Source organism: Schistocerca serialis, chromosome 5, assembly GCF_023864345.2.
Source record: "Schistocerca serialis cubense isolate TAMUIC-IGC-003099 chromosome 5, iqSchSeri2.2, whole genome shotgun sequence".
In the NCBI taxonomy this organism is placed as follows: Eukaryota; Metazoa; Arthropoda; class Insecta; order Orthoptera; family Acrididae; genus Schistocerca; species Schistocerca serialis.
This window is the reverse complement of record NC_064642.1, coordinates 241,214,026-241,286,114: the sequence shown is the minus strand read 5'-3', so window position 1 is coordinate 241,286,114 and position 72,089 is coordinate 241,214,026.

The window sequence follows — 72,089 nt, the reverse complement described above, 5'->3', positions numbered from 1 at the left end:
GAATACATTCTGTTGAGATCCCTCATTGACAGCTACAACATCTCAGCTCGGTTACTGTGAATTGCATCCCGAAGTCTCTGTTTTAATTCATTCAGGGCTCTTGGTCGAGTTGTGTTGACTTTGTTCTTGAGGTAACACTACAAGAAAAAAATCACAAACGGATAAATCTGGAGATCTATGGAGCCACGGAATGTTACTGAGTCGTGAAATCACACGATTTACAAACAATTCTCGCGCATGTGCCATTGATTGAAGTGCAGTGTGTGACGTCGCTCCGTCCTGTTGAAACAAGGCGTTTTGAACGTTTGGAAAGTTGTTCAGTGCAGGTGTAACGAAAGTTCGCAACATCTCCACGTAACGATCGGCATTTACAGTTATTGTGTTTCCCTGTTCATTTGCGAAGAAATACGGTCCGATAATCCCATGATATGAAACATCACACCATACTGTCACTGTACTAGCGTGTAAAGGGCGCTCATGAACGTCATTAGGATTTGTGTTTGCCCAGTAAAGGTAGTTTATTCACATAACCCGTGAGATGAAAATGTGCCTCATTTGACATCCACAACTTGTTTTGAAATTCATCGTCATTGTTTATTTTTGTTAACATTTGTTGACAGAATCCTGGTAATCGTTGTTCTTCAATTGTTGTATCATCTGTAGTTTATACCGATGAAATTTTAAATCAAGATGAAGAATTCTGCGGATTCTTCAAAATGGTTCAAATGGCTCTGAGCACTATGGGACTTAACATCTGTGGTCATCAGTCCCCTAGAACTTAGAACTACTTAAACCTAACTAACCTAAGGACATCACACACATCCATGCCCGAGGCAGGATTCGAACCTGCGACCGTAGCGGTCACGCGGTTCCAGACCGAAGCGCCTAGAACTCTGCGGACACTCTCCTGGGACATACCAACCACTGCTGGTTGCTTATGAATTGAATGCCGTGGGCTCCGTAAGACAGACTCGCATACAACACCAATGTTCGCTTTCTCGTCCTGTTGGTTTCTTCTTGAGGGCATATGCAGTCTCTTCGTAGTTATTAATCCAACGTATTATCGCATGTTTCGACCTGACGGCATCATGACGTCCTAAATTATAATGACGTTGAAACTCCCTCTGCGCTGCTACCAAACTATCATTGTTTTTGTAAAACATTTTTATGGCTAGCTCATGCTGTTGTCCGTTCCACTGATGTACGAGATGTGGCTAGAAAAAAACCGGACTAGTACTGGTGAAACAATAAAACGAATGCAATAAGGCTGAAAGTCGCGTGGCCTGTCACGTGACTCTCGCTCCGCCTACTGCTCGAGTTTCATCTGCCTCCTGCACTCGGTCTGCCCGTGGCGTCTGTTTTAAGTAGTTGACGTTTTGTCTGTGCGTCGGAAAATGTTGAGTGTACAGAAAGAACAGCGTGTTAACATCAAATTTTGTTTCAAACTAGGAAAATCTGCAAGTGAAACGTTTGTAATGTTACAACAAGTGTACGGCGATGATTGTTTATCGCGAACACAAGTGTTTGAGTGGTTTAAACGATTTAAAGATGGCCGCGAAGACACCAGTGATGACACTCGCACTGGCAGACCATTGTCAGCAAAAACTGATGCAAACATTGAAAAAATCGGTAAACTTGTTCGACACTTTCCTTGTCAACTCCTGTTAACTCAGACACTGCTCTGATTGTTAAACGGCAATCTTGTCGAACAAGTTTACCGATTTTTTCAATGTTTGCATCAGTTTTTGCTGACAATGGTCTGCCAGTGCGAGTGTCATCACTGGTGTCTTCGCGGCCATCTTTAAATCGTTTAAACCACTCAAACACTTGTGTTCGCGATAAACAATCGTCGCCGTACACTTGTTGTAACATTACAAACGTTTCACTTGCAGATTTTCCTAGTTTGAAACAAAATTTGATGTTAACACGCTGTTCTTTCTGTACACTCAACATTTTCCGACGCACAGACAAAACGTCAACTACTTAAAACAGACGCCACGGGCAGACTGAGTGCAGGAGGCAGATGAAACTCGAGCAGTAGGCGGAGTGAGAGTCACGTGACAGGCCACGCGACTTTCAGCCTTATTGCATTCGTTTTATTGTTTCACCAGTACTAGTCCGGTTTTTTCTAGCCACACCTCGTATGATTACTGAAATGGCAGACTGTCTACTCACTAACTGTCACGAACCCGCGGTGACGTTACCTGCCCATGGCTGCCACTAATAGTTTCAAACATTCCCGTTATTCTGAGTCACCCAGAGGACATTCGTATCAACTAAACTATTATGCTGAAAATATATAATCTACGTCTGGGTTTCTGAGAGGTCAACAGAGACGGCTGCCATGCAGAGGACCCGGGTTCGATTACCGGTACTGCCAACAAGGACATTTCTTTGTTGGGAGGGTTGGTACTGTTGCACCTAGCCTCGTGCTGCCAGTTGAGGAGCTACTTGACGGAGTAGTATCTGCTCCACGGTCTAGAAAGTCTGCAAAACGGCCGAGAGAGCGGTGCGGTGACAACGCGCCCCGCCATTCCTCATCAGCACGACGCCGCGAGGCAAACGACGGCACGGCGGACGGCAGACATCCGTTGGGTATCCGCGGCTTTGGCTCTGACCACTATGGGACTTAACATCTGAGGTCATCAGTCCCGTAGAACTTAGAAGTACTTAAACCTAACTAACCTAAGCACATCACACACATCCAAGCCCGAGGCATGATTCGAACCTGCGACCGTAGCGGTCGCGCGGTTCCAGACTGAAGCGCCTAGAACCGCTCCGCCACCAACGGGCGGCTCCGCGGCTTTGCGTGGAGCTCGTTATACACAGGGTGAGTCAGGAGGAAAGGTACACGCTTTGAGGGGTGATAGTTGATAGTATTTGTAATTCCTTAAAAGTGTATTAAAAACAGTCTTGACCGCAATAAATTATTTATTTGCAATAATGACCGCTTTCGGTCAGAATGTGACCATCTTCAGATCATTCATACCATGACGGTAGGCGGTGAACGGAACATTTGTTGTGACTCCACTGACGTCAACGGCTCAAGAGCAGTCACAACACCTTTTTTGCGTTGACCGCCACTGCCAATCACCGTGGTATAAATGGTCACCCTGAAGAGATCACGTTCTCACCTAAACCGGTAACAATTGCAAATAAATATTTTACTGCAGTCAAGACAGCTTTTAATCCATTTTTGAATTATTTTAGCCAGGCCGCTGTTTTTGTCCACGATAAACGTTCTCAAAAATTATTGCTAATACTGAAGGAAAATTTTAAAATGAACATATGGCCTTTTCTTAACCTTATCCGACATACTAAAAGTAAACTCCACCCGAACTGGCCATGAAGGCCCAACGGTACCGACCGGCCGCCGTGTCATCCTTAGCCCACAGGCGTCACTGGATGCGGATATGGAGGGCCATGTGGCCAGCACACCGCTCTCCCGGCCGTATGTCAGTTTCTGAGACCGGAGCCGCTACTTCTCAATCAAGTAGCTCCTCAGTTTGCTGAGCACCCACCCAGGTGCTAGCCCAGCCCGACAGCGATTAACTTCGCTGATCTGAGGGGACCCGGTGTTACCACTGCGGCAAGGCCGTTGGCATATCCGACATACACTTGTCTGAAAATCACGCACTTCGCTATCACTCACATGTGAATACAACCAAAGCGATATTAGGCTACATAGTGTTGTCTTTACTGAACATTTCAATGTGCACTTCACTTGCGTAGGGCTCATACTTTGCACGTGGGTGCTCAAGTAGAGGACCATATGAATGAGCTCAGATCCACAAACTGCAGCTGTCCACAAGAGCTGCATAGCAGTCGACTGTAGACCTTCCGAACATCTTTTGTGAGGAGGTGTACACAATTAAACAAAACTTTAGATCATAATGTTTCACTGACTGTCACCTACATTTGTCCTGTTCCTCATTGTTTTCATTAGTTTCCTCGGAAACTGTTAAGAACAAGACGTTTGTTCATATGACGTTCTTTTGTTGAGAATCACTAATACTGTCGCCCCTCAAAGCATGTACCTTCGCCGACTCCTTTTTCACCAGACTTGTGCAGTTTCATTTTTACGAAGTGTAGCTGGAGTCTGCCCAGACGAATACTGCTCGTTACGTTTTTCGTGTGAGCCCAGTTTAGACAGTAAGCGATGCTTTTTTTTCCCGTGGCAAGCGAATTGATTTTTACAGTGAAATTTTACGTGCCCATTAGACAGAGCGATCCCAAATTAGTCTAGTGGGATGTTTGTTTTATCGTCATGTATCAAAACAGACAGTAAAACATGAAGAATAACCAGTACTCACTCCATCAGCGTCAGCACCGACGTGGAACGTGTTGACTTCTGCCGCGATGCACAGCCGCTGCTGAGTCGCTGTTGGAGTACTAGGTAATACTTCGTGCTTTAGTGTTAATACAAATCGATAAAATGAACATCGCCCTAGACTAATTTTGGACCGCACTGTCGAATAGGCACGTAATATTTCGCTGTAAAAATCACTTTGGTTGTCACGGGAAACAAAATGACGCTTACTGTCTGAACTGGGCTCACACGAAAAACGTAACGAGCAGTATTTGTCCGGTGCGACTGCAGCTACACATTGCAAAAACGACATTGAAGATGTCTGCTGAGACACCAGAGAAAATGCACCTGAAGGCCCATTGCAGAGACACCCGGACCTGGCATATATATAGATTGTACGTTGAAAAAGAAAATTACGTATTTTACGTTTATTTAAAGAGTTCCCAGATACACTATCAGACGATCGCATTCCTACCTACAATGTAGGTAGACTCTAGAGTGAATGTAATGTTTTCGCAATCTAAAGTTCATTACTTTTAAACAATGTACGCTCTTGAAGTTTGTAAAAGTCATTTTAACCTGAAGGAATTTTTCTGTTTCTTGTCACTTTTGCAGATCTGAAGATGGTTGTTTGGCAGCCGAAACTAATAATCGACTGTAAGGTAACATTTTATTGCGATCAAGAGGGTTGATTGGGTTGTTTGGGAGAATAGATCAAACAGCGAGGTCATCGGTCTCATCGGATTAGGGAAGGACGGGGGAGGAAGTGGGCCGTGCCCTTTCAAAGGAACCATCCCGGCATTTGCCTGGAGCGATTTAGGGAAATCACGGAAAACCTAAATCAGCATGGCCGGACGCGGGATTGAATCATCGTCCTCCCGAATGCGAGTCCAGTCTGCTCCACCGCGCTCGGTTTGCAATCAAGGCAACTAAAAGATTTTATATTACCCTTTCTTTAAAATTTTAGAAATGCATCAGCTCGCTTGTCTTCATCACCTGACGATCTTCACTATTCAAAGTTCACACCGTCAAATCCATGATATAAGCGTCAAACACTGGGCTAAGAAACGAGCGAACAGTTCACATGGCCGGTCTTGAATCGCCAGTGCGTCTATTCCACGGGCCTGCCTCCACTCTCCAAGAAGTTGCAAGCTGTCCTCGCCGCTTCCAAATAGGGGCCTGGACCGAGGAGGCGGTGGCTGGCGCCTTCCAGGAACCGCGGCAACCACTGAGCGTAGTCTAAGAGGTCTACAGGCTGCCTTGAATGCCACGCCTGCTAGTGTCAGTTCGAGAGAGCAATGATGTAAAGGCGGCCGACATTCCCTTTTGTAGAGCTCCTTCCGCGTTGAAATACCACCAGTAAATTCACCGTAATAAGTTCTCGGATGAGACACTTCAAGAATAGTTTTCTTCTTGTATAAAAATAAAGAGTGTCTGCAAGTTTTATATCATGAATGGTTGAATACTGGAAGCAGATTACATAATAAACGATCTTTCGGAATACACGATTACCATCACTATTATATTTCTCAGAGTTTCTATAGCAAAAGGAACGAGATGAAACGGCAACTTTCGTGATATCAGTTCTGTGACTTCCGGATCAAACAAACCGAGATAGTAGGCAGTTTCCAGAACAAGTAGATTCGTGAAGCATAAATACATTAGTCTCCAAATTTGAGACAGCTGGAATAATACTAGATGCAACTGAGGCATATCTGTGTTCATGTCAACAAAATTACTCTGGTCGCGGGCCGGAGTGGCCGAGTGGTTCTAGGCGCTACAGTCTGGAACCGCGCGACGGCTACGGTGGCAGGTTGGAATCCTGCCTCGGGCATGGATGTGTGTTATGTCCTTAGGTTAGTTAGGTTTAAGTAGTTCTAGGTTCTAGGGGACTGATGACCTCAGAACTTAACTCCCATAGTGCTCAGAGCCATTTGAACCATTTTTACTCTGGTCTTTTTACAACGGGTTTCGGAAATAATACAAGAATCAACATAGGAAAAGAGATAACAATGCAGAATATAGGAATAACGTACATCGAACAGCCAAAGAAACTGGTACACCTGCCCAATATCGTGTAGGGCACCCGCAAGCACGCAGAAGTGCCGCAACACGACGCGGCATGTACTCGACTAAGAAATGGTGCTGGAGGCAATTGATACCAAGAATTCAAAAGGGCTGTCCATAAATCCGTAAGAGTACGAGGCGGTCGCCGTATCTTCTGAACGGCACGCTGCAAAGCATCCCAGATATGCTCAATAGTGGTCGTGCCTGGGGAGTTTGGTGGCCAGCGGAAGTGTTTAAACTCAGAAGAGTGTTCGTGGAGCCACTCTGTAGCGATTCTGGACTATGGGGTGTCGCATTCTCCTGCTGGAATTGCCAAAGTCCGTCGGAATGCACAATGGACATGAATGGATGCAGGTGATCAGACAAGATTCTTACGTACGCGTCACCTGTCAGATAGTATCTAGACGTATCAGGGATCCCATATCACTCCAATTGCATGCGGCCCGCACTATTACAGAACCACTAACAGTTTGAATAGACCTCTGCCGACTTGCAGTGTCTATGGATTCCATACCCGCATCCGTCCATCCGGTCGATACAATTTGAAACGCGACTCGTCCGACTAGGTAACATGTTTCCAGTCATCAACAGCCAAATTTTGGTGTTGACAGTCCCAGGCAAGTCGTAAATCTTTGTGTTGTGCAGTCATCAAGGGCACACGAGTGGGCCTTCGGCTCCCAAAGCGCATGTTGACGATGTTTCGTTGAACGGTTCGCAGGCTGGCCCACCATCGCAATCTGGAGCAATTTGCGGAAGGATTGCACTTGTGTCACGTTGAAAGTTTCTCTTCAGTCTTCGTTCGTCCCGTTCTTTCAGGGTAATTTTCCGGCCGCAGCGTCGTCGTAGGTTTGATATTTTATCGAATTCGTGATACTCACGGTAGACTCATGAAATGGTAGTGCGGGAAAATACCCACTTCAACGGTCCCTCGGTGATGTTGTGTCTCGTCGCTCGTGCGCCAACTACAACGCCACGTTCAAACTCACTTAAATCTTGATAACCTGCCATTGTAGCAGCACTAATCAATCTAACGACTGTGTGAGACACTTGTTGTCTTACATAGGCGTTGCTGACCGTAGCGCAGTATTCTGCCTGTTTTCATTTAACTCCCTTTGAATACGCATGCCTATACCAATTTCTTTGGCGCTTCAGTGTATGGCTACAGTTTAGTTGGAGGCACACCGAGATAAGAATGAAAAATATTATATTGTCCGTAACAGATGTATTATAACTAGCTTTGTGCCTGTTGTTTCGCTTGCGTACTTTCTATGATCTGCACAATTTTTTGTTTTTATTTAAGTGAATTTTTGTGTTGTTCACAAATTGCGACGCATTTTAAGCTCTCCACGCTAATTAATGCCTTCGAAGAATCATCTTTTTCGAATGCACTTCTGACAAAACAGCAATTCTAGTAGCTGGAGTCCGCGGTTTTGTTAAACATTCCTTTCGAGTTCGCCTGTAGATATTTAAACAGCAACTTTCATCCTGTGACACATAATTCTTAGGGATGTAGCTTTGCAATTTCATAAAACGTTTAATCCCCTATTTCACGTTCATAGGGGTTAAATTTCCTAGAACAGTGAAGCACTATTTCTTTAATTTCCAGCCTAGGAATCAAATATCAATTTTCATAGGTATAGCTTTAAAAATGCTTTAGTAGCACTTTCACAATGATTTATTCTAAAAAAAAAAAAAAAAAAAAAAAAAAAACTTTGACTATTTTACCCTGTTTGTGGCTGAATTTCCATAATCGCTGAACAAGTATTTTTCAGTTTATAACTCAGCAACCAAATGTCAATTTTTGTAGCTTCAGCTTCAAAATTGCATTAATAGGGACATGTTTGCAAAAAACACTTCATCCCCTATTTCACCGCCTTAGGGGATAGAATTCCGAAAAATCCCTTTTTAAACGTTGCCTACAGTATAAGATTGGTACACCGTGCAAATATCAAGCTTCTACCTTTAGCGGTTTGGGCTAAGCGATGACGAGTCAGTCTGGACACAGTTGTATTCATTTCACGTGTTTTTGGCAGCGAGGGGTGAAGTCTCATCGAGAACACAAACCAGAAAATTCTCCTTTCGAGCAGGCCTTGGAAGGCCCTACGGCACGACCGACCGCCTTATGATCCTCATCCTTCACTTGATAAGGATATGGAGGAACATGTGGTCGGCATACCGTTCTCCCGACCATTGTCAGGTTTCGTGATCGGAGCCGCTGCTTCAGAATCAAGTAGCTCCTCAATTGGTCCCACAAGGGCTGAATCCACCCAAATTGCCAACATAGCTCGGCGGACTCGTCCGTCATCCATCCAAGTGCCAGCCAAGCCCGACAGCTCTTTAACGTAGGTGGTCTGACGGGTACCACTGGCGGCAGGGCCGCTGCCCATCGAGAACAAAAGCGTAAATAAATTTAATAATAAGTCATATGGAAATCTCGGGGACTGGATGATACTGTCTGAAGACCGAGACTGTCACATTCATGAAGATTTCGCCTTTAGTAATTGTGCCTGTTAGACAAAAAATGGGAAAACAGGGTACTATACAACGTTAAACTTCGGGACGTTATTGTTAAGGCAATGTAACTGTGAACTGATCCTATTGGTGAGTGTCTGGGTACGCTCTTGTAGCGTACAGTTCACTACAGAATGTCTAACTGTGAATCCGAGTATTTTAATTTTTAATTCAGCGTGACACAAATCACAATTTGTAAAGGACAAAGTAAAGTTCATAAAGTCGTGAACGTTCAAGAAGAATACAAATAAAAGTTACAGACAGATCACAAATACGGAAAGAAAATATAAACGTAAGTATAAATAAATGTATAAGTACACATATAAAGACATATAAGTCTTAGAGTATAACAAAGTAAGAAACACGTCACAAACATGTGTCCAGACTACTAAAATAATCGATGGCCTCTTCGGTCGCATTGAGGAAATCAGCAGTGTGGCCTCGGTACTTTCTAATAGGGCATTCCTCGACGATTTGTCAAATCGTTTGTCGTTCAGCACAGGAAAATAGCCATGTGCCATTTATAAATTGAGTTCGCACATCTTCCGTAGTTTGTGCTCATCCTATTTAGCCCAGTCCACATTCTCCTGGGAAGATCAGACCCCGGCGGTTTTTTTGGATATGCGTTGAATCTCTCCGGAATTTGTCAATAAAGCCATTTCCCACTCCCTACGCCAACGTTCTATCACGTCGAAGTCATCTAGTTTCATGCCTACAGTAATAACAATTGGAGGATAGTTCGATCGAAGTCTTTGACGTTTATATCTTCAGATACGCTCGTTGTATGGTATTTCTGTGTACCGTACTCTGTGACTAATGCATGCTGTCTGCGCAAGTGAGGGGGTGGATTATGGCTAAGGATCGGTAGCCAATAGGCGGGTGTATTTTCTACTGTGCCTGATACCATTCTCGTGGTTCTGCTCTATTCCATGTCGATTTTCTTCGTGTGAACGCTATTTAGTCATACTGGTGAACAATATCGTGACCCCGAGGAGACCAGTTCCAGAGCACATGTAAGTGCGATGCATGGTTTCCGTTACTTGTCAATCTCACTGAGCGCATTCGAAGAAACGGGGGAGGAATGGTCGCAGGCCTTTATGAGTGACGAGAGAGAAATATAGACGTGCAAAATTATTCATTGGCGAGCACTCGCAGGAACACGTCTCGAGGCCCTGCTTGGAAATATTAAAGACCGTCTTTCACAATACAAACTACGAATAGTTAGTTTCATGTCCCGTCGATCGTTTGCACGATAAATCATAATCATATGAAACGAGTCATTTTACATTCACATCACAAATTAATTTGTAAATATGGTTACAGTGTGAACAATAATAAGATTTTTTTTAGTAAGTAATATACAGATATGAATTAATTATTCCTACAAACAACCCTTTACATATTAGAGTAACAGAAATTCTTCTTCGGAATAAAAGGAGTTATCACGGAGCAACTTTTTCAATTTTACATTGGTGTCTGCCAGACTTTTTAAACGTCTAGGTAAGTAAATGATCAAAATTGTAGTTGCAGCGCTGTACATTCCTCTTTTTTTCCTCCCTCCACTGCCTACACAGCTATTCTGTAGAGGTCGCCAACACCAAATCAGGTAAATAAAAGCTCGCACAGAGATGCAGAAGCAATCACTTTTTCCATACTTTATCCGTCAATGGAACGGGGTGCCAATCCTAAGATATGATACAATAAATATTATCCTCTGCCACACACTTCCGTTTTTCACGTGATATGGTTGTAGTGTGGATTCGAAAAATCTGTCAAGGAGTGGAAACAACAGTGAATTTGAAAGACTTGTTTTCGTGAATAGATTTCAACAGCAAGGTGTCTTTTAAACTGTAGCTGGTGTTTGCAGTGTCACATTTTTGCCATTTAGAATAGTAGATTATGTTAGATTATATTAGATATACTTTTCGTTCGAATTGATCCGTGGTGAAGAGATCCTCTGGGATATGGAATATGTCAGAAAACAAGAATACACATAAATATTACAAAATAACAGATACGCTAATGCATCGTCCACAGGCTCCAAATGAAACTGTCTGTGTGGTTGTGGGATCTTAAACTCAAGTAGACGTGTAGCTGGTCACCGTGGCTTTGTTGTTTACCTTGCTGTAGCGTCGTCCTGAGCAAGCAGCCTGCGAAGACGAGAGCAGCGGCGAGCATGTGGCGACACCCCATGGCTCACGGCCTTCCTCCGACGACGACAGCGGGTTGCAAACAACAACAACAACGGCGCGGTTAGCTGGGTTCACTGTGCACACGCGACCACTGCACGAGACACGGCACGTCACAACAACACCACTCACATCCTCGACGTCCGACGGCGCGGAGCACACTGGCCAGACGCGAGGGAGGGAAACAGCGGAGCGGCGCGCCCTCGCACCTGTTGCCCGCCGCGCATGCGCACTGCCGCCGCTCTCACCTTTCCCTGGCCACTCACTCGCTCTTTCATTCGAGACACGCAGGCTGTCCCTGTGGACGGCAAAAGCCTGGAAATCGTATTCAGTAACTAGTACAGGGTGAGTCACCATGGTTGCTAATCTCAAATATGTCCAGAATCGTTTAAGATATGGTTAGTCTTTTTGCATCCATATGAACTATAACAAAGTCGTCACTAAACAACGTACAGTCCCGCTTTATAGCGAAGTTAGTTACACGTAAATCGACATCACCTTATTTGTTTATTTGTATTAATGGCACTAAACCGACTCCTGTTGATGTCGTAGATCAGAAAGAGATTAACTAAAGGACTTTTTACTCTCCGAAATTGATAAGTGCTTTCGGGGAAATTACGTTATTTAGGACGTAAGACTTCTTTTTTCATCAAACTAATTGTCTTCTTATGCAGGAGTAGCACTTGTTTTCAAATTTACTGTGAACGTAGTAGGTAGATCATATTAGATTAATAGTACATTTCCGAGTAAAGTTCTGAACTTTTTTTATATATATACATATATAGGGTAAAGCAGGGCTAGATAGTGAGTCTTTGTTGCGAGTGACACGTTGTTGCTTTCCTTGTCTCTTTATTTCAACAAAAAGTAAGTATTTTTCATGATTTTAGCTTTTAACACACCTTAATACTATGCAGCGTGTCAATACTTTTCCATTTTTCCGTTAGTTAGACTATGAGTAGTTACGGAAATTTCCAATTCAGACCTGTACAGGATACATGTGATAGTAGTCAGCCTTTTAACTCATTACCCTTACTAGTTTTGAAGTAAATAACAGGATTTTAGTTTAAAAATGGCTCTGAGCACTATGGGACTCAACTGCTGAGGTCATAAGTCCCCTAGAACTTAGAACTACTTAAACATAACTAACCTAAGGACAACACACACATCCATGCCCGAGGCAGGATTCGAGCCTGCGACCGTAGCGGTCGCGCGGTTCCAGACTGTAGCGCCAGAACCGCTCGGCCACCAGCGGACGGCTTTAGTTTAAACCTTGTGGCTATTTTTTATTACATAATGCTCAACAGTCAATTTTTAGAGGAATAATTTGAAGTACAGTTTCACTACAAAATTGTTACGGCTTTCGCGGCCACTCGTTGACAAATTACCTGTTGGCTTCTGTCTCGGGTTCCTCGGCCGACGTTCGTCTGATGATTTTCCTGACGTTTCGCCAGCACGAATGGCCGGTCTGTTGTGATAACACACGCAACTAACTTTCTGTAATGTTCCGGGGACCATCATAAATGGTGATGACTTCAGATTAACTGTTGTCTTTGGACGAAAGCGTTATTTCTGTTGGTTGCATTGCGCGTTCCTTTCAGTTACCTTCTATACTATCCTATACTATACTGTAGCTGTTCTTTCTACGCATGGTCGTAGTTTTATCGAGCCATATTACTTGGTGGTGACCTGTCATGCGAATGTTGGTTCCGTCCTTAAGTTTAGCGTACCAGTGTGGTTTTCGTTTATGGTCAATGAAGCAAAACTGTTAAGACAGTCGGCGTGGATAGATGTTGAAAGGTATCCTGTTTGTGTCAAGCTTTCACTGTCTACCTTTTCAAATACAAACATCAAAACAAGTTTCCCATCACCCGGTTCCCAGAACTCCTGAAGATAGTGGATATCATGTCACAGACACAGTCCCTTTGACTCTTCAAAAATGGTTCAAATGGCTCTGAGCACTATGGGACTTAACATCTGTGGTCATCAGTCCCCTAGAACTTAGAACTACTTAAACTTAACTAACCTAAGGACATCACACAGTCCCATGCCCGAGGCAGGATTCGAACCTGCGACCGTAGTGGTCACGCGGTTCCAGACTGAAGCGCCTAGAACCGCACGGCCACACCGGCTGGCTTTGACTCTTCAGAGATGTCACTAAACCTGCCAAAAGATGTAAACAACCATGCATGAGCAGCGCCTATTAGACGGAGGCGGTCCGACAGTCGATCATTTCCAATCATTCCACCAGGAAGGAGGTACACGGCTCATGATTTCTGTAGTTCAACTATGCCTAGACGGTCACTACCGCGGTTCGATCGCGTCCGCATTCTTACTTTGTGCCAGGAAGTGCTCTGAACAAGGGAAGTGTCCAAGTGTCTCGGAGTGAACCAAAGCGATGTTGGTCGGACATGGAGGAGATACAGAGAGACAGGAACTGTCGATGACATGCCTCGCTCAGGCCGACCAAGGACTACTACTGCAGTGGATGGCCACTACCTACGGATTATGACTCGGAGGAACCCTGATAGAAACGAAATCATGTTGAATAATGCTTTCCGTGCAGCCATAGGACTTCGTGTTACGACTGAAACTGTGCGCAATAGGCTGCATGATTCACAACTTCACTCTCGGCGTCAATGGCGAGGTCCATCTTTGCAACAACGACACCATGCAGCGCGGTACAGATGGGTCCAGCAACATGTCGAATAGACCGGTCAGGATTGGCATCACGTTCTCTTCACCGATGAGTGTCTCATATGCCTTCAACCAGACAATCGTCGGAGACGAGTTTGGAGGCAACCCGGTCAGGCCGGACGCCTTAGACACATTGTCCAAAGAGTGCAGCAAGGTGGAGGTTCGCTGCTGTTTTGGGGTGGCATTACGTGGGGCCGACGTACCCCGCTGGTGATCATGGAAGGTGCCGTAACTGCTGTACGATACGCGAATGCTATCCTCCGACCGATAATGCAACTCGGCAGCATATTGGCGCGGCATTCGTATTCATGGAGGACAGTTTTGAATGACTTCCTTCAGGATAACGACATCGCTCGACTAGAGTGGCCAGCATGTTCTCCAGACATGAACCCTACCGAACATACCTGGGATAAATTGAAAGGCGCTCTTTATGGACGACGTGAACTTCCAACCACTCTGAGGGATCTACGCCGAATCGTCGTTGAGGAGTGGAACAATCTGGACCAACAGTTCCTTGATGAACTTGTGAATAGTGTACCGTGACGAATACGGGCAAGCGTCAATGCAAGAGGACGTGCTACTGGTTATTGGAGGTACCGGTGTGTACAGCAGTCTGTACCACCAACTCTGAATGTCTCTCTGTATGGTACAACATGCAATGTGTGGTTTTCATGAGCAGTAAAAAGGGCGGAAATGATATTTGTGCTGATCTCTATTCCAGTTTTCTGTAGAGGTTCCGGAACTCTCGGAACCGAGGTGATGCAAAACGTTTTTTGAAGTGTGTGTTACAAAATAATTCGTGAAACCGGAAATGTAAAGGATGTGTGCCAGTGCAAAAGAATAGCAGCTGGCGAGAGAATGAAACTAACTTTTTTTCAGCGATAACACGGAATGTGCATGTAACTATGAACGTTTCTTGTCGCATTTCACATGCTTTCCGTATTGCATCGTCGGTGGAAATTACGTTCGTGAAGTTTTAAGTAAAATATCGAAGTACGCAATAATTCAACGAATAACCTCGGCTGAAACAATCGCAAGCCGCAGATGTCTGCCTACTTTCTTATGTTTCTCCTTTCCATAATAGAAGACGAAGAGTATTAATTAGCGGTCTGTAGAGAGCGAGAGTCTAATGAGAATTCCGTTCCAGCATTATTCAAAAGCACAAGAAAATGCTCGAATTTATTTAAGGGACGGCCGTAATAGAGATAAGAATGTATATGTTATTTGCATAAGAGTTTTACATTACAGTTATTTACAACCAATAATATTCACTTGTATCAATCGTATAACCGAGGCATCTGGCACGAACTATTGATACTTTTGGCGGATCTACAAAGAGAAAATATAAATAAAGGTATTTTAATACTTTACTGTAATATCATAAAATATGCAAAGAGTATTTGAAGCTGTGTTTCCAGATCCTGTGCCAACTCCATAGTCCAAATTACCTTTTGTATGACCTGCTTGATATTTATTCGCCTCTCCAGCGTGGATCATGGTCAATAATTTAATACCATGGGAAGAGGGCACTTGTACTTGAACGTGCGTATGCGATCAGACAAAAGAATGCTTGCGAGTACTGCCGTCCAACGCATCCTTTCTGTTACAGTTTTTGCTGCATGGGCATCTCCACGGTAATGACTTTTAAAATCAGTTACATTTCGTGGAATGGGGTCTCTGTTTATGTAAGATTTTTGTATGGATGAAGAGTCGTGTACAAACCACTAGCAAATTAATCTTCGCAGTATGAACTACTGGTGACCAGGAAATATACTTTGGCTGAGAGAAGTGGGTGAATAACAATGTTCAGCTGTCACCGTCTGGTGAGGATTTCTCAAGAACGGCGTCATTGGTTCTTCTTTTATTGATGGGGCTGCAACAAATATCTATAGCTCCTAATGATGGTGCAGTTATTGGAAGACATCCAACTGGACATTCGGCAGTCCATGTGGTACCAACGAGAGGCATCTCCCATTCTGCACAGATATTTACAGAACTAAACATAACATTTGGAGTTTGTGGGATCCACCATTCGGGAAATACGAAATGGTCAAGATGCTCACCAGACATAGAATTTCTCGACTTTTACTGTGGGGAAAATTAAAATAGGACATCTGCAAAGATACACCGACGTATCTCGAAGACATGAAATGCTATACAGGGTGAGTCACCTAACGTTACCTCTGGATATATTTCGTAAACCACGTCAAATACCGACGAACCGATTCCACAGACCGAACGTGAGGATAGAGGCTAGTGTAATTGTTTAATACAAACCGTACAAAAATGCACGGAAGTATGTTTTTTTAACACAAACCTACGTTTTTTTAAATGGAACCACTTGAGTTTTGTTAGCACATCTGAACGTATAAACAAATACGTAATCAGTGCCGTTTGTTGCATTGTAAAATGTTAATTACATCCGGAGATATTGTAACCTAAAGTTGACACTTGAAACCTCCGACGTTCAGTTGCGTGTTGTAACAAACACGGGCCACGGTCGGCGAGCAGCATCTGCAGGGACATGTTTACGATGACGAACTTGTTAACGAGTGTGGCTGTAGTGCACTGTTGTGGTTTGGTCTAGCTGTCGCTGTGTCCGCATGTAGCGCTTGCTGCTATTGTTATTCTGCATTCGTCTCCGCACGCAGACCAACTGTAGTACACCGTGTTACCAGACGTCTGTGATAGTGTAGTGTTGTAGGAACTGTGACCATGGTGTATTCCAATTCTGAAAAGGCGGAGATGATACTCATCTATCGCGAGTGTCGACGAAATGCAGCTGAAGCCTGCAGGGTGCATGCAGAACGGTACCCGGACAGAGAGCATCCAACGTGCCGCACATTGCAAAACATCTACCGCCAACTGTATGCAACAGGTATGGTCGTAGCACGCAAACGGGTCCGTAACAGGCCCGTCACAGGAGAGGCGGGTGTAGTTGGTGTGTTAGCTGCTGTTGCCATGAACCCACACATGAGTACACGGGACATTGCGAGAGCCGGTGGACTGAGTCAAAGTAGTGTCTTGCGCATACTGCAGCGTCACCGCTTTCACCCGTTTCATGTGCCGCTACATCAGCAATTACATGGTGATGACTTTAATCATCGAGTGCAATTCTGTCAATGGGCATTAACAGAGAATGCGTTGCAGTTCTACCTGTTTACCGATGAAGCGGGTTTCACAAACCACGGGGCAGTGAATCTACGGAACATGCATTACTGGTCCGTGGACAATCCTCGCTGACTCAGACAGGTAGAACGACAGCGACCGTGGACTGCAAATGTATGGTGCGGAATCATTGGCGACCACCTCATTGGTCCTCACTTCATTGCAGGGGCCCAAACAGCTGGAACATACATCGCGTTTCTACAGAATGATCTGCCAACGTTGCTCGAAAATGTCCCACTGAAACGCGTCGACGTATGTGGTATCAGCATGATGGTGCACCTGCACATTCCGCAATTAACACTAGGCTGACCCTTGACAGGATGTTCGACGGGCGTTTCATAGGACCTGGAGGACGCATAAATTGGCCAGCCCGTTCTCCTGATCTTACACCTCTGGACTTCTTTCTGTGGGGTATGTTAAAGGAGAATGTGTACCGTGATGTGCCTACAACTCCAGAGGATATGAAACAACGTATTGTGGCAGCCTGCGGTGACATTACACCAGATGTACTGCAGCGTGTACGACATTCATTACGCCAGAGATTGCAATTGTGTGCAGCAAATGATGGCCACCACATTGAACATCTATTGGCCTGACATGTCGGGACACACTCTATTCCACTCCGTAATTGAAAACGGAAACCACGTGTGTACGTGTACCTCACTCATCATGTAATGTACATGTACGTCAGTGAAAAAGACCAATAAAAAGGTGTTAGCATGTGGACGTAATGTGCTGTTCCAGTCTCTTCTGTACCTAAGGTCCATCACCGTTCCGTTTGGATCCCTACGTAATTCGGTGCTCTCCGATACACACGATCGAACAGCGGAGGAGTGGTACTCAAGCGTCAACTTTAGGTTACAATACCTCCGGATGTAATTAACATTTTACAATGCAACAAACGGCACTGATTAAGTATTTGTTTATATGTTCAGATGTGCTAACAAAACTAACGGGGTTCCATTTAAAAAACGTAGGTTTGTGTTAAAAAACATACTTCCGTGCATTTTTTTGTGGTTTATATTAACCAATTACACTAGCCTCTATCCTCACGTTCGGTCTGTCGAATCGATTCGTCAGTATTTGATGTGGTTTACGAAATATATCCAGCGGTAATGTTAGGTGACTCACCCTGTATATCAATGGCCTTCGTGGCGACAAGTCCAGACGAAACTAAGCGTGTGGTACTGTCTGTCGGTCATCGCTTTACAGCCTATATCATTCCTCAAGGTTAGTATTTTGGCACTTTATACGACAGTCGTAATAACATACACACTGTTCTTAGCTGAAGCAAGTGTTTGTTCACATTTGGCACCATAGGGCAGACATTTGTAATACGTCTTTCTCTAACGGCTGGATAGTGGTCTGTGCACTGTTATACTGCTAATATTCGATCAGATGCAGCAGATGTTATGTAGTCTCATATATCGCCATCTACAAACGTTAAAAAATATTTTCTTACATCAGAAAATTCGCCACATTGTACGTTGTAGGATAGAGAGGCCTGCACCTAGACATATATATTTTCTCGTTTTGCTTAGATCTGGGGTGAGCTTCTTAGCTGTCCAACTCTGTGTAGCAATAGAGTGTTCAGAGGAAACCATTTGTCTATGCAAGTGGAGGAATTACATTTACCTAGTGTAGGTAATATAATAATAATCTACTAACATTTCTTAAAAATTAACGTGTGCAGTCAGTTTTTCCTTCTAGCAAAAAGCAAAGAAAACGCTGTCGTCTTCTATTATTCTTCTTTCTCTTTTCTCAATAAATCACGCCGCTTTCCTCTCCCCTGTCGTCACTGACTATCCTTTATAACGTTAGACTCGTTCTGCTCTTCTACCTCATCTCCAGTGTCCATTGGGATGGCATCTCGTGGTCGCCCGGGTTCCCGGGTTCGATTCCCGGCGGGGTCAGGGATTTTCTCTGCCTCGTGATGGCTGGGTGTTGTGTGATGTCCTTAGGTTAGTTAGGTTTAAGTAGTTCTAAGTTCTAGGGGACTGATGCCCATTGATGTTAAGTCCCATAGTGCTCAGAGCCATTTTTTTCCATTGGGATGACGATGGTTCAGATCGCAACCACTATCCAGATTTAGGTTTTCCGTGAGTTTCCTAAACCGCTCGACGGAAATGCCGGGATGGTTCTTTTGAAAAGCGCACTGCCTATTTCCTTCCCCACCCTTGAGTAATCCGAGTTTGTACTCTGTATAACGGAGCTGTCGACGGGACGCTAAACTGTCATCTCCCTTGCTGCTTCCCTTCCTGCGTGTCCTCCGCTTCTACCGTTCATAGTTTAAATCTACCTTCCTGTAAAGTGTCTTTTCTAGAGTACTTTTCGTGAACGAATGTAAACTGTTTTTGTCTCTGTGCTATAGTACTTTCTAAATTTTGTTTTCTACGAAGATTGGAACTTTAATAGTGGCGACTATTTATTTACAGCTCGTGCAAAATAGATACGTATTTCAAAGTTTTACTGACCTTCAGAGTAGTCACCAGCATTGTGTATAACCCGTTGGCAGCAATGAGGAAGTCGTAGGATATTCTTAGCAGTGCCAGTTGTGATGACAGTTCAAACGGCGCGGTCTATTGCCCGACGAATTAGTAACAGTTCTGAAGCGAATGCCATGAAGGGTTTCCTTCCGTTTAGAAATCGATTTGAACTCACGAGGGTTTAAGTCAAGGGAGTGCAGTAGGTGGTATAGCACTTAGCAGCCCCATCAGTCAAACAAATCACTAACAGTTTGCACTGTACGTGCTTGAGAACTGTCCTGCAAAATGATGGTCAGGTCCTGCAGAAATTGTCATCACTTCTGTCTCTAAGCTGGTCGTTGGTTGTGTTCGACAAATGGACAGCGTAGAGAAAGAAGTGATGACACTTCCTGCAGGACATACTTCTAACATAGTATATGGAAGTCTACAGAAATCCTGATGACGCTGCGAATATTCGACATGCGGGGAACATTCTCATTACTGAAATTAGGTGAACAGGTAATGTGAAAGATACCTTAACAATATATCATATTTTCATCTCCTCCAAACCAGTATTCTGTCAGAGATCTGCAACACGAAATAATTTCACTTAAGTGTGAAAGTTAACGCTCCGCTAGCGCGCCAAGAACTAAGAGATTGCCCGTAATGTTTCATTACCAGATACGGATCACTAACTTTATAATTAACATCTTATTATAAAACTTCCTGGCAGGTTAAAACTGTGTGCCGGACCGAGACTCGAACTCAGGACCTTTGCCTTTCGGGGGCAAGTGCTCTACCAACGGAGCTACCCAATCACGCAGAAGCTCTCCTGCATACCTTGCAGAACTAGCACTCCTGGAAGGAAGGATATTGCGGAGACATGGCTTAGCCACAGCCTAGGGGATGTTTCGAGAATTTTCATTCTGGAAACATCTTGTTATGTTTTCCGATCAATCTCTCAATTCATTTCTACAATAAGAAAAGTCGTGCCTATTAATAGAGCTTAGTAAATTTATCGTTTCAGAAGAAAGAAGAACAGCGACACAAAGTGCACTACCTCGGTATCGTTGCAGCAAAAAAATGGTTCAAATGGCTCTGAGCACTATGGGACTTAACATCTATGGTCATCAGTCCCCTAGAACTTAGAACTACTTAAACCTAACTAACCTAAGGACATCACACAACACCCAGTCATCACGAGGCAGAGAAAATCCCTGACCCCGCCGGGAATCGAACCCGGGAACCCGGGCGCGGGAAGCGAGAACGCTACCGCACTCGTTGCAGCAATTGCACTAGAAATAGTGAGAGAGATGCACACTGTAAGACTAAAAAAAGATATGATGTACTTGCACGGGCGAACAAATGATTGCAGTTTCAGTTAAGATGGATGATATACTCAAGAGAGAGAACATCACAAACTGATCAACTTATAATGCGTTGGTCCACATCTCTGGCTCTAATGCAAACACATATTCGGTTTGGCGTTGATTGATAAGTTGTTGGATGTCCTTCTGAGCAATATCGTTCCAAATTCTGTCCAACTGGCGCGTTAAATCGTCAAAATCCCGAGCTGTTTGGCGGGGGAGGGGGGGGGGAGGCGCTTGTACACAGCCCACAATTTTCCAAACGTTCGCAGCTGCTGAAAAAATTCTGAATTCTGTGTCATTGCTAGGAAAGGTAGAGTTTGGCAAGCACGAGACAAGCAGTAGAATCTCTCGCCGTGCGTGGGCGGGCATTATCTCGCTGTAGATAGCTTACCATGACGGGCCACAAAACGGGGCGTAGAATATCCTCCACGTAATGCTGTGCTGCAACGGTGCCGCGGATTACAACCAAAGGCGCCCTGCTATGAGAACAAATGGCACACCAGACCATCACTCATGGCTGTCCGGCTGTACGGTGGGCGACAATCATATTGGTATCCCACCGCTGTCTGGAGCGTCTCCCAAACAGGTCTTCGCTGGCCACCGGGACTCAGATCGGAGCGGGACTCATCAGTGAAGACAATTCCACTCCAGTCAATGAGATTCTAGATCTAAAGTACCCGACACCAGTGCAAACATGCTTGTTGGCCTACGGAGGTCAATGACAGTCGGTGCGAGTGCCGCCGTGGCTTCAGCCCTCTCTCTATGAGCAGCCTGTTAACGGCCCTTGTGGTCACTGAAGCACCAGTTGCACGTCGGATCGATGATAATGATGAATCTGGAGCCATCAGTGCTTCTATGAGAATTGGTGGATACTTACATTCTCTAGTCTACCTTGGTCGACCGCTTCCTCCTTGACGCTGTTCTCGGCCTTGGTTCACCCATTCCCGCCAATATCGTCGAATAGTGGCATCGCTCCTACTCAAATGTCGAGCGATTCACCGATTGCTCCAGCCGGCTTCTTTGAGCCCAACTACACGTCCACTCTCAGATGTTGTAACCTCGGTATATTGTTCATGCGGCTGTCTACGAGGCACAGTTACTGTCCAACTGAGAACACGAACAGCAATTCTTAAAGACTTCTCGTCCTCTTATGCTATCCTTGCCAGCTGCGCGTTGAAATCGCGGTGCAGCGTCACACATTCATCCTTCGGCAACCAAGGTTTACATTTTTGCATTTTCCGTCGATAATTGTATGAATACCAATTTGTGACCAATTAGCATAACTCCTTCGTGATGCATCGGTTTTCTTTTTCTTTTTTCTTTTCTTAGAGTATATTTCATGTGATAACGACTGAGTTCCTGAGACGAACTTCATCCAGATTGTGTTTCTAATAACACCCTTCATATTAATGGTCAAAACTTGCAAAATACAATTTTTTTATGCAGGTATTTAAAGTGCCCACTCCAAAACAATTCAGCTAAACCACCCTGTGCGTCGTTCTTGTGGTGACAATGGTAAATTTCTACAGCGCTCGCAGATGTCGTTATTTTATGACACAATCGTTTCCTCTATTGAATTTTCTGAACTAACTCCATCCCACCAAGCTTTTTCCATGATGCGCTGTGTATAGTTGATGGCTAATCCTTACAGTGTTCATAAGTCGCTTTCCTGACAGATACGTTGGTGCATGCTTCGACTGCAGACAGGCGAATTTTTCTGTTTCTGCTAGCGACGTAACCTTTTATTAGTATCACTTCTTAATAAACAGTCCTCGGGTGTGCTGACTCACACAGAGGCCCCAACACCTTCAGGCTTAAAGCCTCAGATATTATGGTGAGCTCTGACGTTGTTTGGATCCTGCCTCAGGCATGGATGTGTGTGATGTCCTTAGGTTAGTTAGCTTTAAGTAGTTCTAAGTTCAAGGGGACTGATGACCTCAGACGTTAAGTCCCATAGTGCTCAGAGCCATGTGAACCATTTTTTTTACGTTGTTTCGTTGTTCTCCACGATGCTTCTACGTAAACCAGTAGAACTCATTGGTCAGCAATCTGAGGCGAAGATCACCGACCTTCCCAGGGATATCCTAACTTCCGCATATTTTCTATTTACTGCAGAATACTATGAACAAACGATGGAGTCGCATTGGGCAGTGCACTCTCACCTCTGGTTGCAAATTTGTATGTGGATCACTTTGAGGAAGAGGCCCTGACGTCATCCAAATGGAAACCCACCTGCTTTCTCCGTCATGTGGATGGTACGTTCGTCATGGAACTGACAAATTCCTCGACTTCCTTGTACACCTGAACTCCATACATCCCAACATTAAATGCACTATGGGAGGCCGAAAAAAAGGAAGACTAGAACTCCTGAACGTCATTCTCAAGAGAAGAGATGATGGATTCTGGGCCACGGTGTGTATCGGTAGAGAACGTACACTGATGTTTATTTACAAGGAGGTAGCTGCCGTCACCTTGCACAGGAGAATGGTGTACCTAAAGCACTAGTACACAGGGCGTACACAATCTCAGCCGCTGCCCAGAGAGTCTGCTCCAGTAACTGTAACACTTCAGAGCTGTGTTCCGAGAAAATGGGTACTCAGAACGGAAGATTAAGCATGCTCTTTGGCCCATCACTACAGTACAGCTTGTGATGGTGGAAGAAATCACGGAGAAGGAGGTAGCTACAGCCTTTATACCGCACAACGACGTGCTGTAGGGAAAAGTCGGGCGCATATGGAATAAGAGCTGTCTTTTGCCCGCCGAATAAAATACGGGCGCTATTGAGGAGAGTCAAAGATGTCTCGACCTGCGTAAGGTCGAGTATATCAGATTCCGTGCCAATGTGACAGGACATTTGTTAGACAAACAATGCGCACTATAGAAGAGCAATGCCGCGAACAACAGCGGCACACTCGACTGATGCATCCCTACAAGTCGATGGTCACAGAGCACTGTTTATCATACAATCATGCTATGGAATATGAACTTACTAGGATTTTAGTGTAGGCTAGCAAATATACGGATAGTTTCGTTAGGGAAGACATCGAAATCCGCACCAGGGATAATCTTGTCAATCGGTACTGTGGTTACAATCTCAGCAGGATAGGGAACCAGCATCGCGTCTAATTAAGAAACGTTCAGCAAACACAGCGATCTGGCGACCAGGGCGGCGGACAGAGCAACTGCATCGACGCTGCCACTGAGTCTCCGCGACTACGGAAGGACCGCGAAAGGAACGGATTGAGGTGGGAGGGGACGTAAGACGACCGCGTGTTGTCAAGAGCTATCTCGCTGACCGAGCATTCCTGGTTGAAGAAAACAGTAAAAGATCATCGAGAAAGGTAATCAAAGCAGGCATTTCTCAAGGTTCGGTGTTGTCACCAACCATATTTAATATATATGCGAATGAAATCCCGCTCTCACCACATAACTATATTGCACAGTTCGCAGATGATAATGCAGTCTGCATTATCAGCACACAGCAAAAAACCATAATCTGAGGACTACAGCATCAACTAGACCTTGTCTAAAGCTGGTGCAGATTTAATAAACTTAAACTTAGTGCAGGGAAAACTACCGCAGTCTACTTCACCAGAAACGGCCAATCCTCAGTGCTCAAGAGCTACCCTAGAGGGACGATGCGAAATGTCTAGGACTCCTGAGAGACAAAGAACTTCTCTTCCACCACCACATCCCGGAAAAGAAAGCGAGAGGTCTAAGACCAGCCGAAGCCCTTATTCCCTTTTTCAGAAGCAACTAAATGTTCGTGGGAACATAGAGGACACTCTTTAAATCAACGATCCTCCCAGAAATCACCTATGGGTGCGCTGCGCGGGGGATAAAACACAAATAAACCAACTGCAAATAGTCCAAAATAAGGTCCTGCGGCGGATCCTCCACGCCCCGCCTTGCACCAAAATACGGGGCATGCACGAGGAATTGGAAATAGGCATCATCCCTGAAACTATTCGAAAATTTCTAGAGAGAGTGTACAGAAAACTTGACGGCGTTAGATAAACCAACAGGCAACTGGAGAACGTCGGTACAGTCGTGTCAACGACCTGGCACTGCCAAAAAGTACCCAGAATTCTAATTGAAGAACCAATACCATAGGAGCGAAACAGTAGAAACCAAAGAGGGAAACATCATAAAAATAAGTAAACAAATAACAAAAAAGACGTGTAAATAGCCATGCCCCGTTGCATGATACCAACGCAAGTTAGGTCCAGGAGCCACTGGGAAGAGACAGTGCGAAAAAACAGGAAACGAAGAAATCCAACAACTTGACACTTGTCGACGAACTTACACTTGGACCCAGTACCCCAATAGTGAAATTAAAAAGTACCTCAACAGAACAATTCATTATATGAATGCGTGGTGTCTGTTCTTTCGGACATGTCCGAAAGGACAGACACCATGCGCATTCCGCAGCTGTGAAACGTATTATGTAAATTGAAGGAGGAGGGGGATAAAGGAAAGGGAAGGGAAGGGATGTTGATATTTTGCTTTTTTCAGTTAGTTTATTTTCTTTCTTTTTCGTTTGTTAATTTTTTGTTTTGTACTTTTCGGTTATTTATATCTGTATTTTTTAACTTTTTATAATTATTCTATGTATCAGAATTCCAAGAGTCGCCAGCGCCTTCCGAATGGCGGGACATCCAACCGTGTCTTCTCGAAATTTTAATGGATATTCCGTTTGTAGTGCGTTTGCATCATGTCGGCAAAATAAGCATCAACATCTCATGGCTCGGACGTTCCACCTCGAAGGCGGTTCATGAAAGGCGCTGCAAAGAAAACTGGAATACAACTGCTTGTATCTGGGGTTGCGAACAAGTGCATAGCGTCGATCGTTAAGGTTCGTGCAATAACCCAGTTCTGATTTCTCGTCAGGGCCTAAAAGGTAGTGGACCATATGACCGCGTATCTAATAATTCACAGCGTTAGTTTTCGTAGCAGGGTAATTAATCACATCAGAGAATAAAAGCGCCAGGAAAGTGATCTGAGCAAATGTCTGTCGGGTAAGGAAAGCCAAGGCACGCTGCCCGAACCTCCAGACGCCAGACGACGGACCACATGAGAATCTGTGAGCATCTGTTTTGTCTACATCACACTCAACACAAAGGGGTGTGTCAGCGAGGCAGATGCGGTACAAACGAAACTATTTGATGTGTTTGCCATTGGCGGTGGTATACTAGGTGGACTGGAAGCTTGTGTCGAAACAATCTGCATGCACTGCTTTCCACACATGTCGCCATATGATTTGGGGAAACGTGTTCGATGGGGCTGGGGGTTAGTCACATTTTTAATGTGTTTCTGGAGTATAAGCGGAAGGGATAAGGAAAGGATGATGTAACTTAATTTCAGAAAGAAATACCGAAAGTGATAAAATGGGGGGGGGGGGTGGAATGTCTGATAAGGGGCTGACGTAGAGACTGGTCCACATTGATGTAAAAGCAGTCTGGTCAGGCTCGCCGAGCAACGGCACCAGATTTTCAGTTGGGAGCTAACAAAAAATGCCGTAACATGGAATAAGCCCACTCCACCACGTTCCCGTGCGCCAGGGAAAGGGAGGAATACTGAACTTTACATAACATTCCAGTACAGACAAAGGATTCCATCAAAATACAATGGACGAGGGTAATCGGAACCGGGAATACTTGTGCCAAATGAGGGATGCGAGAGGTATGGCAAACATTTATGTATTGCGCACGCTTTACAGCGTCGATGGATCTAAGCCGGTGGTCCACAACCATAAACCTGATCGTTTGGAGGAGACGTCTAGTGTTTGTTGCCACTGAACGACGGAGGTCAATCCCCAAACAGCGGACGCTGGTGGCCACGCTTAGAGGAGCGACATATCTCTCTGTTAGGCCCTCGCCAATGAGCAGAACCTTTGATTTTGAAATGTTAATAGACCTGCTCGATGCCTCCCCATATGTCGCTTCCCAAGTCAATGCTACACGAACACAGTCTTCATTCCTTAGGTGCAGGGCTACATCGTCAGCATAGGCCGTACAACTGAAGAGGTGTCCGTGTTATGTCAGGCCCACCAGACGTTGGCGAAGTCCCTGGAGTAGGGGCTCTAATGCCAAAGGCTACAGTAACGTGGAAAGTGGGCAACCCTGTCAGACAGAGCGCTCGATCTCTAGAGGCACAGTGAGGAGATCATTACAGAGTATTTTTGAAGTCGAGCCTCTGATTACCATTGTTACTATATGAGCCAGAAAACACATGTGTTGGAGGACCGATTTCAGAAAGGTATTGTCGACATGCTCTGGCCAATTTTCATGTCACTGTTGAGTAGAGTGATGGGCCGATAATCACAGATCCGTGATCGCCCATGTGGCTTAGGGGCCAGGATTGTGACCCCATCAAGGAAGGTGGCTGGGATCATCGATGGGGGTGACATCAGTTCGCAACAGAGTGACTTACAAATAGGTACAAACAGATAGTTAAAACACTTGTAAAATTTGAGGGGAAGGCTGTCAGGTCCAGGGGATTTATTGACAGCTCCCACCTTGATAGAAGCTAGGACTTCATTAGGTGTTACTTCTTCCTGAAGTTCTTGAGCCACATCCTCTGGAATGGTGTTGACAGTGAGTGCCGCTACCTCCTCAATTAACGTGGGGTTAAGTGGAACAGCCGTGTACACCAGGCTGAAATGAGAATAGAAAGCGTGATCAATGGCGCATTGTGTTGTGTGTTGTTGTCCTTCCACATCGGTGAGGTCGTGTATGAGAGCTCGACGACGACGTCGAAGTTCTGTTAGGAGGTGGTACATCAACGCGGCGGCGTTTCGTGAGGCATATGGTCATGGGTACAGGAACTAAGAAGGGTTCCTTCCAACTGTCGTCATGTGAGTGAGGTGATCTGCTCTTTAGCACGATGCACTATCGTCTGACGGACAGGAGAGAATGCCATCGAGGTGCAGTCACATAGCATCGCATAAAAACGTCCATGGTGCTCGCTTGCCAAGCTTTGAAGTCTTTGACATATCGCACCAGTGCCCTACGTAGAAGTGCTTTCGCGCAGGATAGCCACCAGAATTAGGTGGATGTGTAGGCTGGGCGACGTCGACGACAGGGGACCCAAGCATCCTCAAGGATCTGTTGGCGACCGGGGACAGTCAGATGGGAAGCGTTTAATTTCCACAGGCCGCTATTGTGCCACACCTGTCGGCGGGCGAGAACAACATCGCAGAATTAGGCTTCATGGTCGGAGAATGCCAAAGGCCAAACTTCGGCATGTCGAGTGTTGCCAGCAAGGGAACATATGAGATATATATATTCCAGGAGACTAGACGAGTGCGCCGTACAGTATGTGAAATCTGCGTGGGTGACATGAACCTTTGTCCATGTGTCAACAAACTGAAGTCGGTCGATGATGACAGAGACGGCTGCACACGGTGAATGTCATGAAAGTTGGTCAGTAGGCCCTTGTGTGGAGTTTAAATCACCGCCAAGGGCCATTTCATCCAGGGAACTATCAAAAAGCGGCAATATCTCGTTAGCAAAGAGGGCGTGTCGTTCACGACGTCGACTGGAGCTGGACGGCGCATATACACTCCTGGAAATGGAAAAAAGAACACATTGACACCGGTGTGTCAGACCCACCATACTTGCTCCGGACACTGCGAGAGGGCTGTACAAGCAATGATCACACGCACGGCACAGCGGACACACCAGGAACCGCGGTGTTGGCCGTCGAATGGCGCTAGCTGCGCAGCATTTGTGCACCGCCGCCGTCAGTGTCAGCCAGTATGCCGTGGCATACGGGGCTCCATCGCAGTCTTTAAAACTGGTAGCATGCCGCGACAGCGTGGACGTGAACCGTATGTGCAGTTGACGGACTTTGAGCGAGGGTGTATAGTGGGCATGCGGGAGGCCGAGTGGACGTACCGCCGAATTGCTCAACACGTGGGGCGTGAGGTCTCCACAGTACATCGATGTTGTCGCCAGTGGTCGGCGGAAGGTGCACGTGCCCGTCGACCTGGGACCGGACCGCAGCGACGCACGGATGCACGCCAAGACCGTAGGATCCTACGCAGTGCCGTAGGGGACCGCACCGCCACTTCCCAGCAAATTAGGGACACTGTTGCTCCTGGGGTATCGGCGAGGACCATTCGCAACCGTCTCCATGAAGCTGGGCTACGGTCCCGCACACCGTTAGGCCGTCTTCCGCTCACGCCCCAACATTGTGCAGCCCGCCTCCAGTGGTGTCGCGACAGGCGTGAATGGAGGGACGAATGGAGACGTGTCGTCTTCAGCGATGAGAGTCGCTTCTGCCTTGGTGCCAATGATGGACGTATGCGTGTTTGGCGCCGTGCAGGTGAGCGCCACAATCAGGACTGCATACGACCGAGGCACACAGGGCCAACACCCGGCATCATGGTGTGGGGAGCGATCTCCTACACTGGCCGTACAACACTGGTGATCGTCGAGGGGACACTGAATAGTGCACGGTACATCCAAACCGTCATCGAACCCATCGTTCTACCATTCCTAGACCGGCAAGGGAACTTGCTGTTCCAACAGGACAATGCACGTCAGCATGTATCCCGTGCCACCCAACGTGCTCTAGAAGGTGTAAGTCAACTACCCTGGCCAGCAAGATCTCCGGATCTGTCCCCCATTGAGCATGTTTGGGACTGGATGAAGCGTCGTCTCACGCGGTCTGCACGTCCAGCACGAACGCTGGTCCAACTGAGGCGCCAGGTGGAAATGGCATGGCAAGCCGTTCCACAGGACTACATCCAGCATCTCTACAATCGTCTCCATGGGAGAATAGCAGCCTGCATTGCTGCGAAAGGTGGATATACACTGTACTAGTGCCGACATTGTGCATGCTCTGTTGCCTGTGTCTATGTGCCTGTAGTTCTGTCAGTGTGATCATGTGATGTATCTGACCCCAGGAATGTGTCAATAAAGTTTCCCCTTCCTGGGACAATGAATTCACGGTGTTCTTATTTCAATTTCCAGGAGTGTACATTGAGGATACGGACGCCGAACAGTGTGAGGGCCATATCTCTAGCATTAGGAAGATACACTACATCTTCAGCAGTGCTTCCAGTGAGGAGGATGGCGACTGCACTACTGTTGTTAGAGGCATGGGAGATGTGGTCTGTGTAGCCAGTGGAGGAGCAGAAATCAGCGACGATCACTTCTTGGAGGAGAGCAATGTCGACATTGCCAGTTTGTGTGCAGCCCGAGTGGTGGCCAGATTCATCGTTGCGATGCGGTAGTGTTGTGGATGTGCTCCCATTATTGGCACAGAAGGTCTGGCAGAGATGTCCGGCTGGCGTGAAATATTCGGCGCAGCCACTGTGGCTGCAATCACTGGGTGGAAGGTGAGTCGGGCACCACTGTGGGGCGCTGCCTGATAGGTGAGCCAACATCTTGATCCGCTCCAGCGTCGACATCGTCAGCCAAGGAGTTCAGAACAGATGGCAGGTGACTGCTGCACTCATTGAGGGCTAGGTGTGGGGACGCTGCTGGAGCGGGATCCGGGGAACCTCCCTCCACGGGATCCATCGTAGTCAGGTGGGATCACAGGCGGTGAAAAGGACGCTTGTCGGACATCGGGAGCGGCGCTGGAAGGGAGATAACTGTCTGGAATCCGGCTCACTGCCAGTGATGCCACATGAAGACGTGTGTCGTCGGAGGGCGGTCGACTTGTCTTCTTCCGTTTTCGGCGCGACTGCTGCTTTCGGAGGTGCTGATTGTTCTTGTCAGAATGTGGACGTTCAGTGTCCGAGGTCACGCCCATGTGAAGAAAAGTAGAGGTAGGCATTGCACTCGCATCGATGTCCATCGCAGTGGATGGGTTGGTCATAGAGCTTTGGAAAGTTGATGGTCTTGTAGGAGATGGTGCCGGTGAGGCCTCGGCTCACAGTCATTCCCAATGGGGAGTGCCGGCGGGAGAACAGCCGCTTCCTAAAGTGAAGCATCGATGTTGCACATGGCTGTGGCGTAGCTGTATGGTAAAGAAGTGACCGTCGCTTTGGGACCTGCGTCACTGGTCGGTATCTGTAGCAAACGGCGACGGAGACAATGTGACCGAACATGGCCCTCTTGTCTACATCCGGCAAACATCCGCAGCTGGCCGTCACACATAACAATGGGATAGTATATGTTTGGACGGCTCGATATCGATCTGGCGGACAACATCCAACACGTGATATGTCGTGAACGTGATGGAGGAAAATATTGTTACTAAGGATTTTACCTTTTAGTTTGGTGCCCTTTTATTGCTTTGGAGTGCAGCATGTAAAGGACTAGGAATCTGTCGTAATAGCCAGTCACAGACAGTGGAGCAGTCTACGGCTGGGGTTCACAAGAAGTAGTTAATTCTGTGCACTAATGTGCTGCATAATATTGTATGGCACAGCGGGTGTCGGGATGGGTCGCGATGACGGTGCATAATGTTTGTTGAGGCAGCTGCCGTAAAATCTAAAATCATAAAAAGAGTACGAAAGACTATGGCTGATCTATTCATTGCGTATAGACAGCAGGCGAAACCTAGGACGCAGCGTCACAGGCTGGCCCTGGACAATGGTGGATATTTAGCTCAGCATACAGTCTCGGGAGATGGCCAGCCCCGAAAGTTTCCACGCCTGTCAGCGGCAACGAAGTTAGGTCGTCATCACATCGATGTGTGTAGTGCTGCTTCAAGAACAGGCAGCACGCCAACACGCAGCGACAGCGTGCTTCGTAGCAATCTTGTCGCACTTGTTGGTGCACATGTACGACTTAATGCAGGAGGCGAACCAAGGACTCCAACGAAGGATGCAGTAACAATGGCCCGCAGGCGCAGGGTTGCTGTAGAGACGTCAGACCCAGATGAGAACCATGGACCCCTGAGCAGATGTCCAGAATTCGATGGAAGTCACAAGGCAGATGGGCCCCAGCTGGAGAGCACTAACTCAGTTCCCAGCGGCAGCAGAATTAAATGCAGCTCGTAGTCTCGCAGCCAGCTGAGGCGGAGTCTACTAGCAGTGCGCTGAGTCACCCACATCAGGTCATAAAGTCTTTCCGGTGGTGGGTGCAGACGGAGATAGATACTGCATAGCAAGAACGGAGGGTATTTTTAGTTGCTCGACCCATCCCTCTTATGACGGAACATCGTCCTTCCTCAACTTGGCCCCCTTGCTTTGCTGTGTCGACCATATTGCAGCCCTGGCAGCAGCATCGAGGCTGGACATGCGGTAACTAGTCTTTCTCTAGTGCCAGGGTGGAGTCTCCCATCACGTAAACTCGGCCTCTTCATAGTTTCTTGCATCAGACTGCTGTGACAGCTCTCTGTTTGCTTAGTCACAATTAACAGGAAGAGGCGCGACGACGGATGATGTTGATGATGATGTGTTGGCTTGTGGGGCACTCAACCTTTTCTCAGCCCAATCTCACCACTTTCATGGATGATAATGAAATGATGAGGACAACAAAAAACACTCAGTCATCTTGAGCTACAGTAGTGAGTCGACTCCTTTACGTAATCTCCTCTCTCGAATGCAAGATTTTTTCGAGGCTACAAAAATGCTGAAGATTCTCACACCACAACTCCAACAAGAGTTGTTGTCATTGTCTAGAAATGCAGTATCTATGGCCTTAGTAGCCATCATATCCAGCTCCAAGATACTCTCCTCCAAACAGTTGAGTTTCCAGCATTAAGCAGACGACGTAATATGTAGTGGTATGACCGGTACTCCTGTAATTCCGTAGGCTTCCACTGCCAGAGTTAGTCGACATAAAAGTTTCCTGGGTATAGTACCACGTCATGATGTGTAAAGCTACTGCTGCTGAAGAAAAACAAAAGTTTCGGCCACGGTTGCAGCGGCCTTCTTCTGGGTCTATTGGTGCGTTCTAGCTATGCAGTGTCCCTTATATTTTGTTGTTGCTGTTTACTGCGCATGCCATTACGTCATAGTTTTAAAAAGATAGTTCGTTTCATTGGTCACTGAAGGAAGAAGCAGAGAGAACTTTATTTTAATAGGTTATTGCGGTGGACCGAGAACGCAACCTATGTTGTCTATTGGCTCTTGTGTTATCTGGCATGATTGGTGGTCACTGTCGAATGAGAAGTTGGCTGCTGTTTACCAAATGCTGGACGTCGGCCGCACAGCGGCAGTTACTCGCCCGTGCCTCGTGTTGACAGTGCGGTCTGTTAGGCTCTGAATGGTTCAAATGGCTCTGAGCACCATGCGACTTAACTTCTGAGGTCATCAGTCGCCTAAAACTTAGAACTAATTAAACCTAACTAACCTAAGGACATCACACACATTCATGCCCGAGGCAGGATTCGAACCTGCAACCTTAGCGGTCGCTCGGCTCCAGGCTGCAGCGCCTAGAACCGCACGACCACTCCGGCCGGCATTGGGATCTGATTGCTGGCAGCCAAGATGGGGCATGTCAGAGCTAATCCTCTCTATTCATGTTGTTACGGTGTTTAAGTATTTCGATGGCCTCTCTGATTTTGCGTTTCGTCGAAAAAAACGGCTGCTTGGCCAACACACAGGCTTCGCTGAATTTTATTTCCTTTCCCCAGTCTTGATGATGTTCTGCCACTGCAGATTTGTTGTGTTGCCCTAGACGAATATAGTGGTCGTGTTTCCGAATGCGCGTTGCTATTGGCTTTCCAGTCTCGCCGATATATGCCTATCCACATTCGCATTCCACCTTGTACACGCCTGCAGTGTGTAATGCATCCACCTTGTCCCTAGTGGAGCCTTGCACGTCCTGGATCCTGCGACCACTATAAAAGACAATCTGCACCCCAAACCGGCGAAGGGGTTTGCCCACTGGGGGCCGAACTGCACAATAACCCTGGGTTCGGTGTGGGGCGGCGGTGGGGTGAGTGGACTGCTGTAGCCTATTGTGGGGTTGTGAACCACTGCGAGCTACGGCGGTGACGAAGCCTCTCCATCATTTCTAGGTCCTCAGTTCCATACAATACAATACAATACAAGGTGAGGAGTGCAGTGCGTGCGTAAACTGCAGTAAGACGACCCAGCGTAACATCTACAAAACGCTTCGGAATAATACGATTGCCTTAATAATAATACAGTCAGTTTTAGGTGAAAGTAAAAAAAAAAAAAAAATCCAAAGTCGTTACAACTTTTAGTATAGATCAACTCTTACAGTGTCTCGTTGTTTCGATGTTGACCTGTTCTTTCTCAGAGCAATAGCAAGTGTACTGTTACGTTAACCCTCTGAGTACTAGCGGTTTGCGCCTGGAAACATTTCATTATTATTGTTATTATTATTTTTGATTACCAGTGCCTTTAGCATTAAACCAGCCATGCTGTTGCAAGGCAGAAACATCCAGTGGTGTCTGAGATACCGCTACGAAAGTAGTGCATTGTAGCAGTCACTAGTAGCGATAAAGCAGCAGTCGGCGCTGAGATTGTCCTAGTGCTTGTAGGAGGTTGAGACATGTGATCTGTTTTACAATGAAAATAGCGAGGCTGTCATTAACAGTGAAATTAAATGTAACTAATGTTATTGTAACGTAAATTTGATTTACCACAACAGCTTTTATGTGTGGTTTCTAAATGAAAGCAAGGGGCAGTATGTAGTTCTGATACAAAATTTATAAATTTCTATGCCTACTTTTGCTTCTTATTTAGAGTATTTATTTGTTTGAGTTATATGAGTTCATGGAAGTTTCTAGATGTGGAACTGTGTCGAGGAAAAAGAGCTAATTTCCTATAAAATACAAGACATGAAATGGTTGTTAGTTGAAAACTGTATGTTCTAATGGTTCCAAAATAGAACCACCTCTTTCAAACAATCAACTTTTTACTTTTTGGCGGTTTCAGCTTGTATTCATTTGTTACTACGATAGTAAATATTAATTTTTTGAAAAAAATTCAAATTATATTATGAAGTGATACCACCTCCTCAAAACAATTTAGTGTTTATTTTTTGCCAATTTCTTCTTGTATTCATTGCTTACTACGATAATAAAGGTTATTTTGTAAAAAAAAAAAAAAAAAAAAAAAAAAAGGAAATCACATTGCTTCATGTCTTTGTTGGGACTCAGAGGGTTAAGGGGCCCTTACACAATCAATATTTACCGTGCAATACCCAGTACCGTGCAATAATATTGACCTCTGAGATTGGTATTGGCAGTTTTCGAAAAATATTGAAGAAGACTGCACGGCTTTAAAAATATTGACGCTCGATCGATATATTGCGCAATGTACCATACAGCGTAACGATGGTACTGCATAATACAAGGCAGTTCTTGCGAGACCGAGGGAAATTCATTTCCAAACGAAGTTTCGCAGGCAACTGAAACAAGTAAATAGCAGCTCAGGAAGAGGGCTTGAAGATGTACGTTATGAAGGCGGCACGCGATATTTTGGAAAATGGCGTTCCTGATTGGTCAGTAAACGCCAGATACCTCGTAGTCCACAACAGTAGAGGAAACAGAAGGTCAGGGCTTCGTGACAGTTGGCACAAATGTTTATTTGGCTTGTACCAGTTCTCAGAATTGAGAAGTAAGACCAAGTCAGATGTCCAGTCAGCACATGTGTGTTTATCTTCCAACAGTTGACACAGCACTGCCATAATATCATGTAAGCTTGCAATCAGTAATCAGTAAGTAATTGTTTCGTATCGTATTCAATAGTTGTTACAGTAGAGAAATACATGGAAAACAGCAGCACATATGCGTGATGAATGATACAGTTGAATTGGTTAATTTCTAATCAGTTATTGTGATTTACGAATCTATGCTGCCGTAAAATCAGCTCCTGGCCCATTAAAATGCGCAATGGAAACTTTTCAGGCTTGCTCCAAGTGTTCTGCATAATTTCTGCTTGTGTTTTACAAGGCAGCAAAGCGGTCGGGAAACATGAAAGTTTCACATTTATTTATTTATCGAGCAAAATCTTTTACATATCCAGTACATGAAAGATGTTGGACAACATTTTAGAGTATCGTAATATTAGACAATTATTCTTGTTTATTACCCATATAATCATAAACACTGTAATTCTTTATTAAAATGAATGATGGTTCTCTAAATTTCTGGCAGGTAACTGTAGAATTCTGCACTTGAATGATAACCACTCTCTTGTCACAGAGTCGTGCTGGGACAGTTCACATGAAAATTTTTCCTTAATGCAACATGGTGATCTTGCACAGCATTGTTTGGGATAATGACACTCCTCTTACTCATTATACTTCTCCTTATAAATAGCTCATTTTCTAAGACGTAAATGCAGGGAAAAGGAAGAATACATACTCCTAAATCTCTAAAAAAATGGCTTACTTAAAGTTCTACTTTTTGCTTTGTTATTGTTCTTATAATTCTCTTTGGTCCCGAATGTTGTTAAGCCATGAGAAGAATTACCCTAAAAAATAACACCGTGTCTTAACAGCGAGTTTAGTAAGACACATTGCTGGATAGCACTTTGATTACGTAAGTTAACTTAGAAAGTTGCGCGTTTAAGGATGATATGTGAGAGTTCGAGTTTAGATTTTCTTGCAGTTAAGGCCTTGGAACTTTGATTCAGTGGTATTTTGATATCCTGTTTGTTCACGTGAATTACTGTCTCTTGTGCATTTTTATTTTACTAGTCTAAAAGCATAAGCAAAATTTTTTGTTGGTTTAAGATGAGCCTTTTTCTATAGAGCCACTGGGAAACGTCATCTGTGATACAACCTGCAGAAGAAGTGGTAGGATCTTCTCTATTTTTTGCTACAATAAGCAGACAGGTAGCATCTGCAAATAGCATTTCTTCTGCATTCTTTACGCATAAGGGTAGGTCGTTAATGTGCACTAGAAAAATAAATGGACCTAAGACAGAGCTCTGCGGTACACTGTGTGACAGTATGGATGGTCCTGAAAGGTAGTTCCTGTATTTGACTTCTGTAATGTAAGATCAATTTCCTTACATTTCTGCCACTCATTTGGCATGCCTCGCACACCGCAACGGTCAAGTGCGTTTAAGAGAACTGAATGATCTACAACGTCAAAACCCTTTGTCAGATAAATGCACGTCCACAGAAACGGCTACTTGTGTTTCACTATGTGATAGTCACTTACCTATGGGCTGCTCATGTCCAGTGTATCCGAAATTACAGCAAGCCTTATTTCAGTCAATGGCTTCCAGCCTAAGCATTTCACCGCAACCTACGCATCAGTATTCCGAGGTGCCAGTTTCCTCTCCACACTCGAACAACTCCGTGTCGCCCGGCGTCCAGCATAGTAATTAGCACAGCTTAATACCGAATTATGTGCCTCACACGACTAAGCTGTCCTGTGCAAACACTCATTTCTCCAGTGGGCATGGCATGGCACGGCCACGCGACTTCGCAAACAAACCGACCACACAGACGTTAAGTAATCGCAAATTTGGCCGACAAGCTCTGCCAATTTAATGGACCTGTTGTTGTTGTTGTGGTCTTCAGTCCTGAGACTGGTTTGATGCAGCCGCTGTACACACAGATTAAGCGGTTGACTGTTCAATTTCAGGCATGTGGAGAGCACCAGGCTGCTCCACCTTGAAGCTTCTTCGATTGGCACAAGCCCATCGCCCCTTGACAAAGAGTACACATTGATTTTGTTTGTGCATTTTGGAACACCGTTGGCTAATTGTTGTTTCTTTTCGTGGTGCCGATGCAGTAGCAAATGTCATCAAAACTCTCACGTCATTTTTCTGCATAGTGAAAGTTTCAGATAATAGGTCACAGGCTACCTCAGCAGATCTCTAACAGCTTTGTAATATGTGAGAAGTGAACCACTTAACTCGCAATGTAACGGCGAAGTAGCAAATCAACAAGTTACGTGTCTCCCACGAACAGGAGCAAGCTGTGGTGATTGATTTGCAACGGCAAATCGCCTGCGGACATGCTGCATGGACGCCGACACAGAACACTGCTGCATGTGCTGCAGTCACCACAGCGTTCGGCCCTTCCCCCAAAGCGAACTAAATTTGACGTTAATGATCATGTCTTTTGCAGAGTGTTCGGCAGAAACAGACGCTGGGAACGGGACGCCATCACTCAAGTTTTGGGCCACTCTCTTTTTCGTGTACAGGGTTCTTCCAGGCTGAGCAGGCGGCATCAGAATCAGCTCCGCACCTGTTGGATGTGTGATCCTGTTGCAGATTTCTCGGTTTCTGTGACGGAACCCTGCGGGATCTCGCAGCACCAGCCGCCTTCGCCTCCCTTAGGTCCTGCGCAGCCGTCGCCAGAGTACGTGGACGTCGACGAGGTGCCGCCAAGGTCACAAGTCCCTGCCCTGCCGCAGAGGTCAAGGCCTCTTCAAACTGTCGCTTTTCTATTTGCCTTCGACGACCCAAGAGTCGCCATTGCGTCATCGCCAGTACCCGAAAGTTTCCGCCATGGGTGCGGGTGTCCACCCAATGACTGTTCGACTTTTCTCCGGCTTACATTCCCGGTCATTCAGAAGGTGAATGTGAGTGAGCCGCCAGGACTCCAGCCACCTCAGTGACACCTGCATCCAGGTCTCCCCTGTGCCGTCGTTACCAGCGAATCCAGTACAGAACGACGGCGAGGAGTTTTCGGGGGAGGGGTGGGGGGGGGGGATGTGGTGTTTTTCGGCACAGATAGCACGCCGGGCGTTTCACTTCCTGATTCAGAGGGTGGCACCAAACATCCCGAGTAGAGGTAGCTACACGGAAACACTTCCATCCGTTCGTTACAATTTGAAACGAGTCTCATACGACCAAGCAGCATGTTTCCATTCATCAACAGTCCAATGTCGAAGTTGACGGGCCCAGGCGAGGCGTAAAGCTTCGTGTCGTGCAGTCATCAAGGGTACACGAGTGGGTCTTTGGCTCCGAAAGCTCATATCGAAGATGTTTCGTTGAATGGTTCGCACGCTGACAGTTGTTAATGGGCTAGCATTCTCTTCAGTCGTCATTGGTCCCATTCTTGCAGGATCTTGTTCCGGCCACAGCGATGTCGGAGACTTGATGTTTTACCGGATTCCTGATATTCAAGGTACACTCGTGATATGGTCGCACGGGAAAAATCCCCACCTCATCGCTATCTCGGAGATGCTTTGTCCCATCACTCTTGCGCCGATTATAATACCACGTTGAAACTCACTTAAATCTTGATAACCTGCCATTGTAGCAACAGTAACCGACCTAAGAATTGCGCCAGACGCTTGTTGTCTTATGTAGGCGTTACCGCCTGCAGCGCCGTATTTTGCCTGTTTAGATATCTCCGTATTTGAATACGCATGCCTGTAGCAGTTTCTTTGGTATAAAACAATACGGTACGGATGTAATCATGTTACTGGTGAAACTTTTATTTCAGGTACACGTATGTGTTTGTGAAATATCTAGGAGATATGATGTTGGGATGAAGATTCTCTGTTGAGAGAAATCAGTACATGGTCTTCATAAGCTGCAACCATCAGAAGTTGACAAGCAAACCAAGTATGTCTAACTCGACCTTTGGCACTAGCGATACATGTAAAAACGAATGCAATGTGCCAGCATGAGGTCATCCATGGAGGATGTCGTTGTTTACTCATATCTTGGAAGCTACGTGGCTCCACACATGGAAACGGACTAAAATGCTGAAACCGGTAGCCGGCACTTGATATAGCTCTCCTACATAAACTAAACGCCGCAGTGCAGTTGACAGAATGGAAGTTTCAAATAGTAGCTATAATTTGACTACGTCTCTTTATAACCTACATATTTGTGTTTCTTGTGTCAGTCACGACGCACAAGTAAGGTCAAAGGGCAATATATCAGTCATACCCTTAAAAGAGAACACTGGTTTGTAATGATAATTAATTGAAACCCTCAGCTGCCAACCGATGTTGTTGATTTACCTCAATCGGGCCAGCTGAAAATGTGCGCCCCGATAAGGACTCGAACCCGGAACCTCCTGCTTACATGGCAAAAGCTCTATCCATCTGAGCCACCGAGGGCACAGAGGATAGCTCGACTGCAAGGACTTACCCCTTGCAAGCTTCCCGTGAGACCCACATTCCCCACTGTCCACAACCTACATTCGGTGTTGTTGTTGTTGTGGTCTTCAGTCCTGAGACTGGTTTGATGCAGCTCTCCATGCTACTCTATCCTGTGCAAGCTTCTTCACCTCCCAGTACCTGCTGCAACCTACATCCTTCTGAATCTGCTTAGTGTATTCATCTCTTGGTCTCCCTCTACGATTTTTACCCTCCACGCTGCCCTCCAATACTAAATTGGTGATCCCTTGATGCCTCAGAATATGTCCTACCAACCGGTCCCTTCTTCTAGTCAAGTTGTGCCACAAGCTCCTCTTCTCCCCAATTCTACTCAATACCTCCTCATTAGTTATGTGATCTACCCATCTAATCTTCAGCATTCTTCTGTAGCACCACATTTCGAAAGCTTCTATTCTCTTCTTGTCCAAACTATTTATCGTCCATGTTTCACTTCCATACATGGCTACACTCCATACAAATACTTTCAGAAACGACTTCCTGACACTTAAATCTATACTCGATGTTAACAAATTTTTCTTGTTCAGAAACGCTTTCCTTGCCATTTCCAGTCTACATAATCCTCTCTACTTCGACCATCGTCAGTTATATTGCTCCCCAAATAGCAAAACTCCTTTACTACTTTAAGCGTCTCATTTCCTAATCTAATTCCCTCAGTATCACCCGACTTAATTCGACTACATTCCATTATCCTCGCTTTGGACCTATCGTCTCGATAACGCAGTATCCATGCCCCTCTGCGCATACGTCAAGAAAAAGAAACATTATTGGTGTTACCAGTAAACTCAATCAGATGATAATAATAAACGTAATTCAAAGACTGTTTGCTTCATTTCCTCAATTGGCTGTAAAAGCACCGATCGACGATATAGTGGGAAAGATTATGTCTTATAAAATAATAAATACAGTACAAAACGCCTGTAATCCTAATCTGCGGGTATAGTGCAGTAAAACTAAATCGGAGTTACTAAATACAGTTTTCTGTAATTCCTTCTCGAAAGGAGACGAAGTAAATATTCCAGAATTCGAAACCAGAACAGCTGTTAGCATGAGTGACATAAAAGTAGATATCTTGGGTGTTACGAAACAGCCGGCTAGGGTGGCCGAGTGGTTCTAGGCGCTACAGTCTGGAACCGCGCTACCGCTACGGTCGCAGGTTCGGATCCTGCCTCGGGAATGGATGTGTGTGATGCCCTTAGGTTAGTTAGGTTTAAGTAGTTCTAAGTTCTAGGGGACTGATGACCTCAGAAGTTAAGTCTCATAGTGCTCAGAGCCATTTGAACCATTTGTTACGAAACAGCTCAAATCACTTAAGAAATGCAAGTCTTCCGATCTAGATGGCATAACAATCAGGTTCCTCTCAGAGCCTGCAGACACAATAACGCCTTTCTTAGCAATCATATCCAACCGCTCACTTGACGAAAGGTCTGTTCCTAAAGACTGGAAAGTAGTACAGGTCTCACCAATATTCAAGAAAGGAAATAGGAGTAACCCATTGAATTACAGACCCATATCACTAACGACTGGCAATGGGAAGGAAAGCATTTCTGAAGAAGAGAAATTTGTTAACATCGAGTATAGATTTAAGTGTCAGGAAGTCGTTTCTGAAAGTATTTGTATGGAGTGTAGCCATTTATGGAAGTGAAACATGGACGATAAATAGTTTAGACAATAAGAGAATAGAAGCTTTCGAAATGTGGTGCTACAGAAGAATGCTGAAGATTAGATGGGTAGGTCACATAACTAATGAGGAGGTGTTGAATAGGATTGGGGAGAAGAGAATGTGTGGCACAACTTGACCAGAAGAAGGGATTGGTTGGTAGGACATGTTCTGAGGCATCAACGGATCACCAATTTAGTATTGGAGGGCAGCGTGGAGGGTAAAAATCGTAGAGGGAGACCAAGAGATGAATACACCAAGCAGTTTCAGAAGGATGTAGGTTGCAGTAGGTACTGGGAGATGAAGAAGCTTGCACAGGATAGAGTAGCGTGGAGAGCTGCATCAAACCAGTCTCAGGACTGAAGACCACAACAACAACACCAACATCACTGACCTCAATTTACAGTAGGATTTTGGAGCACATACTGTACTCGAACATCATGAATCACTTTGAATAAAATAACTTATTGATACAAAACAAACACGGATTCAGAATATATCGTTCTTGTGCAAGACAGCTAGTTCTTTATTCCCATGAAGTAATGAGTGCTGTCGACAAGGGATCTCAGATCGATTCCATATTCCCAGATTTCCAGAAGGCTTTTCATACCGTTCCTCACAAGCGACTATTAATCAAATTGCGTGCATATGGAGTATCGTCACAGTTGTGTGACTGGTTTCGTGATTTCCTCTCAGAAGGTCACAGTTCGTAGCTCTAAACGGTAAATCATCGAGTAGAACAGAAGTGATATCTGGCGTTCCGCAAGGTAGTTACATAGGCCCTCCGCTGTTCCTGATTTATATAAACGATCTAGGTGATAATCTGAGTAGCCCCCTTAGATTGTTTGCAGATGACGCTTTAATTTACCGTCTAGTAAAATCATCAGACAATCAATTCCAATTACAAAATGATCTAGAGAGAATTTCTGTAAGGTGCGAAAAGTGGCAATTAACACTAAACAAAGAAATCCGATAATTTTTGGGTATACGATAAATCGCACAAATCTAAGGGCTATCAATTCGACCAAATACCTAGGAATTACAATTACGAGCAACTTAAATTGGAAAGACCACATAGATAATACTGTAGGTAAGGCGAAACAAAGACTGCGCTTTGTTGGCAGAACACTTAGAAGATGCGACAAACCCACTAAAGAAACAGCCTACATTACATTTGTCCGTCCTCTGCTGGAATATTGCTGCGCGTTATGGGATCTTTACCGGGTAGGATGGACGGAGGACATCGAAAAAGTGTGAAGAAGGGCAGCTCATTTCGTGTTATCGAGTAATAGGGGTGGGAGTGTCACTGATATGATACGCGAGTAAGGGTGGCAGTCACTGAAACAAAGGCGGTTTTCTTTGCGGCGAGATCTATTTATGGAATTTCAATCACCAACTTGCTCTTCCGAATGTGAAAATATTTTGTTGACACCCACCTACATCGGGAGAAATGATCATCATAATAAAATAAGAGAAATCGGAGCACGAACCGAAAGGTTTAGGTATTCCTTTTTCCCGCGCGCCATTCGAGAGTGGAACGTTAGAGAAGTAGTATGAAAATGGTTCGATGAACCCTCTGCTAGGTACTCAAGTGTGAACTGCAGAGTAACCATGTAGATGTAGCTGTAGAACGTCTTTCTGTGTGTATCCCTGCTACAATCAGCATGCAGATAAGAACAGGTCCACGAAAACAGCTGTAAGTTATCGGAAATTGTAGCCACGAAATATTCTCATACCGCCAAATTAAATATAGATAAAGTAATCTGTTAACTCTGTTCTGTGGGACAATAGCCGAAAATTTAGCACACCCCTGAGTTGCTAACAAGATCTGTACCCAGTGACCTATACGCTGAGCAGACCGTTCCCCATAACACCATGAGAAACGTTATGACATAGTCTCACAGCATAAACTAATGAATATCCGACTTTAAACAGGGGTGGCACAATTAAACAAATATGAGTACCATAAGTCACACAGGGCAACACAACTGGGCACAGATTATCGTCGACGTGCTTCTGCGCTGCAAGGGTGGTGCCGGCCGTTGTGGCCGAGTGGTTCTAGGCGCTACAGTCTGGGACCGCGCGACCGCTACGGTCGCAGGTTCGAATCCTGCCTCGGGCATGGATGTGTGTGATGTCCTTAGGTTAGTTAGGTTTAAGTAGTTCTGAGTTCTAGGGGACTGATGACCTCAGATATTAAGTCCCATAGTGCTCAGAGCCATTTGAACCATTTTTTTTTTCACGGGTGGTGCTCATGACGACCAAACGGCTCGTGCTGTGAAAAGAAATGGCATCCCAAACTATCATTTCCGTATAGGTTGACTCTTACACAGAAGATTACAGCAACTAGTCACTTTTTACAATGCTGTTTATTTATTTAAACAGCGGAGTTACTGGTTTAGAACTGACAGATTCATCAAGAGTCAACCTATATTTTAAACAGCCACGGAGCATTGAGCTTTCCTCGCCAGGTACGGAGAAACGTTCACGCTTTTAAAGTATGCAAAAGAAACCTAACAAAGACCAACCTCAACAACAAATATGACAAGAAATATCTGTCAGCACAGATAGCACCAAACTACATAATGAAACACAAAAGGCGAAATCTATTGTCAAACGAAAACTAGCCGTCTGAAGGTGAACCTGAGGTCCCCTGCTATACCCACAGGACAGGCCAGATAGTTTAATTTGTGGAAAGGGGCCAAAATGAGTGGCTGTCGGTTGCACTCGAACATACCACTTTATTCATTTGACAAACATTATAAGAGTAAAGAAAACATTAAAAACAGAGCAAGCCAAACTATAGTTTTTAGAACTTAATTCCCGGCTAAATGCGCCATTCAATCTCACGCCTTCAGTGCAAAACAACTTTAATTAAAAATCGGCTAGAAGCCATACATAAACAAACAACAAAGACAAATAAGAAAAGGCAGCACATCAAACTACGCTCAGAAGTTTCCAAGGTTCGGCCTGGAATTCAAAAACTAACGCTCGGTTACGTGAGAAAGGCAGTCGGCCCAACAACTCTCAATCCGATGGCAACCCAACCGACGGACTGTCAGTGGACCAAGCGACAGGATAACTTCCGCTCCACCCGATCAGCACACAACAGGGAGTTCATTGGAACAACGCAGAAGGTATCGGCGCCCACAACGAATTACACATTCAGCTGTCAAACTACACGCCGTGCTGGACACCCACACAACGACGTGGAAAATACACTCCCTGAGTTTATGTCAACGGCCAGGGCAGGTAACTGAAAGGTTAGCAGCAACAAGGCAGAAGATTGCGCTGGTGCACTTCAATTCAAAAATAATCAAGTTAAGTTAAACTCCACAGGAGGGCGGCTACAATTTCGCCAACATGAAAACACACGTTGATGCTCGCGGGAATGTCCCAACACCTTACAACGAAATTCAAACGACACTATGTGAACAGTTGGGGCTGGCTGGTAGATTAAGTAAAGACTCAACTTTCGTGTCTGGGATCGGTGAGCCACGGACTTCGTAGCAATGGGAACAGCACCTCACACTCCGATCGCGCGTGGACGCCGCCAGTGGCTCCAGACAAACTACGCGCCACGGAGAATTCCTTGCTGCTCCACGTCAACCGACCAACTCGCAGGCCCGGAAACGATGGAAGGACCAAATAAATGCCGGCCGATGAGACGACCAATCGAACGAGCAACCAAGGGTCTTCCTGCTCCACTCTCCCTCCGTCGGACAGTTCATGTGTGTCGCCAGCGGTCGGTGAGCACTGGCTGTCGGCCTCTCACCGGCGCTCCGTCCCCGACTTCACTGCTGCGGCGTCCCGACTCCGCGGCTGGTCCGTCCCGAACTGACTGCCAGACACACGACGACCCGGAAATACTATCGGTCGCTCCAGAGATGGTACGACAGTGCACTTATCGATACGCGCTGCTGCTGCCGCTCACGGGCAAGTAAGGCAAGAAGTTAGTGACGCCAGTAAATGGAATAAGAAAACGAGGCAGCAGTACCGTAATAGAAGATGACAAACAATAAATGGGATAAACGTGAGCCGTGCACAGCTCAGAACCTGTCGGTTTGAAAACGGTAACGGCGCTGTTTAAATAAATAAATAGAACTGTAAAAAGTGGCTCGTTGCTGTAATGGTTCAAAAGGCTCTGAGCACTATGGGACTTAACTGCTGAGGTCATCAGTCCCCTAGAACTTACAACTACTTAAACCTTACTGACCTAAGGACATCACACACATCCATGCCCGAGGCAGGATTTGAACCTGCGACCGTAGCAGCCGCGTGGTTCCGGAATGGAGCGCCTAGAACCGCTCGGCCACACTGGCCGGCGTTGCTGTAATCTTTTGTGAAACAGTCAACCTATATTTTGTGCCCAGCCACGGGCTAAAAATTGTTTTTGACAAAATAGCAATAATCTCACCTCGCCAAGAACTGAGATACTTTCTCGTTTTCAAAATATGCAAAAGAAACCTAGCAAAGACCAACCTCAACATTGAATAACGAGAAATGTCTGTCAGCACAGATAACACCAAACTACATAATGGAATACAAAAGACGAAATCTAACGTAAAACGTGAACTAGCCGTCTGAAGATAACCTGTCGGTTCGAAACCGGTAACGGCGATGTTTAAATAAATAAATAGCATTGTAAAAAGTGGCTGATTCATGTAATCTTCTCTGTAAGAGTCATCTTATGTTTTGAACACAGCCACGGGCTCAAAATGTCAGTTTCAGGCAAAATATCGTTTCCGGTTGTCGGGCCGTATGATTGGCGACAGTCAGGTTATTATTCCACCACCGTCCGCAGCGTCTTAAGACACATCTTTGCTGGTCATCGGGACTCAGTTAGAAGCGGGACTCATGAGTGAAGACAGTTCTGCTCCTCTCTATGAGATTCCAGGCCAAAGACGTGTCTGGTAACGCCCCAGGCCGCCCTTTCTTTTCATAACAGGGCCACTTTGGCTACCATCGGCGGCACCCTTAGAGCACAGCGGTTCGTCTACGACATTCCCTCCACGGTGAGCTATCCTGGGCTTACATTTCAACAAGATAATCCTCGCCCTCACAGGGCAAGAGTTTCTGCTGCTTGCCTTCGTGCTTGCCAAGCCCTACCTCGGCCAGCAAGGACACCGGGTCTCTCCTCAGTTGAGAGCGTTTGGAGGAATATGGGCAGGGCCTTACAACCAACTCGGGATTTTGACGATCGAACGCTGCAGTTGGACAGCATTTGGCACGGTATCCTCATGAGGACAATCAACAACTCTATCAATCGATGTCAAACCGTGTAATTGCTTGCACAGAGGCCAGATTTACACCATTTCGCTATTGACTTGCTCAATCTGTGAAGCTCTTTCTTTTGAATAAACAATCCAATTTTTACAGTTCACTTGTTTGTCTGCACATGCACATCTCACCCAATGATCTCTGTCCCATTCGGATAGCTACTTCGTGGTGCGTCTTTTTGGTATTAGAGCGTATTAGGAAGTTTGAAAAAATTTCATAGCTTCAAAACAAAATCACCCGTGGACTGGTTATCGGCAAATGGTCTTGAATCTGTAAGGAGATGGATGCGTTATTGATTATTAATTGCCTCATTCTTTGTTAGAAGCCTTGTGCAGACGCGGACATACCTAAGTTCCAATTTGCAACCGAGACAGTGTCTTCTGTGACACAAACACCATACTACGCTCGTGTGTAAAATTTAAGGGCGTCACATACCCTTACATGGCGAAAGGCGGTAGAGCGTACACACCCAGGAACATGAACGATTTGGTAGTCCAGGGATACGGTTTTGAGAGAAATAATGTTGATGCGCGACCACGTAGAAATGCAATGGTGGAATAAGAGTTCCGCCTATTAGAAACCCACAGAACATGTGTGGGATACTTTGGGGAGACATATTTCAGTACTCCACACTCACTGACGACCATCCATCGAGCAGCAGCCAACCGCGCTACCGGAGGAATGGAGAGCCTTAAAGCAACAACTCCAATACTGTGGCCAGCATGGGAGAATGTTACAGGGAAGCCATTACCGTCCGTGGTGATCACACGCCCTATTAATGGCCACTTTTGTAATGTCCAGGGAAGGACCATAAATTACGGTCACTTTAGAAAAATGAATTTCTCTGAATAAAAATGTCATTTCAAATTTCCTTCAGTTACCTTCTCTACTATACTGAAGCAGTTCATTCCATGAGTGGTCGAAGCGTCATCGAGTTATGTTACTTACCAGTCACACATCACGAGAAAGTTACTTTCGCCTCGTCATCGACCTATCTGCGAAGCACCAACTCTAACCGCCTTTTTTTTAAAAAAAAAAAATTGGTTAATCACAATGACTTCTTACAGCCAGCCCCTTCGCACATTTAAATCAGTCACATAACAGACGCGTAAAACTTCTCTTGCGATTTTCTCGGAATTGTCAGAGGAGTACACATTACTACTTGCACATTATGTTGTTACAACGGCCTACTAAAGGTGTACAAAGTTTGAAAGTAAATCGCGAGCCTAACGTCGTGGCCTCCCCTTAACCGTTGTAAGAGACATTATATTTTCTCTTATAAATTAATATAGGCTTTAATGGCCGATATGTTATTAATTTACATTTAATTATAACAAATTCTTACAAGAACCAGACGTTTTTCGCGAATCCTTAAGTGCCATTTCCTTTAAACGACTTACTCCGTTATCACGATAGCTATAATGCGATAATAGCTATATACCGATATTCCTTAACCACCAATACGACGTTGCCCGCAGTTTTATCACAACAAATCTTACCAATAACGATTCGTTCTCAAGACATTGAATGTGCCGGTGCTTAGAAACTGGATAAATTCGTGGGGTGTAAGATATAACACAAAACCCACCGAATATAGGCTTCTACAGAATAAGACATGCACAATGTGACGTCTTGCTTTCCGCGGACATCAACATTTCTGCTCCTAAAGTCGGGAGCGTTCTCGCTTCCTACTGCTTCTGTTTTACGTGGCATGTCCCGAAATATCGCAGAACGTATTTGATGTTTCGCGTAACGAAACGGCTCCTCAACGTGAAATAGCAGGGATTGACGTCACAAAACTCGTAGAGCACCACGTAAGCTTTAACTAAGTGGTCCCCCAAGTTGGTGCCCAAGACTGTAGGGCAGTGTGCTGCGACTTGCGCTCCACTTGATGCCGAGCCCGGAGCCCACGGCTGCTGTGGCGACAGCTGTCAGCTTGACTGTACGCAGTAACTTTCCTGCTCTGTTTACAAATAACCTCCTAAGTGAGGCAGGGTCCGTGCCCGTCCTGCGAAACATACCCGTAAGCGTGGTGGCCGAAATATACAGGGAGCAGCCCTGAGCAATCCGCAATGGTAGTTTTTGTTCCACTGGTCCCTTAGGTGAGCCTCATTCCTCGCCATATCAGTCGAAAACTTTTGTTAATTTTTGCCGTCAATATTTGCCATCGGTATGAGATATTGCGCTAGAGACAAACATACCTGGTCTGTCAACTCGTCATTCTATAATCGGGCGACATCGGTTGCTGTCGTATCGGCCATCCGCTTCGATTGTTGGCGCTTGCATTGTAGATACTTACATTGTAGTATTGGTGTTTGTATTCCTTACGATGTCACCCTCTGGTCACCTGACATCGGATCAGAAGAATTACGTATCGAATATTAGTGTAACAGTAAGTCCCGTCTTTCCGACAGACAGCGACGTATTTTGTATTTAAATATTCCGCCGCAGTAGGGCCGTGGAAGGAACTGTTTACAAGGATTACTAATGAAGCTAACTTAAGGAGACGGGGCTTTACAATGCGACGTACTGCATCTTGGCTTTCGTCTCAGTTTCATCAGCAAGAGTTGCTGGCATTGCCAAAGATTTAACCTGTAATGATGGTGGCGGGCTGAAGGAATGAGACGTGGATCTTCGGCAACACAGCCACTCCTGCGACCGAAGGTGAGAAAAATCATTAATCATTATAAAACTTCAACCTAATATCCACATAAAAATGCCAACAAGCAATACGTGACCAAGTGGTCACTAAAGACTCAACAATTTTCCTTCAGTCTTTACAACAAATACCAGCAGAAAAAAATATCGTTCAAATGGTTCAAATGGCTCTGAGTTCTATGGGACTCAACTGCTGTGGTCATAAGTCCCCTAGAACTTAGAACTACTTAAACCTAACTAACCTAAGGACATCACACACATCAGGATTCTAACCTGCGACAGTAGCGGTCGTGCGGTTCCAGACTGTAGTGCCTTTAACCGCTCGGCCACTCCGGCCGGCAAAAAATATCGTGCTGGAAATGTTTACCAGCTTACTGCCGGAGACCAACATCGAGAACATTTACTCTGACGATAAAGTTAATTACATTCAAACACATAATATATTTCAATAGCGAAGCCAGTTTGTACTTAAGTAATTTTCAACAGCTCAATACAAATGTACTTAAAGCGCATTACAAGTATGTTCACAGATATGATAAACTAAATGTACACGTCGCTAAACTACATAAAATTTAAAAGTTATGTACAGTTATTAGCGTAATGCTGTGTCAAAGCATGAACTTATATGCTATGCTCCTATCAGCAGACAGAATGGCTAGTTTCAACAAGTATTTTGATGTTCAAAAGCATTTGTGGGGGCACTTACAATTAGGCTTACGTGGATTATTTTAACCAGGGTTTACATGAAACAATTTACAGTAATACTTTTCAAGTATGTACAGCTATCAAGAATTATTTAATAAGTAAATCGTAAAAATTAAATCCTAACAGTGTAACTACATTTACAGCTGACTCAGCCTATGGCAAATATCATCAGGTGGCGTAGCTTCAAAGACGAACAGCTGACGACTTCCTGTCTGTGTCGTATGGTCAGCTACTTTGTAAATACAGATGGCGTCATTTGCTTAGGACCGACGTGAGATCTATGCTATCTGGTTTGCATGACGTTACTAAGTGAACGCAACGGCAACGTCGTCTGTTGAGGTACCACTTAGCTGGTGCTTCCGCCTGTTGCTATGCAACCGACCAAGCGTTAACGCTTGTTGGGCTGCAGGCGTTACTGGGTGTTGAACATTCTGACGCACCCTTTGGCCATGAATTACGTATTCTTGCCATCTAGTTTAAACTTTCTATTGTTTTATTAAAGGTATTGCAAATACGACTTAGCAACTACTACAAGGCGGGTGTTTCTTTTAAGAACGTGTTTCGTTTTATTCATTTATAAATCTACATATAGACCAGTGCTTTGTACTATTGATTCACATACTTTTTTCATATTTTTCTTAATGTTATCTGACCAAAGGAAGGAATTCAGCTCACTGAGTCTTGTTTGGCTCGTGTTTTCCTCTACCTTACTTCTTGTTTACTGGATCCCTGATGTGAGATTATAACTCCAGTTCTTTCTACCTTTGACGCGCCTCAATAATATTTCCATCTATGGTGATGTCATGATGTTTGAGCCCTAGTGATCAGCAGCCAGTATAACTTGATCCAGTGAAATCGATGTCGACAACCATTTCTCCACACATTTTTCATACATTCTTTAAGAATTTCGTTCAGATAAAATTTAAATAGAGCATGTGCTTTACACCACCCTTGTCTAACGCCTTTGGCGGGTCGTATTACTTTTCCTATTTGCTATTTCAATTGTTGTATGCAACCCCCCGATGACTTTTTTTAATTTCGGCAACTTATATCTGATTTTTTGTGCTGTCGTTGAGATATCAATATACATTTTTGATTCGCTTCTACATCTCAAAAGTTCAATACTTAACATTTGGGATTGCGATGTTCACTTTTCTACGGTTTCCGCTAGCTACTGGAAGTGCTGTCTGCTCGTAAATTTTTCCATGGTTTGGCAGAGATGTTTTTGACGCAATTTCATGTTGGATCGCAGTACTACACTTCTTCTTCACGTAAATAAGCTCTTGTGGTGCAATATTTTGTAGTTTTCTTTATGCCAATAGAACGTATAGTACTGCAAACCAAAGCAAAATTATGTCAGAACATCAACGCCAAACCACTGAAAGTGTTCGAGAAGCCGACACTTCAAGATGTAAAACAAAATCACACAAAACTGCTATAAGTAAAAAGTCACAATCCTAAATATTTAGTAACGATATGTTTCTAGATCTAGAATCAAGCTAAAATTGTAAATAAGATGTCTATTCAGAATTTAATTTCCGATTGGTCACAAAATTCCAACCACAGTGAAAAACAAAAATGTTTTATTCGCAACAGTTAGTTGCACTTCCCAGCTATTCTTTACATAGTCGCCATCCGTCTGAGACATTTGTCGTAGCATTGTACCAACTTTCCAATACTCTCGTCATAGCATACAGCCTGTACTTTCAACCAATTCTCTACGATGATCTGCACCTTGTTACCTGTGTCAAAATATTGTGAGAATAGGCAGCGGTTCATGAGAGGAGAGATGTATGATGGGCGATCAAACACTTCCCATCGAAAACGCTACAGGAGCGTCTTCATTGCCCTGCAGTCTGCGGACGAGAATTGTCATGAAGAAGGAGATGCATGACAATTGCCGGCCAGTGTGGCCACGCGGTTAAAGGCGCTTCAGTCTAGAACCGCGCGATCGCTACGGTCGCAGGTTCGAATCCTGCCTCGGGCGTGGATGTGTGTGATGTCCTTAGGTTAGTTAGGTTTAAGTAGTTCTAAGTTCTATGGGACTGATGACCTCAGATGTTAAGTCCCATAGTGCTCAGAGCCATTTGAACCATTTTTGCATGACAATTACGTTATGTGAGATGCAAATCAGGGTAAATTTCTCACAGACATACTTGGCGGACGACTAGTTTCTCGACATTTTACTTATTCATTGTGCACTCAGGACTGAAAAGAGCGACGTGACTCGAGCGACAGGCACACTAGAGACACTGTCCAACACATCTACTCCAAGCTTCATCGGATTTTCACTGTGGTTTCCATTTCTCACTCGATCGGACATCACTTTCCGAATAGCCATCGTACGTCTCATTCCAGACGACTGACGATGTGTTAAATATATAAAACTAGACGTGTACAATAAAATCAATGTGCGTATTTTAATCGTTGTAAATAATTACTCCAAATGCCTTTAATACCGTCGGAATGTCTACTTCCAACAGTTCTTAATTTTTTTGGGGCTATTGAAAATTTGAAGATAACAAATCGGTCGAAACTGATTTAACTACAGGAAGTTATCGCAGTAGTCGGGTGCATTCAGCTTTATTGAACTGGAAAGGATTACGGTGGTAACAACAGCAGGCAGTGTGTCTCTGGACGCTACGGAATCCTCTGCCAGTTTGCTGCACTCTCGGCCGAAGCAACTCGATTGCCCGCGGGTCCCCAGCTCTGTGTCTGCCTTCTGTCTTCTGTACACATAACAGCGCAGGCCGCTCTGAGAGGCGCGCTGGTCTCGCGAAGGCATGGGATGGGGAGAGGTCGCGTGTGGAAGGGCGGGAAGGGGGGGGGGGGAGGGGGAAGGTCCTCTGCTGTTTGACTTGAACAAAGACGGCCAGCACGCTGTTTATGGCCTCGTCGTCAGAGCCATGGTCCCCGTCTCTACCACTACGATCGACACTGATCACCCAGAACACAAGTCAGATCAAGACGCTCGCGGTCGGGCCTTTTCCTCGGGTGACCTGGTGGACAGCGTGATCAGGCCCAAGTTACGATGTCACGAGTGAACCTGAGAGCGTAGGTGTGTCTGAAACTGGACGACAAGTCATCTGCCCAGTGATGCAAGTACAGATGTACATATCACGTCGTCTCCTGCAACAGTCTGTTTGCCTTCGCTCATCCCCATATCTAACGCTACCCTAAGCGGTGTGATGCTACGGCAGCATAGCCACCAGAGACAATTCGGACTGTACCATCCACTTCACTGTGAAAATAAAAACATGCTTGAGATTGGATTTCATTGCAAGAAAACTGCTAATACAAATGCGCCAGATGGACACCTCATGGCAACTCACAGGAGACCAACGTATAATCTGTATTGATGAAAGCATGAAAAAACCGTCTGATGATGAATTGTAAAAAAAGTCGAAACTGGTAACGTTACTTTTTGAGTAAAGTAACCTAAAACCAAATTGTGGCTGGTTGCTGTACACCATCAACAATTTATTAGATATAAACTGACCTTAGGCCTCATTTCGACTCTAATAATTATTATTTAAACATGTTTTCATTTCGCAGAACTGAATAAAAGTAACCACTGATGATGGTACAAAGTTTGAAAAGTGTTTGAGTAATAAAAAGATCAGTTCTCTGCTTAACAGGAGGACTAAATTTCCATAAACGATAGTTGTTAAGATGAAAATGTGGACAACATGGCAATGTAGTCTTCTACCCGGAGACTGTTGAACTCAGTAGTGGGTCAGCATAGCAATCATTGAATACAGGTGTTCTTCTTGTACAGCTTAAGAAAGGATCGCCCATCTTCTGTTTACTGCTACACTCCCTAGAATTAAGAATGATAACTGTTTACAGTGAAACGTTCAGACAAGCTACGCTCGCTCCTTGTAAGCTCACTCACAACTACCGGCGGCCGGAGTGGCCGAGAGGTTCTAGGCGCTTCAGTCTGGAACCGCGCAACCGCTACGATCGCAGGTTCGAATCCTGCCTCGGGCATGTATGTGTTATGTCCTTAGGTTAGTTAGGTTTAAGCAGTTCTAAGTTCTAGGGGACTGATGACCTCAGATGTTAAGTCCCATAGTGCAGAGAGCCATTTTTTTTTCACAACCACCGCTCTCACTTAACAGTCTTTTCCCTTCTCACTCAACACTCTTGTAAAATAATTCAGTTTATGGTTTTCCGTAAATTCAGTTTTAAAACATCCATGTAAGTCTGTTTGTAAGCGCACCCAGAAGGATATTTAAGGAGTTGCAAATATTCTGAAGTTGGATAAGCTTTCTCGATTTTCTAGCAACTTCCGAACGACAAGATAGAGCTTTCTCTTTGTCATCATCGACTAGCCTAAAACTCACTTCACCGCAAAAAGTCGGGTGCACCCTTTCCCATGAAAAGAGCATGTACGATTGGCGAGCGGTCCCCCTGTGAATATATTTCTTTCATCACTGTTCACATCACATTAATTTGGACTTTATAACATTTGTGAGCTATTATAATGAAAACGACCTACGCCAGTATCAAAGACGAGGGGCAGGCTTAGAAAATCCCAAGTCTAACCTAGGTAAGTAATGATGCGAATGACGTTATTCAGTAACAAAGTACGTCACAATGTGCCAGACCACAAGAGTAACGTACAATTACTCGTTAGATGTGCTTTCAACATCACACGCTGCAGGATGGTATTTGTCACACAGAAACGGAAAACATAAACTGAAACGGCGTCTACTATATCGAATGAATGAATTTTTCCCGCATGTGCAGGGAATGTTCAGAGTTTCTAAGGGGAAACACACCTCGCTGATATTTTGGAAAATTTCTTTTCTTCCGATAGTATAGATTAAAATTTAATCTTGAACGCACGCCGAACCGTCGTTTCATACACGTTCGTCATACGACGCTCGAATGCTAATCACTGGAGCACTATCAAGTCTAACGTCCGGTACGTACTCAGAGATACATATCCCATGTAATGGACGAGTAAACCTTCTCTGGTGATTTTCTCTGAATTTCCAGAGTATTGCACCTTACTACTTGCTCGTTCTGTTGTTTCAATGGCTTACTAAAGGAATATAAAGTTTGAAGTAACTCTGTGATCCCAATGTCGTGGTCTTCCTTTGCAAGCCTCAGCCTAGCGTACCGTGTAGAGACATGCTGTTACAGTGCAGACATTACGTCGGTACAAAGTTCGAGTCTTGTGGCGTCTATTTTTTTTTTTTTTTTTTTTTTTGGTCATCCTCACGTTTTCCAAAAGGTTGTGGAACTTTATTACGAAATTAATACAAACAATTTCTGTAACATTTAATATTACGTAAATGAAATGTCTTCTCCCTCAGAAGCGAGTTCGTCCGATTTGGTGAACTTATATAAGTTGATGTCCTCACAGACCCGGAATGTATATTGTCTTTTAGTCTTATTACACTTTCGCAGATACTGAAGTATTTATTTATGAATACCACAAACGGAACAATACGACTAGCATGTGGACAAGAGAGGAAATGTGCATTTTAATAGAGCTGACGCAGAAATTTTACCCGCATCAATTTCAATGAACAAACTGTATTGCTTGCTAGCCAAATAAACCAGACAACACTTTTGGAGAGCGCTGAGAGGGAAAAATCACGTTAACGAGCCCGTCCAGTGTGTCGACGGCACTTCGACTTGTGACGCTGGATATCCCGTCTCTGTGCACGCCAACGTTAGCTGCTTCGTCCTGTGTGCCGACGGCTTTACTTCCTTGCGTTTACGTGATCATATAATGTCATTCATGTATCTTTCCACGGACGTGTATTGAGGTCGGCGCTCCCCCCATCGAGGGCCAGTTACGTCCTAAGTACACGTCAGGTAAAAGATACATGCACAGGGCCACGTGAGAACATGACCGTGCTGATGTAAATCTGCGCCAGCGACTGCGGCGCTGTGTGTTCCGAATTGCACGGCACTGACGCCCTCGGACGCTGTAGCGGATGCTGGTGGTTTGACTGTACACAGTAACTTGCACGTTTTGTTTACAAACAATCTCGTAGGTGAGTCAGGGGCCGTACCTGGCCCGCGAAACACTCACGTAAGTGTGGTGGCCTAAATATGGATGAGCCATACCAACATACACACATCAAAAAAATTTGCATCACCTCGATTCCGAGAGTTCCGGAACCTGTACAGAAAATTGGAATAGAGATCAACATAAACATCATTTCTGCACTTTTTATTGCTCATGAAAACCACACATTGCTTGTAGTACCACCATGCAGCGACACCTTCAGAGGTCTAATACCCAGTAGCATGTCCTCTTGCATTGATGCACCCCTGTATTTGTCGTGGCATACTGTCCACAAGTTCATCAAGGCACTGTTGGTCCGCCGGCCGAAGTGGCCGTGCGGTTAAAGGCGCTGCAGTCTGGAACCGCAAGACCGCTACGGTCGCAGGTTCGAATCCTGCCTCGGGCATGGATGTTTGTGATGTCCTTAGGTTAGTTAGGTTTAACTAGTTCTAAGTTCTAGGGGACTAATGACCTCAGCAGTTGAGTCCCATAGTGCTCAGAGCCATTTGAACCATTTGAACTGTTGGTCCAGATTGTCCCAATCCTCAACGGCGATTCGCCGTAGATCCCTCAGAGTGGTTGGTGGGTTACGTCGTCCATAAACAGTCCTTTTCAATCTATCTTCAGCATGTTCGATATGGTTCATGTCTGGAGAACATATTGGCCACTCTAGTCGAGCGATGTTATCCTGAAGGAAGTCATTCACAAGATGTGCACGATGGGGGTGCGATTTGTCGTCCACGAATACGAATGCCTCACCAATATGCTGCCGAAATTGTTGCACTATAGGACGGAGGATGGAATTCATGTACCGTACAGCCGCTACGGTGCCTTCAACGACTACCAGCGGCGTACGTCGGCCCCCACGTAATGTCACCCAGAAACAGCAAGTAACTTCCACGTTGCTGCACTCGCTGGACAGTGTGTCTAAGGAGTTCAGCCTGACCGGGTTGCCTCCAGACACTTCTCCGACGATTGTCTGGTTGAAGGCATATGCGACTCTCATCAGTGAAGAGAACGTAATGGCAATCCTAAGCGGTCGATTCGGCATGCTGTTAGGCCCATCTGTACTGCGCTGCATGGTGTCGTGGTTGCAAAAATGGACCTCGCTATGGAGGTCGGGAATGAAGTTGCGTATCATGCAGCCTATTGCGCACAATTTGAGTCGTAACATGACGTCCTGTGGCTACACGAAAAGCATTATTCAACATGGAGGCGTTGAGTCAAGGTTCCTCCGAGCCATAATCCGTAGGTAACTGTCACCCACTGCAGTACTAGCCCTTGGGTGGCCTGAGCGAGACATGTCATCGTTCCTGTCTCTCTGTATCTCCTCCATGTCCGAACAACAACGCTTTGGTTCACTCCGAGACGCCTGGACACTTCCCTTGTTGAGAGCCCTTCCTGGCACAAAGTAACAATGCGGACGCGATCGAAAAGCGGTATTGAACTACATGGTTGAACTACAGACAACACGAGCCGTGCACCTCATTCCTTGTGGAATGACTGGAACTGATCGGCTGTCGGACCCCCTTCGTCTAATGGGCGCTGATCATGCATGGTTGTTTACATCTTTGGGCGGGTTTAGTGACATCTCTGAACAGTCAAAAGGACTGTGTCTGTGATACAATGTTCAGGAGTTCAGGGAACTGGGGTGATGCAAAACTTTTTTGATGTGTGTTAAACTCTTCTCCCGAACAGGCCATGAAGGCCCAACGCTACTGACCGGCCGCCGTGTCATCTTCAGCTCATAGCCGTTATTGGAGGATGTGGAGGGGCCTGTGGTCAGCACACTACTCTCCCGGCCGTATGTCAGTTTCCGAGACCGGTGCCGCTACTTCTCAATCAAATAACTCCTCAGTTTGCCTCACAAGGGGTGAGAGCACCCCGCTTGCCAACAGCGCTCGATAGACTGGGTGGTCACCCAACCAACTGTTAGGCCAGCCCGACAGCGCTTAATTTCGGTAATTTGACCGGAACCGGTGTTATCACTGCGGCAAGGCAGTTGGTATACCAACATACAACAAAACATCCGGCACAAAATAAAATGAAGTGCCAAAGAAACTGATATATGCATGTGTATTCAAATACAGAGATGTAAACAGGCATTATGAGGCGCAGCGGTCGGCAACGCCAATAAGACAACAAGTGTGTGGCGCAGTTGGTAGATCACTTAAAAATGGCAGATTATCAAGCTTTAAGTGTGTTTGAACGTGGTGTTATAGTCGGCGCACTAGCGATGGGACACAGCATCTTCGAGGTAGAGATGAAGTGGGGATTTTCCTGTTCGACCATTTCACGAGTGTACTGTGAATACCAGGAATCCGGTAAAACATCAGATCTCCTATATACTGCAAGATCTTGCAAGAACGGGACGAACGACGGTCGAAGAGAGTCGTTCAGCGTGACAGAAATGCAACCATTCCGCAGCCTTCTGCAGATTTTTTTGTGGACCGTCAACAAGTGTCAGCGTGTGAACCGTTCAACGAAAGATCGTCGATATGGGCTTTCGGAGCCGATGGCCCACTCGTGTATCCTTGACGAGTGCACGACACGAAGCATTACGCCTCGCCTGGGCCCGTCAACACCGAAATTGGACTGTGGATGACTGGAAACATTTTGCCTGGTCAGACTAGTCTCATTTCAAATTGTATCGGGCGGATAGATGTGTATGGGTATGGAGACAACATCATGAATCCATGGTCTCTGCATGTCAGCAGGGGACTGTTAAAGCTGGTGGAGGCTCTGTAATGGTGTGGAGCGTGTGCAGTTGGAGTCATATGGGACCCCTGGTACGTCTAGATACGACTCTAACAGGTGAGAGATACGGAAGCATTCTGAGTGATCACCTGCATCTATTCATGTCTAGTGTGCATTCCGCACTCTTCTGCGTTCAAACGCTTCCGCTGGCACCAAACCCCCCAGACATAAACGTTATTGGGCATATCTGGGATTACTTGCAACTTGCTGTTCTGAAGAGACCTCTAGAAGAGATCTCCACCCCCTCGTACTCTCATGGATTTGTGGTCAGCATTGCAGGATGCATGGTGTCAATTCCCTAAAGAACTATTTCAGACATTAGTTGAGTCCACGCCACGTCGTGTTGCGACACTTCTTCGTGCTTGAAGGTGCCGTACACGATATTAGGCAGGTGTACCAGTTTCTTTAGCTCTTCAGTGTATGAACTGTGGGAGCCTGTCGTGGAGGAACTACTAGTAACATGTAAGTATCAAATACCTCTCCTACAAATGAAGGCAACACAAAAAATCATCCTCAGTCACTCATAGTACTCCCACAACAACAAATAAATCTGCTTTCCTATCTGGCGTTAAACGAAGCAAATGTAGGCAGTCAAGATGGACGAAGTCTCGTCTCATCGGATCGGGAGAAACGCAGATCCAACGTTCGTGTGGAGTAACGTGGCAACTTTTACACTGGTAGGCTTACGCAAACTACACGGTGGGGTTCACTTTCACTAAATCACAGGTCACTAAGGTCTGGTATGAACTGTTCGGATATTCTGCGAATTATGTACAACGATACGACTCCACTCTACCCAGTTTAGAATTTCTTTGCACCCCACATTCAGATCATATGAGATTACCAGCATCATCATCACGATACTAGAGTACACTAACTTCATTACACACTGACGTGGAAAGAGTTATGGGATAGCGATATGCACATATACACAGGGAGACAGTTTCCCGTGCACAAGGTGTAAAAGAGCACTGCATCGCAGAACTATCTTTTGTGTTCAATCGACTGATGTGAAAATTTATCCCACGCTATTATGGCCGCACAAAGGGAATTAACAGGCTTCGAACGCGAAATGGTAGTTGCAGCTACGCACGAGGGTCATTCCATTACAGAAATCGTTTGGGAATTCAATATTCCGAGATCCACTACGGCAACGCAGTAGCCGACAGCCTTCACTTAACGACCGGGAGCATCGGGGTTTGCTTAGAATTGTTAATGGCAACAGACAAGCAGCACTACGTGAAATAACCGCAGTAATGTACGTGGGACATACGACGAACTTATCCGTTAGGTCAATGCAGCGAAATCTGGCGTTAATGCGCTATGATATCAGAAGAACGACGAGAGTGCGTTTTCTAACAGCGTGACATCGCCTGCACCACCTCTGCTGGGCTCGTGACCATGTTAGTGGGACCTCTCAGGGGAACCTCCCCATCGCATCCCCCTCAGATTTAGTTATAAATTGGCACAGTGGATAGGCCTTGAAAAACTGAACACAGATCAATCGAGAAAACAAGAAGAAGTTGTGTGGAACTATGAAAAAATAAGCAAAAAATATACAAACTGAGTAGTCTATGCACTAGATAGGCAACATCAAGGATAGCGTAAGCTCGGGAGCGCCGTGGTCCCGTGGTTAGCGTGAGCAGCTGCGGAACGAAAGATCCCTGGTTCAAGTCTTCCCTCAAGTAAAAAATTTACTTTTTTAATTTCAGACAATTATCAAAGTTCAGGCACTCACACATAATCAACTGCGCTCTCCAAAATTCCAGGACATGTCCAGATTTGCTTGGACATATGCAGGATTTAACCGTCTACACACGGAAAAATTTGAAAACATTAAAAACATATGTTTTGACAGAGCACAGGGAAAACTGTGCGACTGTGAAACTATTGCAATCATTTGTTGCAGTTTATGTGACAAACTCTTATGTTTTCATCACTTTTTTGGGAGTGATTAACACATCCACAAGAAAACCTAAATCTGGCAAGGTAGAAGAATCTTTTTACCCATTAGCCAAGTGCACAAGATAGGTGGGTCGACAACATATTCCTGTTATGTGACGCACATGCCGTCACCAGTGTCGTATAGAATATATCAGACGTGTTTTCCTGTGGAGGAATCGGTTGACCTACGACCTTGCGACCAAATGTTTTCGGTTCCCATTGCAGAGGCACGTCCTTTCGTCTACTAATCGCACGGTTTTGCGGTGCGGTCGCAAAACACAGACACTAAACTTATTACAGTGAACAGAGACGTCAATGAACGAACGGACACATCATAACTTTGCGAAAATTAAAAAAGTAAACATTTCGTTCGAGGGAAGACTTGAACCAAGGACCTCTCGTTCCGTAGCTGCTCACCCTAACCACGGGACCACGGCGCTCCTGAGCGTATACTATCCTTGATGTTGCGTATCTTGTGCATGGACTACTCAGTTTGTATATTTTGCTTATTTTTTTCATAGTTCCACACAACTTATTCCTGTTCTCTCGATTGATCTGTGTTCAGTTTCTCAAGGCCTATCCACTGTGCCAACTCATAACTAAATCTGAGGGGGGTGCGATGGGGAGGTTCCCTTGTTAGATGACTGGAAAACCGTGGCCTGATAAGATGAGTCCCATTTCATTTGGTAAGAGCTGATGGCAGGGGTCCGAGTGTGGCGCAGCCTCTACGAATGCATGGATCCAAGTCGTCAACAAGGCATGTGCAAGCTGGCACTGGCTCCATAATGGTGTGATCTGTGTTTACATGGAATGGACTGGGTCCTCAGGTCCAACTGAAACGAGGATTGAGTGGAAATGGTTATGACTGACTGCTTGGAGACCATTTGCATTCACTCGTGAACTTCATGTTACCAAGCAAAGATGGAATTTTTATGGATGACAATGCGCCAAATTACCGGGCCACCATTGTTTGCCGGAGGTTTGAAGAAAATTCTAGACAGTTCGAGCGACTGATTTGGCCATGCATCGAACATTTATGAGACATAATCGATAAGTCAGTTCGTGTAGAAAATCATGCAGCGGCAAAACTTTCGCAATTATGGACGGCTATAGAAGCAGTATGATTCAACATCTCTGCGGGGACTTCCAATGAGATTTGATAGAAAACAAAGGCGACTACATTAAAGAATAAACGGCACATGCAACTGTTTTACCGCTCTGGGAACCTAATGAAGTTGTAGCAATCGACCATTTGGTGCAACTAACAAAAATATGGAGTGGAGTGATGCAAGTACTATTGTAATCAAATTTTTTTTAAAGGACGCACAGTTCTATCCACTACGAAATGAAAACTGGAGGAAATGGCAATCAGATTGGAGGACGACCGTATAACATAGTGTGTCAGCCAAAGAAATTAATAAGTGATCATGGGTCACAGTTTGTCTGTCATGCATGAATTGCCACCATGAAATGGAATGACATACAGCAAATATTAATCTCAAGTTACTGGCCCACATAACTCCCAGCATAGATTACCAAGATGTACGGGGATTATTGACATAGATGTCATGGGGACTGGAGTCGTTTCATTAACGAATCCAAGAAATGATCAGTGACATACCACACCAATCCACTGAATTTCACCTGTTGAGTTGTTGTTGTTGTGGTCTCCATGCTACCCTATCCTGTGCAAGCTTCTTCATCTCCCAGTACTTATTGCAACCCACATACTTTTGAATCTGCTTAGTGTATTCATCTCTTGGTCTCCCTCTATGATTATTACTCTCCACGCTGCCCTCCAATGCTAAATTTGTGATCCCTTGATGCCTCAGAACATGTGCTACTAACCGGCCCCTTCTTTTTGTCAAGTTGTGCCACATAATCCTCTTCTCCCCAATTCTATTCAATACTTCATCATTAGTTATGTGATCTACCCATCTAATCTTCAGCATTCTTCTGTAGCACCACATTTCGAAAGCTTCTATTCTCTTCTTGTACAAACTATTTATCGTCCATGTTCCACTTCCATACATGGCTACACTCCATATAAATACTTTCACAAAAAGACTTCCTGATACTTAAATCTGTACTCGATGTTAATAAATTTCTCTTCTTCAGAAACGCTATCCTTGCCATTGCCAGTCTACATTTTATATCCTCTCTACTTCGACCATCATCAGTTATTTTGCTCCCCAAATAGCAAAACTCTTTTACTACATTAAGCGTCTCATTTCCTAATCTAATTCCCGCAGCGTCACCCGACTTAATTCGACCACATTCCATTATCCTTGTTTTGCTTTTGTTGATGTTCATATTATACCCTCCTTTCAAGACACTTTCCATTCCGTTCAACTGCTCTTCCAAGTCCTTTGCTGTCTCTGATAGAATTACAATGTCATCGGCGAACCTCAAAGTTTTTATTTCTTCTCCGTGGATTTTAATACCTACTCCGAATTTTTCTCTTGTTTCCTTTACTGCTTGCTCAATATACAGATTGAATAACATTGGGGAGAGGCTACAACCCTGTCTCACTCCCTTCCCAACCGCTGCTTCCCTTTCATGCCCCTCGACTCTTATAACTGCCATCTGGTTTCTGTACAAATTGGAAATAGCCTTTAGCTCCCTGTATTTTACCCTTTCCACCTTTAGAATTTGAAAGAGAGTATTCCAGTCAACATTACCAAAACCTTTCTCTAAGTCTACAAATGCTAGAAACGTAGGTTTGCCTTTCGTTAATCTTTCTTCTAAGATAAGTCGTAAGGTCAGTATTGCCTCACGTGTTCCAATATTTCTACGGAATACAAACTGATCTTCCCCGAGGTCGGCTTCTACCAGTTTTCCCATTCGTCTGTAAAGAATTCGCGTAAGTATTTTGCAGCCGTGACTTATTAAACTGATAGTTCGGTAATTTTCACATCTGTCAACGCCTGTTTTCTTTGGGATTGGAATTATTATATTCTTCTTGAAATCTAAGGGTAATTCGCCTGCCTCATATATCTTGCTCACCAGATGGTAGAGTTTTGTCAGGACTGACTCTCCGAACGCCGTCAGTAGTTCTAATGGAATGTTGTCTACTCCCGGGGCCTTGTTTCGACTCAGGTCTTTCAGTACTCTGTCCATCTCTTCACGCAGTATCGTATCTCCCATTTCATCTTCATCTACATCCTCTTCCATTTCCATAATATTGTCCTCAAGTACATCGCCCTTGTATAGACCCTCTATATACTCCTTCCACGTTTCTGCTTTCCCTTCTTTGCTTAGAACTGGCTCTCTTTTCTCCAAAAGTCTGTTTAATTTTCCTGTAGGCAGTATCTATCTTACCCCTAGTGAGATAAGCCTCTACATCCTTACATTTGTCCTCTAGCCATCCCTGCTTAGCTACTTTGCACTTCCTGTCGATCTCATTTTTGAGACGTCTGTATTCCTTTTTGCCTGCTTCATTTACTACATTTTTATATTTTCTCCTTTCGTCAATTAAGTTCAATATTTCTTCTGTTACCCAAGGAGTTCTACTAGCCCTGGTCTTTTTACCTACTTGATCCTCTGCTGCCTTCACTACTTCATCCCTCAAATCTACCCATTCTTCTTCTACTGTACTTCTCCCCATTCCTGTCAATTGTTCCCTTATGCTCTCCCAGACACTCTGTACAACCTCTGGTTCTTTCAGTTTATCCAGGTCCCATCTTCTTAAAGTCCCACCTTTATGCAGTTTCTTCAGTTTTAATCTACAGTTCATAACCAATAGATTGTGGTCAGAGTCCACATCTGCCCCTGGAAATGTCTTACAATTTAAAACCTGGTTCCTAAATCTCTGTCTTACCATTATATAATCTATCTGATACCTTCTACTATCTCCAGGATTCTTCCATGTATAGAACCTTCTTTCATGATTCTTGAACCAAGTGTTTGCTATGATTAAGTTATGCTCTGTGCAAAACTCTACCAGGCGGCTTCCTCTTTCATTTCTTAGCCCCAATCCATATTCACCTACTATGTTTCCTTCTCTCCCTTTTCCTACTCTCGAATTCCAGTCACCCATGACTATTAAATTTTCGTCTTCCTTCACTACCTGAATAATTTGTTTTAACTCATCATACATTTCTTCAATTTCTTCATCATCTGCAGAGCTAGTTGGCATATAAACTTGTACTACTGTAGTGGGCGTGGACTTCGTGTCTATCTTGGCCACAATAATGCGTTCACTATGCTGTTTGTAGTAGCTTACCCGCATTCCTATTTTCCTATTCATTATTAAACCTACTCCTGCATTACCCCTATTTCATTTTGTGTTTATAACTCTGTATTCACCTGACCAAAAGTCTTGTTCTTCCTGCTACCGAACTTCACTAATTCCCACTATATCTAACTTTAACCTATCCATTTCCCTTTTTAAATTTTCTAATCTCTCCAAAGAAGAGAAGTTCTAAAGAATGCTCAGATTACCGAACAATGGCACTTATTTCACATGCTAGCAAAGTTATGTTGAAAATCTTACAAAATAGACTTTGCCAATATCTAGATCGAGAGCTACCAGAAGAACAAGCTGGATTTAGGAAAGGAAGAGGAACTAGAGATCAAATTGCTAACATTCGGTCATGGGGTCACGAAGAGTCGGAACCGACTAAACGAATAGAGAGAGAGAGATAATCTACCTGCCCGGTTAAGGGATCTGACATTCCACGCTCCGATCCGTAGAACGCCAATTTTCTTTTTCCTGATAACGACGTCCTCTCGAGTAGTCCCCACCCGGAGATCCGAATGGGGGACTATTTTACCTCCGGAATATTTTACCCAAGAGGACGCCATCATCATTTATCCATACAGTAAAGCTGCATGCCTTCGGAAAAAATTACGGCCGTAGTTTCCCCTTGCTTTCAGCCGTTCGCAGTACCAGCACAGCAAGGCCGTTTTGGTTAATTTTGCAAGGCCAGGTCAGACAATCATCCAGACTGTTGCCCCTGCAACTACTGAGAAGGCTGCTGCCCCTCTTCAGGAACCACATGTTTGTCTGGCCTCTCAACAGATACCCCTCCGTTGTTGTTGCACCTATGGTACGGCCATCTGTATCGCTGAGGCACGCAAGCCTCCACACCAACGGCAAGGTCCATGGTTCATGGGGAAGCGGAGATCTATTTGGTAATATCCCCATTGCGAAGGGCGAGAAGTTGTTAGTGGCCTACCAGGGTTTCGAATGACTTGGAATGATGATGGTGAAGGAGTAGCAACAAGTCTGGTAAGATTTGCCGAAGCCAAGGCCACATGTGGAAATTATTCATCCCAGTACGTGTTGGGTAGGAGGTCTTCTCTGGGAAAGAAACAACTCCAAGTCAGAGAGGGAACAATCAGCAATAAAGAAGTCCCACTTAGTACATGAAACCCCTACGAAATAGTAAGGATGGGGCATCCAAACAACGTAAATCAGGTGTCCATTAAAACGACCAAAAGGTATAGTAAAGAACTGATAGAAAATATCAAAAATGTAGTAGAAGCGGAAGGTATGTTACTTAATAACAAGAAAACTAGGAAAATCCATGCGTCGCCAGAGCATCATTAATGTGAGACGTAACAGTGAAGCAGATGTTGAAAATAACGTTATCGAATCTGCGAACGGCGGTAACATCCCCAAACATAGAAAGAAAAGAAATATGAAATGGAGATGGTTAAGGGAAACAAAACGAAAAGATCGTTGACATCGCGGAAATGTGAAATACGTTTACGGTAATGATGAAGGCATAACATATATTACGGGCCGAAAAAAACTGAAGAAAGAAGAGAAAGATAGATTGATTAAAAGATCCAGCACCATGGTAATATGATTAAAACGCAGTCATGTACCGTAAAACTTCACGCTTGGCGCAAATATAAAGAGAGTGAGTAACGAAGTTGAGTTTTCTCGTATTGGCAACTTAGGTGCGCAGCAATGCTAGTTTCGCAAAAATAAACATTGTAGCACTCGTTCTGATCTATAGGTGAAACGAAAAGAATGTGAGCCGACCCAAAAATACGACGACGAGAGAGTAGTGTGAGGACGACAAGGATAACCACAGAAGCAATCCGTTTTCAAAATTAATGCAGCCCGTAATGTGCGTTGTCGAGGGAGTTCGAAGTTATCACACATTCTCCATGCAAGTTTCTCTACGATAAACTACGGTGACTAACTGTAAAGTGATAAAACTACTACCTTGCACACCAAAGAACGCATCGATCCTTTGTAACACAAACGCTACATAGATTCGAAGAGGTTTATGTCGTTTGCTGTTTACGACGTTCAAGCCCTGTTACGGTTCGTATATTATGATACGTTCAGAAGAGTCCTATAAAATGATCATCGACAGCCGAAAATCACACAAAGAAACAGTGACATCTTACGAGGAAAAAAAACATCCAGATCAATAGCCAGAAGAGATGTAACAGCCATATCGCTTTTTACCACCGCCTCTGGTAATCTTTCTCTAGCACGCGGAAGTTTTGAAAGTTAATGGTAACTTCCTACGGGACCCTACAGTCTGGAACCGCGCGACCGCTACGGTCGCAGGTTCGGATCCTGCCTCGGGCATGGATGTGTGTGGTGCCCTTAGGTTAGTTAGGTTTAAGTAGTTCTAAGGTCTAGGGGACTGATGACCTCAGAAGTTAAGTCCTATAGTGCTCAGAGCCATCTGAACCATTTGAGCCTACGGATCCAAACTGATGTTGTCATCGCTCCCTAGGCTTACAAACTATTTAATCTAACTGAAACTAACTTATGCTAAGTACTGAAACGTCCCCTTAGAAAAATTATACAAGACTGTGCTTAAACTGACACACAATATTTTTAGCGCATTGCAATCTGACTTTCAAAAATCCCTACAAAAGAATGGCCCTGACTAACATTAACCTATACCTTTCACATATCACTTACCTCACCAAAAATCTTCGTTACTCGAACTACTGCAATACAGCGAGCGCCACTACTGCCAGCTAAATAAAAGATTCAAACTACTGAAGGCACTAACTACTAATAGGCATAGTTAGCAAATGAAAGATTTTAATAGAGAACAAACAATGTATTTACCTTAATAGTGTTGAAAAATCATAATATACATAGCAGTTCATGACATCCAGTCTTACAAATTTCAAAACTCCGCCATTTCTCTCCCCACATCCAACACTGCTGGCGGCTCACCTCCAACTGCGCAACGCTACGCGCTGTTAACATCCATCTTCCCAACACTACAATGGCAGACAACAATGCAAACTAGCCACAGACTGCACACAGCACAGCCAGTGATTTTCATACAGAGCGCTACGTGGCGTTACCAATAAAAAAAACCTAAGCAGCCTACTTACATAGCCCCTAGCTCCCCACAAAAAAAATTACAAATTGTTTTGGGCAGTGGCGAATACAGATTTGAAAAAAATTTTCATAGTTACGATAACAAAGATATCAAATGCACACACTTATTGAACAATTTTGGTCACAAGCTAAAATTTTCTCACAGTCCATAAAGACAGTCCTGATCATTCATCACAGTAATATTGCAGTGTTTTTCTCAAAGTCTGAGCAGTAAAAGAAAATGCACACAGAAGTAGTGGATTTCCAAGCTGTCTTGAAGAAGTAGTGTTGTCCTTCCAACGGAAAGACAGTGCTGACTCTCGACATGCAGACAGGTAATGGGCCACAACAGAGCAAACCCACAGCAGAGTCATTCGACGTTTTGAAGAATATTGGTAGGTAGGTCATCACACAGTAGACCCACTATAGTCCTGGTAGAGATTACGGTATTGGTGGGCCACCAGAGGTGCAGACCCACTGTTCTCCTGGTAGAGATTGTGGTATTGGTGGGCCACCAGAGGTGCAGACCCACTGCAGTCCTTGTAGAAATAATGGTACTGGTGAGTCAGCAAAGGTGTAGACCCACTGTAGTCCTTGTAGAAATAATGGTATTGGTGGGTCATCAAAGACGCAGACCCACTGTAGTCCTTGTAGAGATGGCCAGCAGCCATCTGTTGTGACTGTGCAGGTGCACAATCACCATTGAAGAGTCTTGCGGATAATATAGCAAGTCCATAGCCACCACTTGTGCACTCACAAAGTTTTTGGAATTGTCCTTAGAACCAGCAATGCTGTTATCCAGTCCCTTGCTGAATTATTAACACACGTGCAAACACTAACAGTCCCTACTTCTCGCATATTGCCTATATACTATGACCAACAGAAACGTGTGCAGTGAAATGGAACTTACAAGTTAATAATATGATGAACTGGTGTCAATTACAATTTTATAACATAAGAATACAATTACAAAGGTACAAAACAATACAGATAACATTTGTAGTACAGGCTTTACAAAAGAATCGAAATAACATATACATCAGTGTTACAGGAATTATGACATGAGTTCATACATAAAAGATCAGAATAACTTTCGAAACATCAACTTCACACATGAGCATTGAAACAGAACAGAATAAATAATGTCTAAGCATCTTTACAAAGAAAATAACATATTATCAGAAAAACTCTACAACATAACTCTTATTAGTTAAACACATTAAGACAGGAAAAACACAAATTCACATAGCGTAATAACACAAAAATACAGGACAGGGTTTGTTTTCAGTGTGACATTTGGTACTGCAGTCCACCCCAAAACTTCATTCCATATATCTTTCCTCTTATTTCAACATTTGTTTCCACCAAAAAAATTCTATCCAAGCATGCTTTCTGTATTTATATGTTCACACACTTCTTACCTCATTATTTATTTTCCATTATCTTACCTCATCATTTATTTCCAAGAAAATCCTACCTAAACCTGTTGTCCCTAAACCCTACTTTTTTGGTTCATATCCTCTTTCAAAATACTTTTTTGGCCAAACCATTTTCTTATAGTTTCTCAATGCATTTCTTCCAATTCATCACAAGTTGTTCTCTTATATGGCCTACCCCATCTTAAGCTAACTTAAGTCTACTGAGCTCAGATGCTAAACTAAGGGACGAGGCAATGCAGCAGCACAAAACAATTAACACAAACAGCAATGACAAAAAAATGCAAATTGGTAAAGCAAGCAGCAATATTACAACTAATATAAAGCAATGAGCAGCAAACAAGAAAAATAAATCAGTAGTAAAACTGGCTTAACAGAGTAATGTAAAGTGAAATTTAGTAGCACTATGCCTGGAAAACAGCAGCAGCAAATGCAATAACTTGTATCTAAACATGACATAGCTCAAGCAGAAAAAATATTACAGTAAAAATGGCCATGTTTAATACCTATGTCACATCTTAACACTAGAGTGATGCCTCACAAAAACTTACTCTGCAAGAAAGTTACCAAGTCATTAAAAAAATTATTTATGCAATTCCTGTGAAGGGAAATGTTTATTTGTGCTCTCTTTTCTAGGAAAGTACATTATAAACGTATTCTGTACTGGGTCTGTAGACAGAAAATAGTGATATTAGTACATCTATTAAATTTTATAATAACCAATGCTGCAGTGCAGCTAGAAACTAGATATTAAACAAAATAGGCAAAGCAAGGTGTGAAACGTCATTTGCTAGCCATAAGGCATTTCATAATGCAGTAAACAATCTTCCAACTAGCAAGACAATAGACGTGAAATGTTTCTCATCATTTCATTAGGCATTTTAGTAAATATCATAAATTAAGAGCTCCACATTGTAATCATATGTTTTCGAGTTTGAGCGTGTCATATTTGGGTTGCTTTCAACAAAGGAATGTCAATAGCGAGGATAATGGCCTCTTTTTTTTTCTCCACCTGTGCCTCTGAAAGGCACACACTAATGGCTTTTTTCCAGGCGACTGTCGCACAGCTGGGTGCCCACGACTCATTACGTGAAGGTGGTCACTTAACTTTCTTACTGAAATATTTATGACACCAGTTTGCATTACAGTGACAGTCTCATATAAAAAATTTCACAGGTCGAGAATTTGCATTGCAAATGTGTAGAAACAAAATCCTATGAATATAACAGTGTTCAAAAAGTTTTCGTCGGCATTGTGATACATTTTCACATTTACACACATTTCATAACTCTTAAAGTACGATTCTTGGTTTCCAACATCCTTTTCCACAAATCAGAGTCCCTAACCACTACTCATTATTCATATACGTATTCGTCGACACTTCTTCAATATTTCATCAAAATAAATACGTAGCATAATCAAATTCCTCATTTACGGTAGCATAATCTTATTGATCATAAACATACCTCAACAGCATAACACACATCGTCACCGTGAAAATAACATCATAACACCTCAGTCAAATCTCAAAAACGTCGTAGCTGTCTGCAATAATGTCAAAACCTAAAAAAAATTCTCTGCTCATTTCAATAGTGTCATCTACCTCAAACGTATTTTAAAATCATACTCCCTTACCAAATACATCATTCAAAGCTCTCATAGTATCACAAGTGTTCCGAAAAAATATGAACAGTTCACAAAGTACAGACAAAATACAATTTCATAAGTGTGAAGTTATCCAACTGTGTAATTGCGTAAACATATGTCACTGATGTGGTAAAAAAAAAGTTTATCTCTCAGTTAAATGATCAGATAGCTGTGTAATTTGTGTGTTAGCGAAATATGGTACCGATGTGTAAAGTTGTATAAGCAAATACCATATTAGCTAGGGCTCCTTGTGCTTGCCAAACACATGGTACACAAAGTAAGCATATACCCCCCCGAGGATTAATGTAATTATACCCTCAGGTGTTACAGATTACAGCAATTGAATGAAATGTATCACGAAAAACCTTTGTATCATTGTACTTCAAATATCTTCAAAAATAAATGATTTAAGTACAAAATTAATCACTCAAATATGTGTCCTGTAGCGCTAAATGTGCGTCTTGCTGTAAGATAATCTTTGTGGAAGCGTCGTAGTTATTGTCCTCCGAAAGCTAAGTTCTGCAGAAGCCAATGTACTTACCTCATGATAAACAAAAGTGAAATGCTTTGAGTATAGATATCTTAGTTATTACGCTTATTGCCGTGATCAGGAGAGTACTGTGCTGTAACGTATTGTTGTGCTACGGAAAAGGCAGTCTCGTTGTAGCTATACCACAAAAGTTACTACTAAAACATGTTTTACTTTCCAGAATAATACAGAAAAACTGTGCAGATATAAAACAGAAACACTGCAAAAGCAACATTGTAGCGCCATGATAAAATCGTGTAGCTGTCACATACACTAACCACTGTGTCATCTGATATCTCACAGAAAGTACTTTAAATCCAGAATGTATTTTCATGTAAACCAAAATGTTGCATTAAAATCTCATTAGCAGTACCAGTATATGTTC